Here is a 71,108-nt window from a genome sequence, read left to right on the forward strand (position 1 = left end):
AGATCTGCATGGAAGAATGGACCAAAATCGCAGCTAGTGCAACTTGAAGAGTGCCTATAAGAAACCTTTGACCTCTGTCAGTACCAACCAGGGTTAATTAACAAAGTACTGAGTTGGACTTTGGCTATTGACCAAAGACTTATTTTCAGCTCTGTTATAAATATATATTCTTTAAAAATCAGACAGTATGTTTTTTTCGGGGTTTTTTTTATCACATTTTGTCTTTCGCTGTTCAAGTGTATCTATGATGAACATTAGAGACTAAACTCATCTTTAAGTGGGACAACAAGCAGAATCTGTAACTGTCAAATATGTTTTTGCCCCACTGTGTATTTATAATAAGAAACAGCTACATGTTTTATGTTAATGTATTGGGACCTTTTTTTTTTTTTTTGAGTAATCATTAATCTTGCTAGAAGCAATGCTCCCAACAGAGACTAAGTGTATAAAATGTGCAGAACAACATCATTTCTAGGATTCTGCTAAGCTAATTAGGTAAACTATGAATGGAGGTTAGAAATTAGAGTATAGCAGTAACCGGTTCTAGTTTGGGTTTGGGTGTCAGGATCAATTGAATTAGTCCTGTTTCTTTGTTTTAGAGTTTCTCAGTTGTTCCAGTCTTCTGTCTTTGTTTGCCTTGCTTTGTTTGAGTTTGCATCCCTTTTGTCTAATAACTAGAGTGCATGACAGCATCACCTATACATCTTAAATGCGTTTAAATTACAAATACTTACGAATACTTCACGACACACTTACCACACGCATGACAGTCGCACATTTCATTTTCAACAAGCCTCAAGGGAACAGCAATACAGACCTTCACTACCCTTAAGATGCACCTTGAACCGTCCCAATTTTTTACGATCCTCCACAAGAACAATCAACCCAAAATCTTGCAGCACCTGTATGGGTCAACCTCTCTATGGTTGGATGTGACATTACCTTCATTTTACTCATTCTATAAAATTCAAACATTTAGACAACATTTTTTGAAAAATGTGCATACAGTTATCAAAACATAAATAAGATATGTTGTTTTATTATAAACATAGAAATATGCATTTTTGCAAAATATTACAGAAAAAAACATTTTTCTGCTGTCCATGTTCACATGTGTCCCTACTGGCTTTAAGAAGACATTGTGTAAGAAAAAGGTTAATCACAGAAGTGTTGTCTTTATTATTCAACGTCCATCTTTTCCATGAGCATATATTTTTATCTCCCAAGCCTACAGTGGTCCATCCAACACCACAGTTCATCTATCCAGTTCTTGAATAGAAATCAGGGACAATAGGTTCCTATCAAGGTTTGATAGATGCCACTGAGGGCTTCATTGAAAAATTGTCCTTGCCTGGCCACGTTGATGAGTGAGGATTGCCGTAATTGTATGTTTCCCTGTTATTTTTCTCAGTCACATGTGGGGTCCATAGCTGTAGAGCCTGGTCTGAGACCTTTCTCAGTTAAAGCAAACAGCTGAACTCTCACCTGCCTGATGAGAAGGGGATATGCACGGATGGGCCTGCAAAGAGGGCAATAAATTATGCAGTGGCACAAAACATCAGCACTGCAGCAACAGAGACTGGCAGTGAAGGAAACATGCTGCTGGTCTATAAAAGCAGAAGAAGCACTCGTGCAAATTTTGACTCTGTGATGCTGTTTAAAGATCATGGACTTTGTATTTCATTAAGACCATTTCATGTGATATTATTAAGTATGGTCAAAATATACCCTTGTGCTACATCTTTACACACTTCTGGCTGCAGCTCTTTTTTTAATTAAAATGTAAATGTATTTAATAAGAAGGATTCAGTTTTAATCTGAACTGATGGATAAAACATAAATCTGAAATCACACCTCTATGTTATTATATGTTTATGCTTGTTTTACTGAGGTTTTCTTGAGTTTGTAGTTGTTTTAGATATGCACAAAAAGGAAAAATGAGATGTCAGTCAGAATATCTCTTCTTTAAAGACCCACTCCGATGAAAATTTTGTTTTTGGTGCTTTTAACATGATCTTGTGCAATTTTTCTGATGTTGGAGGACATATTGTTGTCAATAAGGAGCAGACAATAAAATGCCACTGGAAAAAGCCTGTAGCAGATACATTGTGCTACAATTGGTCGGCAACAAGCTCCCTGCTATGCTTCAGTTCAATGCAGATAACCAGATCCATGGACGTCTTTGTTTTCCTTGTCTAAGCTGACATCTGGCTCAAAATTGTATAACTGGACAGCTTTAATATGTCATGTTGGGGTTATAAGAGGCTAGCAGGAGAGCTTGTAAACAGACAGATGATAGGAAATGGGGGTGGCCTTGCTCCGCGCCAACAGTCCTACCCACAACTAAGAGTTAAATTTCTAATAAACTACTTCCTTTGCAGAAACTATGTCCTAGAAAACAAAACAGGTTTTTAGAGTTTGTCTAAAAGCAGCATAATCATAAAAAGACCACTAGGATTGCTTTGAGAATAGATCAAAAGATGTTTAAATGTGTTTTTTGATAAACCATCAGTGTTTTCATCTTTAGAACTCAGTGGATTCATAAACGATCATCGCAAAAAACGCCCATATCAATTAGATTTTCACTATGTGAAATCGATGACATCATATTTACCGTTTTTTAAAAAAAGGTAGTGAATTCCTTTTAAAATCCAGGGTCCTAGATAGTCCCGCACTATATAGTGTTTTCGTAGTTATGGAGTAGGGTGGGAATTGGGACATAGCCCTGTTGTCTTACAATATACAATGACAATTTTAATTATTAATAATAGTATTTTGTTTTGTTTTTTTTGTCATTTTTTGTGAGCCCAACAAATCAAAATAGAAATTTGTTTAGTTTATTTTTAACCAAAAACAAAAAACTGTACACAATCACAGCTTAGATTCAGATAAATCTTTAACCGTTTGTATAGGGTGAACCTTCAACCTTTTTTGTCTTGTCTCTGTCGTGTTTTCCTGCTTGAGCAAAGCCTTGTGCCGAGGTAGATGCAATAATAGCGTACGTCTCTCGACTTGGCTTCTGCTGCCTTGTGATATGAAGTCCGGCTGCTGCATTATACAGAGGGGTTGTACAACTACATTTTAATCCACTCGTGTTTCTGGCCTGATAAAAGGATTCTCTCCATCTCTTTCTGTTTAATTCACACCATCATCAATCAAATGTGTCCCCCTCCCCATGCTGTCCCCATCCTCTTGGGTTTTGGGGGTCTGCAGCAGAAAGGTTGGGGGTCCCCCCGAGGGGGTTAGGGACACGACGGACCGGTCACAGATGCCACAGAAATTAAAATGCAAGAGTCTGTGCAAGGTGTTACATTTCTCAGACATGCTCATTTGCAGGAATATGTGAGCAACATAAGGAGGCTTATCTGAGATTTCACAAACGACTCTCACAAGATTATGTGAATATGATTAAAAAGACTCCTGGTTGGGTGTGCAATCTGCATGGCGGGGCTACAAGTGTGGAAGCTTTCCTGCGTGCTAGATACACTGTTTTTGTCTTCAACCATTGTCTACACATGACAGTCGCCACAGGCTACTAAGTAATGAATATGTGCCTGTAGCATGCGAAGCCTGGAATAGAGTAAATATGCACATCTCTGCACAACAGGTCAGCTTCTGAACACAGATACAGAAGAATACGATCAACCACAGTATAAGCTCACGAAAGTACAAAGGAATTATGTATAAACCTGCATGCTGTCTGTGATTAAAGTGTCACACATTGATGTCTGATGTCCCAGCAAACCCTTTTCATCTAAATAAGGCTACCATTCTGTATTCTTCATTGTCTTTCATAAATATCCATAAATCTCTCTTTATGTGACACATGATTGTGCTCTCCTCTGACAGGTAATGCAGACTGCAACAAAAATAGCATGTTTTCTGTTTTATGACATACTTTTAAAAGAAAAGAATCTGAAGCTGATTTGTCACTCCAATACTGTTAGTAGTGATTATGTTTTTCAGTCTCTATAGAAAAAGTCCTGTGCAACATCCTCACATCTTTTTAATGAGATGGGCTAAATCTGGAGCATGTATGAAGCCATCAGCTTCTATAACTTCAACTTTATTAGAAGAGCAATGTGAAATATCTTTGATCACTTCATCCTGAAACAGTAAAACTGTAAACTTACCTTGACTTTGTTGTAGACGTGAAACCTGCTGCAGAAGGTCAATGTGCTGTTAAACCCAGATGGTGTCCAAAGTCCTAATCTACTCTTTTCAAAGGGCAGTGGACTCTGTGGTGTCAGAACCACTGAACACTGGTATCACCAGGCTTTTAACCAAATAGCACTTCTTGTTCTAGTGTGATTGTATTAAAGAGATTTTACTGTTTTATTTTACTAATATAAGTGGTGAAACTTTTTATTTAACTTCAGGTTTTTTTTTTACAGATTCATTGTTAAGCATTACTCAGTCTTATCATCATATTTGCTTTAAAGCTGCATTTTAGATATTGGTTAACAGGAGCAAGTCAGTGTTAGTGCTTTATATGCCAATTGTCTTAGTGTTAATTCTATTTCATTACTTGGACCTAATAGTTGACAATGAGCAAAACAGTGTTTGTCTGGTAAAACCCCTCAAGGAAAAAAGGGAAGGTTGTGTGGTAATAACTGCACAATTATCCGTTTAGACTGTAAACTGGCTTTCCCCATTAGGGCATATTTGTGTTAAGCTACAATTCTCCAAAGGAGAATTGGTTTGACTGCCAATTTGTTACGATCGCTAACTTTGTCAGGCACACGATTCTGTTGATAAGCAACAGATCCTGATCTTATAGTTTCAGGGTTAATCTAAAAAAACACTTAAATACACAGTATTTTAATATGAAAAATAATACAAAACTTCATCCTTGTTGCAAATATTCTACTCAGAGTTCATTGTGTGGCTACCACTTGCACTACGAGCAGCATCAATGTTATAAGAGAATTTCTCATGGGGATGAATCAGTGTATCACAATCATCTGAGCTGATCACTGTTGTTATTCAGTGTTTAAGGTCATCTTGTGGCAGCCATTCAAAACTTAGATAACTCCCCTTTCAGATGGTCACTGACTCATTCCATGGCAATTCTTGACAACTGAAACAAAGCATTGAGAAATTGGTTTGTGCTGTTTGCATAACCCTGTATGGTACCATTATGCAACATATATGGTCGAGGACCAGTACGGTCACTTTTATGGATATGAAATTGTACCCAACTGTAACATGTGGTTATCCATCACTGTAATACATTAGCTTTTGTTTTTGGCCTGATTTTATCTGAGTTTTTGTTGCCTTTCTATCATCTTATTCTGAATTTCCTTTGATGAAAGACATAAACCGTTTTTTTATATAACTGCTGCTCATCTGGTTCTTGTAGATCATTCTCTGTCATTGAGAAGGTTATGCAAAAATGCCAATAGATCAGTAGATCATGTAGATCAATTAGGTTGTATGATACCAACATTCAAATGTACTCTAATCATTTTCTTCCCCAAATTGATTCTTGGATCTGTTTTGATAAATATAATCTGTGTTGCTGTCATGTGATCATCTGATTAGCTTTTGTGTTAACAAGCTCTTGATCACCTAATACAGTATCTGGTGAGTGAATACCAACAGCAGCAGCTGCAGTTAATGCAGCTGGCAACCCCAAACAAAATGAACATCAGTGCGATCATAACATTGCTTAAACATTTCAAACACCTATTTGTCCCCTTTTCACCTGCACTTAAACATTCTGCAGCTAATTGGCTGAATTTATAACCAATTATATCAACTTCTTTTAAATTGTTTAAATTGTTTGCTATGCTGATGGACAGGCTGACAGACGAGGTAAGACAGGAATCTCCCTGGACAATGATGTTTGCGGATGACATTGTAATTTGCAGTGAGAGTAGAGAGCAGGTGGAGGAACAGCTAGAGAGGTGGAGGTTTGCTCTGGAAAGAAGAGGTATGAAGGTCAGTCGTAGTAAGACAGAATACATGTGTCTGAACGAGAGGGATCAAGGTAGAAGCGTTAGGTTACAGGGGGCTGAGGTGAAGAAGGTGCAGGAGTTTAAGTACTTGGGGTCAACAGTTCAGTGTGATGGGGATTGTGGAAAAGAGGTGAAGAGGCGAGTGCAGGCAGGTTGGAGCGGTTGGAGGAAAGTGTCAGGAGTGTTGTGTGACAGAAGAGTGCCAGCAAGACTCAAAGGAAAGGTGTACAAGACAGTGGTGAGACCAGCTCTGCTCTATGGGTTAGAGACGGTAGCAGTGAGACAGAGACAAGAGGCTGAGATGGAGGTAGCAGAGATGAAGATGTTGAGGTTCTCCTTAGGAGTGACCAGGTTAGACAGGATAAGGAACGAGTACATCAGAGGGACGGCTCATGTTGCCTGTGTCAGCGACAAAGTCAGAGAAGCCAGACTGAGATGGTTTGGACATGTTCAGAGGAGGGATAGTGGATATATTGGTAGAAGGATGTTGGAGATGGAGCTGCCTGGCAGGAGGGCAAGAGGACGGCCAAAGAGGAGATACATGGATGTCTTAATAGAGGACATGAAGTTGGCTAATGTTAGGGTAGAAGATGTCCATGATAGAGTGAGGTGGAAAAGGATGATTCGCTGTGGCGACCCCTGATGGGAAAAGCCGAAAGAGAAAGAAGATATCAACTTCTTTTAAATAATTGTTCCTTGAAAGCTTCATGTTTAATTAGATTTGACAGTACCGCCACCCAATAAAAAAAACAAAAAAAACAATGCCACATAAAAAGGTGCAGGCAGTGCCACCCATTAGATCTGAGCTGTGTTGTTACACATATCACACAGCAGGAGTTAAAGGAGTTAAAGATTACTTATGTTTGGAAACAGTTACTCTAAAAGGAAATCACCTAAAGTCGAAATGAAAAGGTCATTTCATAGCTACCTGTTCATTTACCTAAAAGGTTGTAATTGGAAATTATCAGATGTATTCGGAAAATGTGAAACAAATCAAATGTTGCAGTGAAATAAGTTGCTCTGCTATCTTGTTTTCACTGTGTATTTTGGTCATACTGAAAGCCTGAAAGCCTCAATTACCAGTTGAAAATGTGACTAATCCTTGTTCTTTTTATCTTGTTCTCCCCCAGAATTTGAATCTTTGAGCTCACAAAACCAGACAAGATATTTTACATCACATAATGCTCCATGACAGACTTGCAGGCTGTTAACATTTTATTTGTATGAAAGCGTTACACCCGCACTGTGTGGCATTTTTGAAAGGGCAAATGATGCAAACAGGCATGCTGTGGTTCTTTAGTTACAGTCTGTTTTCTTCTCTCAGTCGCTCTGCAGAGCTGCAGCAGGTGGAAGGTGCTGGAGAAAGAGAACGAACGCTTTTTGTCTTCTTCAGCTGCAATCTTTTTTGAACGGTTCAATTTGACTAAAGGATTAAGCGTCCAGCATTAATCGTTGGCTAATCTTGTAGATTTAGGCAAGTGGTTCCTGAAAGTCAATAAAGCTGTAATTTAATCAGGAAATGTCATGTCATGTTTGCGCAGCAAAATGGACAGTTTACTTGTGCTGATCGCCTCTCTGTTTCTTGAAGAGACTTTATTTTAGTCACAGAATAAAATAGATTTAAGTTAAAACATCTATTGGTTTGTTGGATCATTGGTAAAATAAATATTCTAGTCACTGAAGTACAAAACTATTTTCTCCATGTTATTACATTTAAGATAAGATAAGATATTCTTTATTGATCCCACATTGGGGAAATTCAATTGTCACAGCAGTTCCAAAAAGCAGAGAAAAGTGACAGCAATGTGCAAAAGTGAGGGGTGTTCCAAAATGTGCAAGTATACAAAAATGTGCAAAAATAGAAAAAGTAAAAAGTAAGTAAGAAATTATGTACACTATGAGGACATAGAGATATCACTTTAAAGTCTCACTGCAACCTTATTAAAAACAGCTTAAGAAAACACTTTTTTTGAGTTCACTAAAACTGCAGTGCTGTTTTATGGTGGTAGTATGTAGTTTATGGGACAAAAGTGTAAATTTTTCATTGCATGTAAATAATTCAACACCTGTGTATTCCTCTGTGGTTCTCCACCAACTCTGATCCAGTCACTTCAAGACATCTTGGGTGGATGGAGAGCCCCTCAGCCTAAATGACACTTGGCCAAATAGCACTTAAGCACATGCTCAATATTTCAACAGGGCCGTGCGAGGAAGCAGTGCTGTGGCTGAGCTGTTCCTGTAAAGCAGAACAGGTAGATTGTTTTTAATGTTGAGGCAAGCAGGCAAGGAGCTATTACTATTGACCAAGGACCTTTTGTATCAGGTCTAATGATTCCCTCGGAAATGCGAGTCAATAGAGCGGTGATATAGTTATACTACGAGGCTGTTATTATTGTTCTATAATTATGGTTTGTAAGTTTGTTTCATTTTAAAAAAAAAAAGGGGGCTATACTGTTCTTTTTTTAAACCAATTTATGGGGGAAAAACCCAAAACAATGTGCTTCTGTTCAGTTGTAGTTGTAAAATCCTCTTAATAGATGTGTATTTATTCTTTATTGTGCATCAGCCCTGTGAAACACTGTGTTTTGTCAGTTCCACTGGTATTTTGTGTCTCAGGAAGTTTCTAGATGAACTTCTTTGAATGTGCACTTCTAGTGGCATTTCTGTGGGGATTCTTTATCTGCAAAAAGGAATTTGATAGTTCAGTGCTTGAGATGTCAACTGTAAGCACAATAAACTCGAGAAATAATAGCTGCACAGTCATATTTCTGTTAAGCTTACGGGGAGTATTTTTTCAGGAAATGCAACATTACTGTTTTAACTTAAGACTGTTTCTCCTCCTCATGGATGTTTTTATTTTAATCATTTTTAAGGAGTTGGTAAAACATGTAATGAATGTTTAATAACGGTTTTAGCTGCATCTATGTGTATAGACTTTAAATACGCATCTTCTATGTATCTGTGGGGTAAACTAAACTGCATTGCAATAAAAAGAGAACATGCTACAGTGCAGCTAACTGACAGGTTTTAATAATTTTAGGACTGCATTCAACCCATGTGGCACAGAGGAATAAATGTCAGCAGTTAGTCACCCCAAAGAATTATTAGTTGGATGGGTTCACTGTCTGTTTGCTTATGTGATCAAATTGAAAGAAACATCTAAACCAACATCCCTCAAAATTTTAGCAAGATGTGTTTTTTTCAGAATGTTTATTATTTTTTTGAGGTTGTAATCAAATTAGGTATTTCAATGTGTTGAAAAAGCTCTGATTAACGCTCTAAATGATAAAATGAACTTATATGGAGTCTATTATAAAGCCAGGAGACCTTTTATGAAGCTAGGACCAGATGTCATCCAGCCACAGCCCCAATTAATCTCTGGGCCTTGTAACACACCCTGAGAAACAAAAAAAAAAGAAGGAGAAACTGATTGGGTGTGGAGGGCAGAGACAGTGAGTCGAAAGCGAGGGTGAGAGATGCTATCCGAGGAGCAGCCGGCCTTGGCGAGTCTGCAGAGGGTGAGATAAGAGGGGGCGGCTGCGGTGGAGCCTGGGTCTCAGAGTAGAGGCTGAGGTTATTCATTGCTCTGCTGTGAAAGCTTGAGAAGATTACCCAGAGCCTGGTTGGCAGTGATACAAGGGGGACAAGCAGAGGGGGCCCCCCTCTCACCCCTTTGTTCCCCATCCATCTGCTTGAATCTCACAATGGCTCATCAAGACCAAGTAGGGTGGAGGGGTGGAGCGACAGAGGGCTTGCAGAATGGGAGGAAGTGAGCGTGTGGGGTGGGGCTGAAGAGTGGGGGCAACCTGCAAGACACTGGGAGGTAATGCGAGGCAGCACAGGGAAAAGGGGAGAGACGGAGCAGGAGAAGGAGTGAATCCTAGAGCTCTGCAGTTGTTGAGATTGAATGAATGGTGCTGCAGCTGACAAGCTCTGACAGACTACATTGGGAAGGGCCGAGGAGGCGGGTGTTCACATTGTTATATTCAGGGAGGTAATGGGCTGGCAGCTCCTCTTCACTCGGAATAATCAGTACTTTGGTTAGACTCAGACACCACTTCAAACCCTGATAAATACACCTCTCAAAACCCTTGTCAACAGGAGGATGACATTTGTCTCTAAATGCCTTGACCACCATATTTATCTTGTTGAGGAATGATCAGATGATGAAAGGTGCTTCCTTTCATCAAACCAGTAATTGTAGGTGTTTTTGCACAGGCAAGAAAACAGCAGCAGCAGCTTACCTGAGCAGCATGGGGCTGTACAGTTCATTGCGCCGTCAGTGGTAAGTAACGGTTGCAATGGTGAAAAACATTCAGGTTATGTTCCGCGATTGCCGAGGAAATGTTTATGTACAAATACAGAGCGTGCACTCAGCTGTGTGGCACTTCAGTATTTATTTTACAAACCACTTCAGCAGAATCTGCCACTGTAATTGATGATTCATTGCCTGCATTTCCAAGTGCAGCGTTGCTGCAGGCTATTCTCCAGGAAAGGAGGGCAGATTATTATTTTTTTTTTCCCACTGGCAGCTTAATAGCAGTTCATCATAAGGCAATATTCGCTGATTTGCTGAAATAAACTCCAGTTTTTTTCCACCTTCATAACAACACCAGTGCCTCTTAGATTCATGTGGTGAATGTTTGAAAATGCATTCAGAGTTGGATTTGACTGTTTCTGCATCCACTCAAACTGCGTTCAATTTAGTGTTCCCTCAGCATACTCTCGTGGAAAACTGTCACTTAGGTCAGCCCGTCTTTTGGTTGTTCCCACTGTAACTAGTTCACGTGCGACTGTATGAATGGCCAGAGGCTATTAGACTGCTGAATATGAATAGTAGACCAATTACTCTGGCCCAGATGGAGCTGTGTGCTCCTCGGAGAACATCCTATCCTTGGCTTACACCCATGCACATGCACACAGAGAGAACCTGCACTCTCTTGGTACTGAATGCAGCAAGAACATGAAGAAGCCTAATGAGCTACAGAGATTTGAAACGAATGACATTTTCCCTTTAACGCTTTGTCACTAAGCTTGGCAGTTCTCTGAGACTATTAGCTGCAGTGCAGCTGAAAACACTCAGCAAAATTTGAACACATGCAGACCTCAGAGGAGAAAAGCGAGCAGTTTAGTCGTTTTAGCTGACCAAAAATGAGGGAATGAATGTTGCAGCTCTTTCCGTCTCAAAGGAGCTGTCACTGGGACATTCCCAAAAGAATCCAATCTTAAACCAAGCCAATGTAGCTGGCGCTCATACGCAAACACACACACACACACACACACACAGTGGACATATGGCCAATCTTCCATCGTCTGCTGTGCTATTTACGGCTCAGTAGTCTGTCATTTGTTTTGCCTCTCAGAAACCCGTATGACACCTGTTTGAATCCTCAATAAAAGGCTTTTTTTACGTCAGGAAGAAGGCTGTTGTCACTTAATCTCTCTCAATGTCACCCATGATTGACGCCGTTTTTCGCACAAAGCCGACAATAATATATCTTTTTCTTTTGTGGCAGTTTATGGTTGTGTTCCCAATGGTTCTAGAGTCACCTTTCAAAGGTCAAACATTTCGGAGGTGTTGAAGCATACATCTCCATCTGGACAGGAATTAAAGTAGTTCCCAATTTTCTCTTTGAACTAAAGCAACACAACAGATCTGTCCAATCTAATCTATCTATAGTTGTACTGTAGAGAACAGTAAATAGGCAGAGGAATCAGCAATCTGTGCTGGAGGCTTTTTTTTTAATTGTTCCATTGTCTGGTGGGCAAATAGAATTGGTTTATTGATCTTTTTTGTCTGTTTTTTGCAGAATTTCATAAACATTGCACACTATGTTGTGTTTTTGTCATAAAACATATAAAATTATAACTCGTTATTTATTGTGACATAATATCCTGCCTACAATGAGATAAACTTTGTTTTGGTTGACATGTTAAAAGCAAATAAATGAGGCAGGAGTGGACAGATGGAAGATTAACTTTGCCTGCTTGACAGTGCTGTGATAGATTTCTAGGAGAAGGATAAAAAAAGGAGAAAAGACGTTTTATAGTGCAATCAGTTTTCCTCAAATAAAGAATACTGCTCCTGTAAAAACTCACTTAAAATCGAATGTACTTTTTGAGATTTGGACCGATAATTGTTAATCAAGTATACGAACATACCATAGGTTTCGCTCCAGGAGGTATTTGCCATATCCAGCAGAGGCTTTTAAGGCTTTGCAGCAGGTTTTAATTAGTACATAATCAATACCTGAATTCTGATTTATTTAGTCTAATTACATCATGCTTTCCCATTAACAGCAGTACACACAAGGAGGGACATAGCTGCCTGTGGAGATGAAAACCAAAACTGTTCTTTAGTCTACTCAGCATTTAAGACTTGTGTTCACACTGAAAAAAATCTTGAACTTTCGTTGACACAAAAAAACAGCTGTCTAAATTGACCTATTATAATTTCTAGTGTTTTGCAAAAAAAAGTAAATCTGAACTGAGGAAATATGTTTCTCTGTCAAATTTAGTTTAGCTAGAAATTTATTGAAAGGTGCAATCTAACAAAGAAAGATACATGAAGGGAACATCCTTTTATTTCAACAAGTGCAGGTTGTTGTTGGTTTATTTAGTAGTCAAAGGAGGCAGCTGCTAGTCAGAACCAAATGCTAATTTGATAACAATCATGTTATGAAGCAGTGCCAGTTGCTGTAAGGTTAAGGAAATTCAACTACCATCCATTCTTTTTCTAAGCCCACTGAATCTCTTTCGGGGTCACAGTGTTGCTGGACCCTGTCCCAGCTACTTATGGGTGAAGACAGGGTACACCTTGGACAGGTCCCCGCTCTGTCACACGGCCACATGACTATACACCCACTTTCACACCGAGGGACAATTTATAGGTCACCATCTAACGTATGAAGCATGTTTCTGGACTGTGGGAGGAAGCTGGAGTGTCCAGAGAAAACCCACGCATGCACTGGGAGAACATGCAAACGTCACAGAAAGGTCCCAGAGATTTCAACCAAAGCCTTCTTGCTGTGAGACAAGAGTGCTAACCACTAAACCTATGTGTAGCTTACAAGTACCACCTTCTAAGAAAAGTCCAATCAACTTAAAATTAATGCTTTGTAAATTGCTGGTAGCATAACCTCAAGATTGAAAGCATATCAAATATAAGTAACTGATAAATGTGAGTCAATCTGACATTCTGAGTTCAGAAACAACACAGAATATGTATCACGCAATCAAGTTTACAAGTCTTTTAAATAATAGTTGTTTTATAAATTAAAGGTTTATCACTGAACATTTGACTGTCACACTCATGTCCTTGGCAGGGTCCCTTAGCCTCACGTTACTTGTTGTGTCTTTTTCAATGTCTTGGTATGTAGTGGCAAAAAGTCTGAAATGTGAATGTTTATAGTTTTAAAGCAATAAACAAAAGCGTTTATGATAATGTGAAATGACAAATGTCTTTTAAGTCTGGTTACCATGTAACCAGCAGAAGCGGGAAAAAAAATACTTTTGACACTAAAAGCTTTTTATTTGTTATGGATCCATATAATTTATTGCATGTATAGTTTTTCAAACAGTGACCAGAGCAAACACAACAAAAACGTACCCACTGGCTGCTCTGAAGGCCAACAAATAATAGTCCTTCCTCTCAGATTAGACTGTTTCCTCTGGGTTCCCAAACTGCTATCTTTAGGGATAAACATGTCTAAACCATTAAAAGTAGCTTTTTTATCATGTGGATACAGAATGTGTGGTGAGCAGGCAGCAAGATAGAGGAATGCTGTGCAGTGCTGTTGGAAAGTGGTGAGCAGACAGGCAGGAACAAGGTGGCAGGTTTACAGGTGACGAGTGGGCAGGCTGGCTGAGTGTGGACAGGAGGTGATCAGTGGGTTACAGGCAGGCAGTGGCAGTAGAAGCAAAACATTCATGATTAGAGTAGGTAGCTTTAGTGTAGCACAGTGTGGGTGAATTACCTGCACCAAAGCATTAGGCCTCTAAAACCATAAAGGCTCAGGCTAAATGTCATGGCTCTTTATCCTTTTTTATTCAAGCAAAAAAGACATTTCAAACACCAGCGTGGCAAAAAAAGATGTCCTTGATATGTTAACCTAAACTCATAGCAAAAAATAAAGCAGAAAGGCCAATGTGATCATTTATTGTTCTTTAACAATCTAATTATGTATCTATATTGAGTGCAATAAGCTGTGATAGTATAAATAGTTTGGCTCTTGATGTAGCATCTCAATGTAAACTGAGACATGCTTTTTTTAGATGTGCAGCTAAGACAAAGAAAAAAGGTTTATTTTTTTCTCTTTTATTTTTGTATTTTTTTATGTGAGGATGCTGCAAGTGACAGGTTGTAGTGAACACTTGTACAACATGCAAGGATAAATAAGAGTGAAGTTAGGCAAAGGCAGTCGTGTCATGCAAATTATTCATTTTCTTGCCCCCCACCCCAAACTGCAGACTGCACAAGTAGCCTTGTGTCCTCAATACAGGTTTGACAATTTCTCACCCGCAGACAGCCCATATCTACTGTAGCCGTAAGGACAGTTATGACTAAGGCTCTGGTGTGGCTTCACGGCATCACCTGAATGTCATAAGTGCATGCAACTTAGATTAGCTTTGACAGTACCTCACAATACCTTTACCCCACCCACAGCAATCATACTTTCCATTTTCAATGAGCTTCAAGGTAACTTAAAGACACACCTACGCTCCTCTTAAGATGCATCTTTGAACTGGCCACTCCTCTCTAGGACCCTACACGGGCCCAGACACCCCTGAAACCTGCCCCACCCATACATGCCAACCCCTATGTTGGTGCATATGACCATATTTTAAGAGAAGAAATTCTATTATACTTGAACATTCATTATAAGACTTAACTTATTGCACACCAGTAATGCTTTTTTTCCTTCTGCTCTGAGACTGGGTCAGTGTTTAACAGTTTGTTACGATTACTGATCACAAAGATTTAGTAATCCGTCCTAATTTGGAAAAAAACGAGGAGAAAAAATGAAGTTGAATAAAAATAGCAACAAATTGATAATGAAAGTGTAGTTTGTATTTCTGGTGGATAAATTCTTGTTCAGTTATTCCCCAAAACGATTAAATACTTTACTGAATTGTTTGAAAATAACATAGTAACAAGTAAATCTATTGATTTAAAGAAAGATGACTAGGTTTTAGTTACGAAATAAGTTTGTTCTTTAGTGTCATATTGAATTTTTTTGCTCTTATCAAAAACAAAGAGTGTCTTTGGCTTTGAAAACTATAGTGGCCTAAAATAAAAGGTAACAGGAACTGATTTTCTGATGTCAGGTGTGCATCACAGAGCCTCCTGTGGTTTATTTTTTTGTACTTCCTCTTTGTTTTTGGAGATCATGAGACTACCAATACAGGACATGGGCTGAAGCATTGCCGTCTATTAGGAAGGACACAGGAAGCAATTCTCGGGTTTAGAGTCACCCTCAGGCCACAGAGTGCTGAGTCAGTCGTCAGTGACAAGGTCTCCTAGCACTGCTTTCACCCTGACAGCTGAATTATTCATTAAAGGAGAGGAAAGCACAAGAGACCCTGCTAATTTCTCAATGGGATTGTTGGCTGTCCTCACAGTACGCCGTACAATGAAAAGACAAGCTCGGAAGGCAGGATCGAAATGATCTGTTGGTATTTTACTCAATATATTTAGGAAATGGACATCACTCACCAGCCACACAATTAAAAGTGCTCTCAGTGACTCATTGACATGTGGCAGAACGAATGGATCTTCTGTTTTCTGAGCTGATACGGCTTTAGAGGCTCTCAAGGACACTGAATGGCGGCGCGTGGGAGTCTGAATCAAACCTTCGCAGATTTATTGAGTGCACTCACACCATTAGATACATCTAGCAGCGGCTGGAGTTGTTTGAAAGGTTGGGGACTTTGCCTGTTGTCACCGTCAAAGGCAGCGCGTCCATGCTGGTGTCCTTTGATAAATGGCAGCGAGCCAGGGATGCAGGCAGAGGTTAACATAACATTCCAGATTTTCTTCAGCAGCAAATGCCTGTAATGAAGTAAACCATGCTAACCTGGGAATGCAAGAGAGAGAGGGGGCACCTGTGGGTACATTATTTTCTTGTCTTCATCTGTATAAAAAGAGGGGTAGAAGCGGCAAGGAAATAAAATAAAAACGTACAATTAAAGTTTAACTGGTTCTGCTCTGATTCCAATTAATAGGATGGAATGTCTGTAATTGAATACACCACAGATTTAAGCTTTGCAGAGCAACAGAACAACCAGCAGTGTAACACATGCTTCCTTTGGTTTTTAACTAAATTATTCATCAGCTCCTTATCTATTATGTACATCAAATATGACTGAATAGACGCAGAACAACCCTGGATCGAGTTATGTATCATATAACCATCAGTGAAGTTCAATACTTGCAAGGTCGCTAGTATCAAAAATCACATTCCCAGGAGCTCCTCGGAAGCAGATATTCCTCACCGTGATGCATTCGTGCTGATGCATTACAACCCATCAAAGTCACACAGTAAAAAAAGGAAAATCGTTCTCTCTTCAGACAGGCTAAAAAAATATTGAAGTAACAATCCAGTCTTTTTACCTCTGACAAAGTATAACATGTTAATATGTTTGACTTTTCTATGTGTGTCTGCTAAGTTTTTGAATGGGGATGTTTGAGCTCAGAGACCTTGTCTTAAATGTGTCAAGATTACAGCAGTTGTAAAGGTGTTAACATTTCAGTTTAACCATAATATTTTGCAGCTTTCATTTGGTTTCCTGCATAAATCAGCAACAATACAAACATATGAAATTCTCAGGTTTAATCATTGAAAAAAGAAAGAACAAGTACATGTTTGAGTGTTTAAGGAATTTTTGAAATCCTTAATAAGTAACATCTCAGAACAACTCAGAAGCTTTATTATTGGCCTAGAAGAAGGGTTAGGATTAGGCTAATACATGCCAACAACATTCAGCCGTGGATGCACTCAAAATCTGCAATGCCGCAATGTGCATCTTGACTGGCCGTAAATATGTAGGAATAAAATCACCCTTTATTTTGTCTAGACAGGAGTGGAAACACAAATTCACATTTATTTGCACTGTTTCTCAGGACTGTGTGGAGTGGCATTTCTGCCTCCACCAGCTCATCCACCTTCCCAAAGCCACTCCTCTGCTTGGTGACCCAGTCCCCCCGGAAGACACAGTGTGGTCCGAAGCCTCCTCCAGAGCACACACCGTAACAGAACACCCATCCCTTGCCGGCAAACACAAAGCTATGAGTGCGGCTGCTCTGCTTAGAGACTTGTTTTACTCACACGGAGCAGCTGCCCGGTCAAAAGCCTCCTTACGCATGAAGCCAGAACAGTAACAACCCACAATCAGAATACATTGTTTACATGCACCACGATCGGATCAACAATTGGCATATCCCACGTCTCTATCGGAAGGAAATTTTGATCCGAATGAGCCTGATCCGGTCAGAGTATTCCGAACAGTGTGTTTACATGACGCATTTTTATTCTGATCAGGTGTTTATTCAGATTAAATTTGTCCATGTAACTGCAGCAAATATACCTGTGCAACCAGCCTACAGCAAGTTCAGTACTCCTTTGTATAAAAAAGCTTTTTTTCTTTCATGCATGCACTTACAAACAATTTAACACACCGGGAACATGAGGAGCTAAAACACCAGGAATTGATCCAGTGACCTTCCTGTTGGTGGACAATCGTTGTAGCTTCTGAGCTACAGCGTCCCAGAGAGTGGCTAAAGCTGCTTGTTTCATGTACGAAACAAGGAGATGCCTCTCTGGACTCCTTTATAATTTAAAATACTACACCCAAGGACTAGTTCATTAGCAGTAATGTTGAAACGAGGAAGACAGTAAAAAATCACATGTGAGCTTTACATGGTCTCTTTATTCTTGGTCTTTTAATTATGATTTTTGCCGTTTTCAGCCAAAATAAAAAAAAAAAACCTCTGTTGTTTTCTTGGACATAGTTTTCTGCAGAGCAACAGTAGTTGATCAGAAATTTACCTCCGAGTTGTGGGCGGAGTAAGCCTGCCCCCATTTCTTATCATTATACGTTTATACGTTCTCTTGCTAGCCTCTCACAACCCCCAACGCAACTTTACAGGTGCAACGAAAATGGGGAGCAATATTGGAGCTATCCAGGCGTACAGTTTGAGCCAGAGGCCTGACGTACATGGATCTATTTGTCTGTAGGTGGATGCATCATTATGGAGCGGACTGGGAGCTTATGGCCCGCTGACTGTAGTGCCTACGTCACTGCTGCAAGCTATTTCCAACATTATTTTTTCTTTTGCACCTGATTGCAATCATTTAAATTAAGAAATACTCACAATTCCAATTTTATTCTTAATTTTCTTTATATGTATCCTACATCACAAAAACAAAAAAGTCACAAGAACATGTTAAAAATACAATTTTCATTGCTGTGGGTCGAAGGCTTTTTGCAGTCTTTGTATTTTTGGGTTCTCATTGTCTTTCTGTTTGTGCTAATAATACATTCAGCAACTCATACAGTTGTCGTATTTTTTTTCACCAGGAATCTGTTTTCAGTGCAGAAAGTGAGAGACCCACACCTCTGGGAGTGAAGGTGTCAAAAGGAGCACAACCACAAATCACCTGTTTTATGCAGCCTCCTGTTTCTGACACAAACGCGCACGCGGAGTTAATAGATGCCAACCTGTTACCAGCACACTCACACTCACCCACAGACGCACTTCCTTGCAGCAACAGATGGACAGCCTTGAGGCAGAGCCTGAGAGTTGCGTTTGAGGGTTTAGCTGCCAATTGATTGCTAAGATCAGGTGTGCCCTTGCACAAAGGCACCTTCTGCTCTTTTCAAGTGCTGTGGTTGGTAGCCTTGGGACAAATGGAGACACAAAACAACTATGGCATCTGTGGCAGGTAATGATCCCCTCACCAAAAATCTGGATAATGACATACCTTGACCATTTGTTGCAGTTAAAATCACTGTTGCTCATTCTAAGCTCCACATGTGTCCTGCAGCAACATGTGCCGGAGCTGTGTGAGCGGCCTGAGCGAGCTGCAGCCATACAGCTGGTGTTGGAAAGGAGCCAGCTTGAACAGAGGCAGATGAAATGCTTTCAGCTTTTATCTGCTGCATCCAGAAATTGGGAAGCACACATTGCATTAGGTCAAAGGTAGATTAGAGCAGCATCCGCTAATGAGCAAATTAGTGGGTTTTTTGTGCTAGCTTCTTTTGTTTTCTTTGTCAAAAACTAACACAGTTATCAAACCAATACAATTATATACACAAATATGCTTATATCACTCCTGAAATTTGATCTTAATTCAAAGATAAATGTGTTAATGCTTGAGGGAAAAAAATGTAACCTTTTAATGGAATACTACTGGAGTCTTGAGATGTCTTGTACTGGTAGATCGTGTCTTCTGAAACCCTGTTTCAACTTTTTTTATTTTGCTAGATTATTCTGTTAGATAAAAGCAAGAGACATGAGGTCAGGTGGAGCCTCAGGCTTTGTCTTGCTTCGTGCCCTGCTGAGCAGTTTAGCCACACTCAGCTTGTACAGTTTAACAGTTTGAGTCTCAGTATTTTCTAAAGTTGTGTGTATTCAAATGTTTTTTTGAGGTCGGTACAATAAGAATGGCAATCATGCAATAGTTCAAAGCATTTCTTGTGTTAAAAACTATTTCTGACAACTACCTGCTTTTGAATATGAAGATAAAATAGTTACGTGCCCTTAGCAAAAGTAGTATATATGAAGTTTATTTTATTAATTATACTTGAGTATGCGTATATAGTACCGATACATGACCATGTAAGTGTAGTGCAGGACGTAAACTAACTGAATACTTTTTTAGACTAAATTAGAACATTTTAAGTTCATAATTTATAGATAGTAAAGAAAAAGTAAGCTTCAGATATATTGCCTCGCCTTTAATATAGTTTTCAAACCTTGTGTAAAGTCAGTTTTGAAAAATAGTCATCTTCCTGTCTTGTGAAATATGTTGGTTTGCTTTTAATTTATCAGGAGGATGACAGAAGTTTGTAAACTTGAAATATGCAGCAGCATTTGTTGTAGTTCAGGGATTACTTGACCTTGTGCAATGCCTGATCCCACCTTATGCTTGTTTAAGCTTGAACTCATTACATCCAAGAATCAAATAGCATTTATTTAACCAAGAGAGGGCGCTAATGCAAGAAAATGAAACAATATTTCTTTGACATTATCATTGTTTGTTTATCTGTCACCACAGTTTTTTATTACAATTCAGTTTTATCGTTTAATTGTATTTTACTTGTACTTTTCTTGTGTGTTTGAACTGTTAAAAGAAGATAATCTTCCACCCAGAAAATGCTTGTTGAACTAAAAACGTCGTCACCCAAATACTGTTGAAACTCACCGCTGACAGACACTTCAGGTGCTATCAGGTTATGAGATGAGAAAGGGAGATAGGAAACTCAAGTCCAGACAGAGCGACCTGCTCAGCTGCTCTGGAGCATGACAAATGAAAGTGTGGCTCCATGACAAAGCCAACAAGCAGCAAAACCACCATTTCAAACGCAAACGGGATCTTCTCATCTGATTTCCACCTACAATTGTGGGATTAAATTAATGAATTAAGTTAATTAAACACTTCTGGACTGTTTGTCAGATGAAACATTTGCGCTTGAGTGATCTGAGAGGCGACCACAGATGCAGGAATTTAGGCTGCAGCGCTGAGGTTCCCAGCCAGAGTTTTTTGCCGTTTTTTTTTTTCTTTTTGGCCCCGGCTTTAAAGAATGTTAGCAGCAGGATCTGACTAAAACTGTAGTGCAGTTCGATGGTAATTACATTGCTCCCAGACAGGAGCACACAAGGCAAACAACAGCACATCAACACACACATACACATATATTGAACGACTGGTTCAGTAAAAGCTCAGCTGACTTGTTGAAATACAATCTCCACCTGACTGTAAGTGATCCTGTGTCATATTTCCCCACAATGCCACTGCGGCGAAGCTCCCCACTACCCCCGGATTCAAACATCAACCTACAGGGTTGTCCTCTTGATCCCCTTTCCTTTCCTTTTGCTTTAGCAAACATGATAATAGCAGTGTTGTGTACGTGTGGGCTCCATGTTAACACTGTGGCTGTCAAAGGCCATCATGCTCCTTCAAAGGATGATGGCTCTCTAAAATGGGCTCTCTCGATGGCAGCCATTTTCCACTTGACTGGTCCCACACATGAAGGGGGACTGGTAGCCCCCAGCAGCTGGGCTTGGCTGGTCACTGGGGGGGTGGGGAGAAGAAGATGAATGGCTTGATAAAATGGAGAGTGAACTAATGGCAGATAAGATAGGCGTATATGCATCTAGCATTATCCTCTACTTTGCCCTTCAAACGCATGCCATGATGCCCAGATGTGGGTACTCAAGCTGACCTGTTTACTGTTGCAGCTCTGCAAACACCTGACTGACTAGGGTCAAAATAAAAACACCGGTTTGCGTGTCCACTAAAAATCCCGCTCCTCAAAAATCCTGCTTGCACTTTTCAGCGAGCAGCACGCTGCCAGAATCTCATCAGCAACTGGCAAAGCTGTTCCGACATGAATGATAGTTCAGCGGGCGTGTTTGCTCGGCCATATGGGCTTTGTGTCAACATCCCAGGTCCAGCGAGGTCTCAGTCTGGACAGAGAGAGCAGGATGCATTTTCATAAATCACTTCTTGACAACAAATCAAGATTATGTTGTTGGCAGTCTGTTGCCTGAATACGGCGTTAGCGTTGATGATGCAGAAAAGCTATGCTGGGATTTAAGAAGGAATTGTTTATTGCTGGAAATATATTTTTACCTTAACTTTCTAGGGGGATTCTTTTCATAGCAAGAACTGTGTTGTCGTATACCACAGTTTGTTCCAAATACACACAAAAACAACCATGTTTTTGTTGCCACTTTCTGCTACAGTGGCCCTATGCTGCCCACAGTGTCGAGGTAATAATTAGCTCACTGCAGCAGGGTAACAAGTTTGCACCCCCGTCCTGCTGTGAACCTCTGTAATTGGTCCCCTCATGTAGCACAGTCGGGCCCCAGAACAAAGAGTTCCCAGAAGGGGAGTCTGTGCTGACCCATGCTGAACTCTTCACAACAATGACAGGCAGGAAGCATTTACATATGCTGACAGACTTGTCTCTTCCTAGGGTGGAGTGCTAGGCACTTCATTAAAGCAACATCAATACCTGCTGATAGAAAACGAGGAGTGGGCCCGAGAGCATCACTGTCTGCTCCGAGATGCTGTAGTGAAATGACACAGGCCTGTCACATCTCATTTCAAATAAATGGACAGCATTTATTAAAGAGAACGTGCATGGAAATTGATGGAAGGGAGGCAGCAGAATGCTGTCTGAGCCGTGCCTGTCCGCGTGCATCAGCAATTGGTTTACCCCGCAAGCTGTTCACCTGCACATCAATGTGCCAAAATGCACCCAAGATCATGTCCGTGTTTCCTTTGCCTTTTTAGACCGAAAATTTCACAAATTGTGAAGCATTTTTGTGGCTCAAAAGGCTAAGACAGCTCCAGCTGAACCTCAAGAAAGATAGAATTGTGCAAAGTCAGACCCAGGTGACATATGTGTCGATTCAGCAGCGACACTGCAGGCTTGCAGGTGGGTTTAGCTTTCATTGCATCACAGTGCTGTGAACTCATTCTCTTATCCATAAAGGAAGGGTAAATCCTTCTTCTATTTGACATGCTGCTCATTTAGTTGAGAGCCACGGCGGCTGTCTGGAGAAAGGAAGGGAGGGATGCAGCAAAGGAGGGGAGCTAGGGTGGTGTTGAGGGGGGAGTTTTTCGGGGGGGGGGTCGACCCAAGCAGATGGACTTCTCAGTGGCGTAGTAAGTGGAGCCTTCACATGGCGGAGAAGACTGCAGGATCTCACAGGACCGGGACGCAGCATCCAGGTGGCCACGGCCCCTCCTGACCAGCTGGAGGAGCGATGGGACCATCTGACACTCGGAGGAAAATTATACACTTTTCTTTGCCGCTTTGTTTTGTCTTGACACAAAAGCCCAGAGCCAATCAAGGAATTTAGCTAATCAAGCTTAGAGAAAATCCTTTTGATTGCACACAAGCATTCAAGGTCAGGTTCACCACTGGAGAGCAGAACTTAAAACATTCTTCAAGGTGAACATCCAGATTTATTTTTTTCATATTCTGAATTTGTTAACATTTCATTCAAACCCTTCCTTTGAATCGGCATCAGCAAACTGTGTGCTGATTTCTGCTCGACTTCCACACACTGCAAAGTGGATTCAACATATCCAAGTGAGAAAGTCCCATCTGTGCTTCTCCTCCGCTGATCCCGGGCCCTGGAGGCTGCACAGGGCTAATTGTGCTCCCGTTTTCCTCCCTTATCTTTTTGTTTTTACTCAGTGTCGGGGTCAGAGAATATCCCAAGTGACCAGCGGCAGGAGCAACAGCCATCGCCCCCCTGCTGAGCCTCAGTAATTAGAGCCCCCCTCTTCCGTGTGCTCCCCCCAATAGACCCGGCCCGAGTACCCTCTCCGTCCCCTTCTGAAGGGCACTGGGGGGCAAAGAGGTCAGACAGCTGCTGACGGGAAACCGCTCTTTGGTTCCCATGGATGACCCTCTGTCCTCTCTGGAGGATGTGCAGCAGCATTTTACACCAGGATGATGGGGGCTCGCAGTAAACATCTCAGAGGATCTGGTTTCTTTTTATCAATTTTTGTTGCTCTACACCGCAACATTAGATGACAAGTGTTGTTTTCATCTTATATAGACAAAAGACTTTTTGAACTAATTATGTTTTTCAGTGAAAGCGGAATTTTGCTGTTGCTGCTCTTTGAAAGGCGCAAACATATATTCAGTTTGTGTTATTATTTTCTGAACTAGACAAAACTTAAAATCTGTACCATTTAAAGGTTTTAATTAGGTATGCATATTCAGTTACTGTGTGAACCAAATCAAAAGGTTAAACATGAATAAGCATTTTCAAATTATTAAAAAATGTCGTCCATCTTCTAATTCTCGACATGAAAATGTCTTTTAGCCCATTAAATTCTTCCATTCTTTGGTTTTGAGCTAAGCACTTGGTGTCAGGTGGAAAACCTGAAGCTTGTATTTATATGTTTAAGAAGTGCACTTGTGACACCTAGTGGTCATTTTGCTAAGAATTTAAAAATCAGAGAAGTACATGTAAAAAACTCCTGAGACAACGTTTGAATACTTTGCCTTAATACTTTAACGTTCTAAAGGGATTTTTTAGTTTACCTAAAACAGGAAAATAAATCTGAACTTTGTGTGAAATTAAACAATGATTGCAAAGAACTTAAAGTTTAACTAAACAAAAGCTCAGTAATTGAATTACGGTACAGTAAGCTTAATTTTCTGTATACAAGTTCTCCATCATGAGAAAAATGCAACAAGAACATGTTAAAAAAAAAACAATTTATAATTGGAGTTAGTCTTTAACTAAGACTGAGTTAAAACCACACATTAAGACACGTCAAACAGCCAGTAAACTGATTTACTTTAAATTCACATTCTGTCGATAAAAAGTTGTAAAAACTTTTTAAACAAATTTGAAAAAACTAGAAAAAACGATACTCGGAGTCTTTGTTATGTTACGACACAGATGCAATGCCATCCAGGCTTTTATGTTAACATGTTTGCAGCTTTTAGTGCACTTTTTGTTGTCCATCTTTTATGTTTGTATTTCAGTGGAGTGATATCAATATATCTCTGCTCAGTTGCATAACTTTAAGAAAAATTAAGTTCAGAAGTGTTTAATTCATTTAATTCATTAATTCTTCCTTCAGAATACTTCCTGTCTCCTCTACTTTGACCAATGACAATTGGTGAGGAGAAAAAAAAGCACATAAAAAAGCGATAGACTGAATTTTTTAAAAGGAATTCAGACACATCCTAAGTTTCAATTTATGATCATGACCACTGCTTTCTGCCAGTGAATTTCAATTTGTCTGTTTCAGATCCTTTAGTCTTCCTACTTTTGTGAAGTCATGTTAGGTTTTTGCTTTTTGTACAACTTTATTAAATGAGTTTAATTAGCCATCGGGTGTTTCCTGCATGTGTGTCTTTCACCTCTGACCTTTATTTTAGTCCTACTGTTTCATGCCTTACTGAGCGTCTTTTATATAGGCCTAGATGGAAAAAAGGCAAACCTTAATCTGGACAACAGCTTTCCTATTGTCATGAAAGGTTTCTGATGGTTGTCTTTGTGTACTGTATTGTAATTATTACATTTTGGCCCAGGATCTCAATGTTCAGACTCATCATTTGTATTTTGTTTAAATTACCACTGATTTGTTCATGAGTCCGTCTTAAAGGTAACAAACAGAATTTTTCCGAAAGCTTGTACTGCTGTTTAAGATCCTTTTAATAATAGAGTCAGAAAATGAGGTGAGACACAGGGCTGTAATACATACATAAAACAAACACAGAGAGGACATTCATATCCTATCTGAATGAGTGTACTTTGGACAGACACATGCTTTATATTTATTTTGTGAATTGTCATTCGTTCAAAAGACAAACAAACCGATTGGATTTTTTTCATTGGTAATCGGAATGAATATAAGTCAAGAAGTCTTCATCCAAAAGGGAAATTCAGTTCCTTCAACAAATAGACTCTGATCATCTGTCATGATGGACACTGGGTGTTGCAGAAGTCTCCTGACTTAAACAGGTGGTAGATGTTAACCAGTGGGAACATGGTGATGGAACCAACCAGTGAGCCCATCTGAGCGGCTGCTCCACACCACACCAGGGCGCTGTGGCTGTGGTCTCTCAGGATGACACCGACCATCACTTTAACATATGACAGCGTCCCAGTGAAAAAGAGCCACGACAACACCTGGCAAGGACAAGAGAACATTATGCACTCATAATCATATCTCATCAATAATCTACAAACGGGATAACACAATCTGAGTTAAAGATGGGACTACTCTGGAACTTGGCCATTTCCTTTAGAGTGGGGATTTTGGAGTTTTACTCACAATCACAGCCTCTCCCACCGCAGAGCCAATGAGCAAAGGGCAGGGGCTCATAGCTGCCATAGCCATGTTGTAGCCACCAAAGCCTGTCCCCAATAAGGTCAACACACCAAGAAAGATCAGGGATCTAAGCAGAAAAACATGTGTCAGCAGCAGCCTCATTATGCCATATACAGTTGACAACAAACAGTTTTTTTCTCAGGAAACAGTTTTCCTGAGGAAAAAAAAAGCCAAAATACTGTAGAATCTCAGAATCTGACTGAAACTATATTTTGGTACAGTAAAAAGGGTTTAGTTGCATGATCTTGATGTGATCATGACATCAACCGTTTCCATATGCCAGAAATAAAAAAAAGCATGTAAAAAATAGTTTTTTACTAAAAGAATAAAATAAAAAAACAGAAGTTCAAAAAAACCCTCAAATTCTCATGGGGTTTTCTTCATATAATAACAGCAAAAAGTGGCTGTTTTACATCAGCTTTAAATTTTACCTGCATGCTTCTTTTCTGGTGTAGCTGACCAATCAAAACAATGTGATTCTGTGAGGCATGTTAACTCATTCAAGCTTTCTTTTCATGTATTCATGACTGTCAAATTATCAACATTCATCACTGACATATGGGACCTCTGCAGGTGTTGATATTTACCTACATTTAATTTTGAATTTTGTCTTGAAAGGTTCTGTTGGAAAAAGAGTATGATGCCTGCTAACATCAAGATCCTTTCATTATGTCCCATGTAAATGCATTAATCCAGTTTGTAAACTCACTTAATGAAAAAATTAGCAGAGAAATACAGTGGGGCATGCTAGGTCACAGTAGGGGAGGGCAAATTGTTAACTACTATAAAAAAATGTGCTGCAATTTACTGTTTGTATATAGACAGCAAAAATAGCTATTTTAATTTACTTTTAATTTACCAAAGATGATGCGGATCTATAAGCCAAGTTAAAACCCAAACACTATTTACTCTATTAACCCATAAAACAAGTATTTTTTAAGACCCGCTGTAATGAAAATCTGTTTTTTTGTTATTTTACTTGTCTAAACGAAGAAATTAAGAACAAGCTGCATTTCTGAATATCCCTTTTTGCAAATTGTTGTGAATCAGGAGCTCTCAGCAATGGGGAAGGGGGCGCGGTTTCTCTGTGCCAAAAGTCCTGCCTATGTCCGACTCAGACAGAACCGAATATATAAGGAACTACTGCTGCTCTGCAGAAAATATGTCCTAGAAAACGTCACAGGTTCTTGGATTTTGGCTAAAAATGGCTAAATCATAAATAAAAATTTCAGAATAAGGAATTTGATAGAACCAGTGTTTGTGTATATTGTCCTCGTCGGTTTTCACACCTCCCGCACTGATTCTGACCAAACAACAAGTACAGACTTCTTCTCCTGATAAATTCCCTATGTCTAACTTTGCTGAAGATGTTATCAACAAACCAGGTTCAGAATGGCAGCAGAAAGCAGCTTTACGTCATTAAAATTATTCTTCAAAGAAAGAGCAAAATTACCTGTTTTGAAAGAACATTGCAATTGTGCAGGCCACTGGGTTTGCCACTGAAGACAAAGCTGCAGACAGGTGATAGGCAAGGTTCCCATATGGCATGCAGGAGTACGTCTGCACAGAGGGCAGCAGACCATTGGTGGAGGAATTTACCCACACCACCAGGCAGTAGATGTAGATCAGCTGGTACTTGGAGGGCTGCAGTTCAGCCGGCAGCTGCCCGCTCTTGGCTGCTGAGCTCTTATCAACCCCTCCGTCGGTGTCTGCTCCTGAGTTGTCTAATCCAGAGCTGACTGATGCTGCAGTGTCCTGCACAAGGTTTTCTGTGGATAGTTCGTATGTCCGAGGAAGCCTGTTCAGTCCAATAAAAGCAGCCAAACTAACGCACATCATGGCTGCCAGGAAAAAGAAAAACACCTGTGTGGAGAAGTTCGGAGAAAGATACTCAGTTTGCATGGACCATTGCTCTTCGTCTGTGTGGTTTCCATGTGTCTTAGATGAGTTGACACACTTGGCGATGCCGACACCTTGTGCCAAAGCAATGACACCAGGAATAAAGCCACTCAGCCCCTCTCCTATAAAATACGTGGTGATGTATTTTGCTGGAAGCTGCATCATAAAAGGAAGGGAAGTAACTGAAGACGTGCAGTCCACCAGAGAGAGGAAGAAGGTGATGATGAAGAAGGCTGTGCTGTGTGGAGCCCCAGCCACAATGGTGGTCCTCTCCCAAAAAAAGGCAAGCAGGACACAAGACACAACACCAATGGAGAGGATGAAATAAATAACAAAACGCTCGTTAAGGCGGCCCGGACACTGTTTGTGCATGACGGTGACCAACAGGGGCCCCAGGTTAGCTAGCTGAATGATGACTGTCAGGTAGGAAGGGAGCTCCCAGGCCTCAGGCAGAGTGTTGACGATAAGCGGCAGTTCCACCCACAGACCGTTTATTGCAACCCAGGAGCCGAGCCCAAAGGCGCAAGCCAGCACATGCACGAGCAGAGCCATGATGCCTCCAGATCAGTGTGAACACCGCCTTTTACCTCTGTGTGTCATACCTGAAAAAAACAAAACACACGAAAGTATTTTGAAGTTTTGAAATACTTGAAAGTTCAAAAGAAAGCTGGAGCAACCCTTTTTTTATGATTCTTTGTTACTCAAAATTATTCAACTTAATTCTTTGAGTATTCTGAAGTCCCATTCCCTCTATAAAGGTTAAACAATTAAATTTGGGGTTTTTACAGAGCATCTTTACGCTCAGTATTATATTTGATTGCAGTTCTTCTGACCGCTTGTTTCTCACTGCTTCAAAATAGTAAATCATTGCCTTATTTATTCCCATTACAAATGGAAATCAAAGAGATTTATAACTTGTCCTGTCCAACAACTGAGCAAACACAAGAGAACCGAAGGCCTCTTATGTTGGACATATTTTACTGGTACAACATGCGGTTATGAGTCTTCTGACATGTATATTTGAATAAAACCCTTTTGTAATTTAGGCTAAACTTTATTTATATTGACTATATTTGTAACCGTTTTTTGTTGGTCTGGACAGAAATGAAGAGGAGGGAGGAAGAGACAGAGGTGTTGGGGGGGGGTGATTATAAGAGGGGGCGGGGGTAAAATCTTAAAGCATCATAAATCATAAAGCAACAAGTTGCTGGAAGTTCATAATCATTACTGGTGTAAAGGTATAACAAATTTGAAAGGGGCGGGGCCTGTCCACACACACAACTGTTACACAACTGGCTCCTAAATTCTTCAGAAACAAACATGTCAACATGTACACAATACAACTGCCGTTCGCACACGCATACTTATGCATACAAAACCAACACATGTAAAGCACTTCATTCAGTCATGCAAACTATTTGTGCAACGGTGAGCTGACACCTGTGCTCAGGTGGGTGTTTATGTTTTTCTGGGGTCGATGATGGAATGTAAAAAACAAAAGTGGATAAGTGTCCAGTCATCCCCACATCAAGACCCCCGTCGAAGTAGCAGTGGCAGCCAGGAACACCCCAACAACCGCACAGCATACCAGATGAGGAAAACCGCCCACCGGGCAAACATGTGAAACATGCACCTGGGGGCACAACGCAGTGCCCCCCACCCTGGAAAGCATCTCCAGCCTCAGATGAGCAGCCCACCACCACCCAGGAGTTCTAAACATCCCACCACCACAACCCCAGGAACGAGCCAGGGCCCCCCAAGGGAGACCCGCCCCTCACTCCAGGCAGCCACCCATCCAGCCCACGGGAGATCCAGAAGAGAGCGAGGCAGGGGCCGCCCACTCCTCCTCAGGAGGAGGACATCCAAGAGACAGTGGACGACAGTGAAGAGAAGTGGGGGGCCCCAAAGAGCGTTGTAAACATGGTCCGACCAGGCTCACCCACTGTTCGAATTTTTTGAGAGGCCCTTATCTGTCCCCTTATCTGGTTAAGAATCACATATCTCTCTGATTAGTTTTGCTCACTGATTATTTTAGGAGGTGTTGGTCAACTGAGTTGTTTCTCATGAATGCTTACAACACAAGGAATGATGTCAAATCCGTATGCATCCTGATTTGGGGTTTTAACGTAAAATGTTGCTTGAAATGTAACAATTTAACAACTAACAGCATTGATGTAGAGATTTCAAGAATGAAAGGTGTAATCAAGTATTTTGCAGTTTTGAAGTCTGCTTTAAATCTACGGTCTAATCTGTTGTATAAATTTGACTTTGAAGAAAGAACAGATAAGTTTTCTCCTTTATCAGTCTGAGGATTTCATCCATGTAATGAAGAGAGTCCAGCAACAGCAATAAAGTCTTAGCAGAGAGTTCACGTTTCACCAGTTTCATGTCCTTTCACCGTTCTGAATTCAACAAACGGCTGCCTTTCTCAAAAATCCGGCTTTAATTAAAACAATCAACACAAAGGTCGCCTAAAAAAAAACACTGAATAGGTCAAAACTGATTATGACATGACCTTAGAACGGAGAGCGTGCTTTGAGCACACTCAGCACAGATTTCTTTTAAACATGTTGTGTACTTACAAGTCGGTTCAGTTTGTGATGGCCTTGGAAAGGTCTGCTCATTGTTCATGAAGGGTTTGTGACAGATCTCCTGCGGTTGTCAACGATTAGACTCACATGGCTTCAGTCGTGTGGGTCAGAGTCCACAGCACAGCTGTGGGCGGAGTCTAGATGCTGCTCTATATGGGTCAAGTTCATTCTTGACACACTGTCACAGATATGTGGGAGAAACACAGAAAGCTCTAGATGCTACTTTGTTATGGTGATGGAAAAGCAGGGTTGAGAAATGAAAGTTAAATGAGGTCAGTAAAGGAGCTGAAGCTTCAGTTTTGAATTCCTGTTTTAGGACTTCCTTCTAGTGCAAGACATTTTCCCTTCCTCCAGTGTTACAAAACTTTCAAATTTCACAGGATCTGCAGTCCAAAGGAGGGTCTTTAGTCAGCACTGCCACCCACTGGACAGCATCACAACTAAAATTGAGTAACAAACCTTGTGACAGGCATCACTTTACCACACTGACTAAAACGTCATGTGCAACAGTCAAAACACAATAACAGTAACTAATTAATTTAATTGTATAGCACGTTCAAACACAGTGTACTAAAGGGCTTTTCAGAGTTGTAAGAGCAAATCATAAAATATTGTACTGGATCCTGAAATGTTCAGGAAGCAAGTGGAGGCAGTGCGGCTTTACTCTGCTTGTGGTGTTAAGTGTTGGTTCAAAAGCAAGCTGTTGCATTCTGCACAGTTTGTAAATGATGCAGCAACACCCGTTCAATCCCAGTACTAAAGCACTTACAAATATCAGTGCAACAAACACAGGAACAACTGTCTCTGTGCTCATAGCTAAAAGAAGTTAACATTTTTCACAATGAATAATCCAGCAAAACCTAAACACTGAATCTGGCTTGTTTGCTTGTAAAAATAAAATAAAATCTGTGACTAAAAGACAAAAAAGGAATAGTGCTCTTTTATTTGCACAAACTATATTTGACTGGTTTTAGGGAACTGAAATAAAGCTGGTCAGCTGATGATGACCCAGCTGGGGATTCTGCTGGTTGAGCCACAGATGAAAACACTGTTTTGGTTAGAAAATACAAGTAAACATAGAAGCAAACACTCAAACTAAGGTGAAACTTTCATTTGCAAAACTTTATCTGAATCTACTTTAAGTTTATGAAAACATGGAGTCAAAACTGAGCATCGCTGAGCTGGTGTTTTTGAAGGGTAGCTTGAAAAGAAATCCGTGAGCGAGATTTCTCTGCTTTGTAAACTTTTTTCTCACTAAAAAATGCTGCTCTTTACTCACAAACCTCTTAGTGCATCTTCAGCCGTCAAAGATTAGCTTGTCGGCGCTTTAGTCAGAGTTTAACAGATGTATCTCTCCTCTATTGCTTACTACATTTGTCTCGCTTATTTTGATGTATTGTAGTTATTTTCATGCATGAAACCTTGTTCCCAGTGAGATCAACATTTTCTGATCGTACTTTTTTTTTAAATTGTGATTGTATCACAAGAAGCACTCAGTTCGTCTAAAGAATGTATTCATAAGCATTTTATCTAAAAACCTGAAGAAAAACCAAAAAAATAATAACATTGAAAAATTCAACATTTGTTTACGTACAAAAAAACTCAAAAAGATAAAGGTTAAAAAGGCCATTTTTCCTCTCTTTCCACAAGTCTTCACTTGTCTCGTGAGCATTAATTGCCTAAACATACCCACTTTGAGCCATCAGTAAATTTGTCATAACGTGTTTGCTATAATGTCACAGGTACATTTGTCCATAAAGTGAATGTTTTGTTTTACATTTAGGTATTTTTCCATTGTTGAACACAATTTTTACATCAGAGGAATGGCATGTACCATTTAAAAATACTTTCAGCTTCACCAAATACAAAACTATTGCGAAAATCTTGACCTTTTTGAAAAAATCTTATAGTTACAGTTATTGAGTCGACGGCTCTGTTTGATGTTTGATGATAAACAAATACTCACAATCATTCAGGTTAGTTTAGCTTGTGTAAATTCTAAAGCAACTGGATCATAATGTGGTATTTTATTAGATTATTGGCCAATAAAACAACAGATTTGAGTCGCTTGAGGACAGACAAGCTGCTTTGATTTCATACAGCACATAGCACTTGATGTGTTTTTACGGCCCTAGGCCTTTAGTGTGTATTTTTGTGTGTGTATGTGTATTGTATGTGTGTGTTTATCCCCTGCAGAGACCTACTCCGCCACGCTGCCTGACTCCACCTCCTTCCTCCCATCACCAGGCTGGGCGGGAAGCATGAAAGCCTCAGTAGCCCCTGCTCCAGTGGCAGCTGAATTTCCTGAGACGGATCTGTTTTCTCAGCTTGCCCCTGCTGTCAGACTTGGCTTCAGGAGCCCTTTTATTTTGCCATTCCTTTGAGTCTTTTGATAAATCTCATTGTTTTATATTCTCCAGCAGTTATGCCTGAAAGAATTCCTTTTGGTTCATCTCTATATATATGCTCTAAAATTCCTTCACTTTTTAAATGACTTAAAATTGTACAGTCATAGTCTGTAATGATAACTATTCTACTGTTGAGCATCAAAGGGTTTCACTGTTTTGCTACCACTTCTAGTCTTTTTTTAACTTCATGATTTAGCCTATAAATAATCCACATGCAGATTAAGACTAGCAGAAATTATGAACTCACTTCATTACATCTGCCCTGCTTCCTTCATCTTCAGCATAATGCAGCCCTTTATACTTAAAATAGAATTTAATGGAAACTGTGCAGAAACTGAACCTTTTCATAGCTGGTATCACATTTAAATCCTCAATGTCATTAAAGCTGCTTTGATGTCAAACTAGAAGTAGTATCCGATTTCCCTTCTCTTTTCCCGTATAAAATGACAGCTACAAAAAGACAAAACACAAAGAGAAACACTCAGTAAGATTATTTATGTTAATGTACAATCCGCATTTTTGAACAAACAAAAAGTAAAAAGATGTACAGATTTCAAATGATCATCTCTAGAGTGAGTCCACAGAGGGCCACAGATGAAAAAGAGGAGGGGGCAGGAACTGGAATGGCCACCATGGAATGTGTGTGTGTGTGTGTGTGTGTGTGTGCATGCGGATGAGTGTGTATGTAAATGTAGGTCTGACTGTACTGGTCTTCAGCTATGTCTGATGGTGAGAAGTGGAGTGTCGCAAATGAAAGGGATGATAGCGAAAACACAGAGGAAGGATAGTCAGACGGAAGGAAGAAGAGAAAAAAGTAGAGGCAAAAACAGCAACAGTTTTTCAGTTGGTGTAGATCTGGCCCTCTGGCGGCTGAGGAAGTTTCATGTTCTCCTTGCAGGTCATGAGCCGCCTGAGCTCCAGCAGCACCATGCGGATACTGTAGGAGTTCTGCCACTTGGCCAGAGCAGTCACTGCATGCATGTCAACCTGCAAACACAAAGAGGTCAGCTTTCAGAAACGCACAGAAATTACAGGAAGTTGTTCCTGCTTGCATGGTTCCACCTGTTATACAAGGAGACAAACTGGTCAGTAAAAAACCTTGTCAAACCAAATGTCAATCCTTCTTCAACAACCTGCTGACTTTGCTTTTCATGTGATGCAGAAATGCTGGTTTTTGATCTGCCTTTTGGTTTTTTCTGCATTTCTGTCAGATCATTTGAAATAAAACAGCACCTCGGATCACGCAAGTTAGGATCCACTACAAGAGAAGTTTGTGACAGTTTCTGTTTGGAATGCCTTTAAGAAGTACTGCCTCAAAGACTGAATGGTTAACCCAAGGATTAACACAGGACGATCCTTGAAGTACCGTAGCTCACAGGTGTCAGACTGCAGGCGTCGAGGGCAAGTGTCCTACATGTTTTCTAACTAACCTGCCACTGAAGCTCCTTATTGGCTAACCACACTTGATCCAGATAATCAGCGGCAGATAAGGCAGGATTTCTGAAAAAACCAGCAGGGCCATCAAGGCCAGGAGTCTGACACCTCTGTCGTAACTCTTTAACCCTTTATGCAACTAATGTAATTCCAACATATTCTGGTGCAGAGAAAAACAAGCTTGGCGCCTTTTTTAACTTTATTAATGGAAAGTGTTGCATATTAGCACAAAGCTGCTTTTCTCCACATCAGTCAAAGAGTTAAGGTAGTGTAAAGAGGGTGTGTTACTTTGCTGTCAACAGCAACAGCCCCTGTGTTGAAGGGGTCTTCTGTGGACATAGGAGGTCAGCACAGCAGTACCATCAACTGCTCTTCAAAAGGAGCAACGAGGGCAAATTCACTACATGTCTGTGAGAACAAAAGAAGTCAAGAAAATGTGATGCTAGTTGCCGTTTTGAACAAGAGTTTTTGAGTCTCGCAAGTCCATCCATTTATCTTCAGAACCTGCTGAATCCCTTTGGGGGAGGTCACAAGGTTGCTGGAGCCTATCCCAACTGTTGGGTACAAGCGGGATACACGCTGAACATAGGCCTGGGCAAAAAAAAAAAAAAAAAAAAAAAAAAAAAAAAAAAATCGATTGAATGAATTAATTCGAATTTTTTGTTACGGGCAATTTCAAAAATGACTAAATCGAGTTTTTGTGTAATGGCGCATTTTTGGCTCCCAGAGCTTCCGTACCGTTAGTTTCACACAGCGGTATGGCAAGCAAAAAACAACAACATCGTAGCACACACGAAACAGCAAGCCGGTGAGAGTGGGAAGCTTGTTCCCAAGAAAGGAATAAAATCATCTGTTGTTTGGAACTGGTAGGGGTTTGCTGCCACAGACGTGGAGGAAGAGACCCCACGCTGCAACATTTGCACGCTCACCCCCAACACTTGTGCACGCTCTCAGTCATTCTCGCGTGGCACAAGCTTCTTCCTCTTACACACACGTGCAGCATGCTGATCGTTGTTACTGTTATTTGTTTATAAAGAATATTACTTTGTAATTATTACTTGTACCGGTATTCCTTTACGACGCAGCAATAAGTTTGTACTTATTGCTTTCCTCAAGTAGGGGGGGAATAAGGAAAAAATCAGAAATCTCTGATTTAAAAAAAATTAAATCTGAGATTTCATTTTTAATAAAATCTGACATATTATTTGTAATAAAATCTGAGATTTTATTTTTAGGCCATATCGCCCAGCTGTAGCTGAACAGGTTGCCAGTCTGCTGCAGGGCCACACACTTACGGACAATTTAGAGACACTAATTAATTAACCCATCTTCTCCTGCAGACATGCTGCATGAGAAGATTTTGAACTCCACACAGAAAGAACCCAACTGGTTTTTTGAACCACAACCTTCTCATTGTGAGGTGAAAGCGCTAACCACAACACCACCGTGTACCCCTTTACAAAAGTCGTTGACGTGTTGTGACTTTATCATCTATTTTAGGTGAGAGTGTGATCCCGTCAATGACCTCATCTGTAACGCTGAACTTGACGTACTTTATTTTAACTAACAACAGACAGTTTAGGAAGGGCTGATTACACACAGACATGCACACAGGAAAGAGGAAAAAAGTTCAAAATAAAAATAGAGATGCTAAGCTGGCCACGTCAAAAATAGCCGATAAATAGTCGTTTTGGAAAGCCATATATTAGGTGAATTCAGAACCAAACAACTAGCTAGAGCTAAAGCCCGACAGCCCTTTTCAACACCACTGTAATCTCTGACACAACAGAAACATGCTGATCAGGAAAGAAACATATGCAAACAATCATAACATTTAAACACAAGCAGACAACTGTTGGGGTGTTACAGGAAACAAAAGCATGACTTTTGGAAGATTTACATACCACACCATTGGAGTTGTGCACACCATTCAAGTTTATCTTTGTCACAAATCTGACAAACGGTGGAGACTCTGGGTAACCGGGCCCACATTCAACCTTCAGATTGTACATCCTGTTTTCATAGCTCGTCTGTGAACAGAGGAGAGGAGACCACACAGAACATCAGCAGAGGACAAAGGCTTTCATTTTGATAACAGCAGCACAGGAACCTGTTGGGGGAAATATCATTACTCTTTAAAAATGTGTTGGTCAGTTCTATCACTAGATTCATCTCTCTGAACCAACCAATCACAGCATAGGATGGAATGACATGCTGGTGACACTGGTGGGATTGTGTAAAGAGGAAGAAAGTAATAATCCTTAAAATTTAAGTAGATTTATGATTTAAAATACCTCTGTAAAATGTGGATCGTGTATACATCGGTACAATATCAGCATCGACAGGCGATTGCAGAAAAATGTTTGTATTTGCATGTGCCATAATAAAGTGTTGTGCTTTTATAGTTTAGCTTTGACTTTACAACCACCCAAAAAAACTTTAAAGTGCCTGAGACAAGATTTTGAAATCTCAGAGACAGACTTGATGTTTGTAAAGCAGCAGCGCTGAAATACTTTTATTGACAGAAAACTAAGGGAGATCTGACGTTACATTTTCAGTACAGGACAGAAAAGTTTAAAGTCCCACTCTGATCCTCTTTTGAGCTCTTTCAATAGCATCCCCAGTGGTCTATTAATTATGACTATGACGTGTTTAGCCAAAAATAAATAAATAAATAAAAAATTGTGTCATTTTCTGCAGAGCAGGATTAGGCCATTAAATCTTCACCTTTGAGTTGTGCCAGGCTAACCTGCCCCCCATTCCCAGCCTTCATAATTGAGAGCTCTCTGTTTACATGCCCTCCCGCTACCTTAAAGTCCCTCACAGCCTCAAGCTAGATAACTGACAGATCCCAGCTCGGACAGCTCGTCTGCTCCTCATTCACAACGATTTGAATAAAGAAAAACTCAGAAAGGCAATTTTAAGCCTTTTTTTTATACACGTCATCACTCTTCAGAGAAAGGCCTCGTGTTAAAAACACCAAAAACACTATTTTCATCAGAGTGGGTCTTTAAATAGCACATCATGGTTGAAAAATCCACAAAAGTCCAACATTTATGTTAAACTCTTGGCACTTTTAAGTGCATTTACCCAGTTCTTGGTCTACACATTTACATACTGTATGGGTGCTGTCTAACCTAAGCTGCCCCAGGCAACTGAGGGTTCAGTGCCTTGCCCAAGGACATATTGACATGCCACTGTGATATATGGGAATCGATCCACTTGTCCTTCTGATGGGAGACGTCTGCTTACCCTGTTACTATAGAAACAACTCTTTTACTTCTATTAGAGAAATATTTGTGAAGTACTTAAAATCTCACTCCGATTACCTTTTGATGCATTTGCAGTGTCCCCAGGGGTCTTTTCATTATGATTAAGGCGTTTTAGCCGACAATTTTAAACAACCTTTATTGTTTTCTAGGGCTTAGTTTCAACTGAATCAAAGGAGTTTGTCAGAAATTTGCATCTGAGTTGTGGGCCGGATCGTTGTTATGGAGTAAGCCTTCCCTTTCAGGGCTCCAGACTGCGACCATTTGGTCGCATTTTGCGACCAAAATTTGAGAGTGTGCTACATGTGCTACCGGTAAATTTACCTCCCCCACCCTCCGTATTTTTTATACATTAAACGTGGAAGGGGCACGTCAATGATCTATGAAATGAGCAATGAAATCCTCAATGAGACGCGAGCGCACACACACGCAGACAGACACACACACTCGCGCGAATACTCATGAGACTGGAGCACACGCGAGCGCACACTCGCGTGTCTTTGAGCGATGCCTGAGGCGGCCAATGCGTGTGAGAAGAATAGGGAAGGTCACTGCGTGTGGCTAAAATATGTGGAGGGGCGGGGCCTAGAGATAATTGAGTGCGCGTAAACATCTGTGGGAAGGAAACTGAGACAAATATCACAACCTGATATGTGCGTCTGAGCTATGAGCAAGCGAACTATTGATTCGTCCTTCAGACCTGCGGCTAGTGTACCAGTGCCAGAGTCTACAGCAGGGGTCTCAAACTCGCGAAGCAAACCACGGCTCTCATGCACGGCTGTGTTATACGGTAGCACACCGCTCCTGCGGGAGATGGTCAGCTGAGGAGCATAAATGTCCCACACCTACATGCGTGACAGCTTACGGGGCTCTAACATTAAACACGTGTGAGCGACAACACGATTTAAAACAGGCGGGGAAAATGCAACAATAGACGTGTTTAAGATGAACCAGCGCGCGGGGGGGGGGGGCCATGAACGCAAAGCTGCAGCGAGACTGAAGGAGAACAGGAATTAGGAGTTGTCCTTAACATTCAATTTAGTTTTAATATGCCTCTCCCCCTAAGTATGATCAGTGATATTAGATCTTTTATAATTATTTTAATGTTTTGTAATGGATGTAGCCTTTTTTTAATCAGTTGTTTTTTAAATTATTTTAATTGATCAGTGAACTACAAAAACCCATCAGGACACATGTCCCATAATGCATTGTTTTGTAGTCTGTAGGGCAGCTTTCAGTCAGTTCAGTACTAAATTTCCAGCTGCGTTCGCTCAGGTTGGGGTCTTGCTTCCGCCCCTTTCTGGTGATATTTTTGTTTTGATTGACAGGTGATGTTAGAGCAAAAACAAAAATATGTCTCACACCAGGTGATCTGTGCAGTGTTGCGTCCATCTGTGTGATCTCAATTATTGTGCATCTTGGCTGCACCTATTTGGTGTCGCCAACATGAATTTCCATCCCCTAATATTTACATACATTTAAGTATTGTTTGAAACTGTGAAATGACCGAAAGGTTACTACTGTAATCACTTTGTTACTAATAAATTTTTTTAATTCTAAATTTATGGTATTTTGTTTGCTATTTGTACTGTCATGACAGTGATGGTGCTGTTGTCTACCTCGTTGTTGCATCTTCAAAAGTGCAGAATAAAATGTGACACTGAATTTGAAACAACACATTGTAATTTCTGCATCTATTATTAAAGTATTTATTTAATACAGTGGAAATGAGTAGATTTGGTTAGAATGTTGATTTACGGTATGCGCCCCTAAATTTTCTGGTTGTGCCCCTAAAATTTTCAGTTGGGGGCCACTGTGCTCCTAGTAAAAAAAAAATTTAGTCTGGAGCCCTGCCTTTATTTCCCATTATCCCTTTGTTTACACGCTCTACCGCTAGCTTACAGCTAGCTACAATATCAGAGCTATCCAGTCGTACACTTTTGACCCAGATAATTGCCCAGAATAATGGAAATGCAGACATTAACAAATCTATTGCACCTATATCACTGTTACAGGATTTTTCCAACTTAGAAATGCAATTATAAGCCTAATTTTCTTTATATATGTTCTCCATCATCTGAACAACGAGAACATGTTAAAAGCACAATTTTCATCGGAGTGGGTGTTTAAAATGATACCACACTTGCAAAGTACGATGTAAACTCCTTAGTAGGCAAAAATCTCAGCTGCCATTTGGATGGCAAACTACTTCTTGGAGGAAGAATGTCTAAGGTGTGACAGGGTGGAAGCTAAGCTCCTTCAGTCACATACTAGTCATATTCCCCTTCTGGCTTAGTTCTTTAACAGCTTGCAGCTCAGTTTTTACTGAGGTGTTAAGGTGGTGCCACTAACCCTTGGAGGACCTAGGATCACCCCTCTCCACCGCGTTAAGGTCATGTCCTCGTCATCCTCCAGGCCCCAGCTCACTGTTCCGTCACCCACACCTTTCTGTCCTTCCTCCAGCTCCTCCAGCAGACGGAAATTGCGGGGAACTTTCACGCCTGTTTGTGGACAAACACAAGAAAGCCGTCACGCGGATGAGCGTGCACATCCCTCGGCGGAGCTGTATCTGGAAGTGAAGGAAACTGCGTGAATGAAGAGGCACTGTGGAGAGGGTGCGTGCGTGTGTGTGGAGGGGTTTCTGCGGGCGGCGACGGTGCCGCATCACCTGGCCTCTGCAGTGAGACACCGGGGCGAAGCCGTTAACTAGAGCCGCCCTGCCTCCTCATCAACGGGGAGGGCAGTCAGAGACACCCCCCCCCCCACCACCACCACCACCACCACCACCACCACCCAGAGCCGTGTGTTGACGTTAAACAGCTATGCGGGCAGTTTGAACGCGGATGCAGCCACAACTGATGACGGTGACATTTGAGCAACACATCCGCTTTGTGACATCCGATTTCTGCGTCAACTAATCCCCCCCAAATCTCACAATACAGCAGCAACAGTGAGGTTCAGAATCCCGCATTGCGTGTTTCCGTGAAAAGATAGCTAAAGCCTCGCTAAATTGGCACACGATGAAAAACGATCCATCTTAACTTCGAGCCAGTAACGAACGTGGGGGGGGCATGGCTTCTAGTCGGTGTCGTTTAAGAATTGCTTTAAGCGTCTGCCCTTTTCACATAGCTCCCCTCTATGTGTGCTACCAGCGTCCGAGCGAAGTTTCACAGCTTTCTAGCAAACACTATTTGATCGGAGAATTCGACAACAGCTTCTTCTGCCCGCTAAACGACTCAGTCATTTACCTGATCCGGCGGCCAGCGCCATCTTGTCGCTGCACAGCGGGGGCGCGCACGTGATTTTGCTGTTGTGGCCAGGGGTGCGTGCGTGCGTGCGTGCGCGAGGCAGAAACGCGAAGCATCCTTTTTGTCTTTTTCTTAAAAGAGAAAAAATGTAAAACAGTTTCCACCCAAACACGAAAAACAAAAATCATATTTTAAATCTATTCACTAACCTGTGATTAATAACACTTTAAATATTATAACTAATCATTACACATTAATCAGACTAATATTACTCAATATAGGGGGGGGGGGGAGTGTATTTACAATTTCCAGTGTGATAAAATATATTTAAATGAAACATTTGGTTCTACTTCACTATATATAATTGAAAATTAAATTGAAATATATTTCTAAAATTTGGTTTACAGCAAAGTAATGTGCATTTGAAATAAATATCTCTGACGTTTTCTGTACACCATTAGAGAAAATGTCGGTTTAAAATGAGCTATTTCGTTATTGTGACAGGATGTGAAACTGACCTCATTTCCTGTTTTTCTTTTGGTTCCTTCACAACTTCTTTAAAGATGGCACCAGTGGCTGTCAGACATTCTTAAAGTGTTTCTTTGTTCTTTTTCTTTTATTTAGTAGCATCTACTTTTAAAACATGTACCAGAAGTAAACCTGTAGTTCCAAAAGTATATGTTTAATAGTGAGAGTATTTCTGTGGTTGTGAATTATTGTAAAACAAAAATAGAAAAAATAAACTGTTTCGAAATGATTGATTCAAAATTGAATGTGAATATTTGATTCATTTGATTTAGTGGCAAAAAGTATATAAAAAGCTGGTTTTGTACTTGAGATTCTCCAGAACTGTTGTTTCTCTGTAGCTTGAGTAGTGGGTGAGAAGATGATGGACCTCTGTGTTACAGTTCAGTTTTCATGATGATATCGGCTGACAGAAGAAAAGTAATCCCCTTTTACAATTTAACTACAAGAATTTAAAAAAATCTATTTGAATTATTTAGAGTAACACTAGGCAAATATTTTTTATGTAAAGCATCAGAAGCTTCTACATACAGCTTAGACTCTTGTATTACCTATAAATAAATAAACTGTCAATCAAATCAAATCAAACTTTATTTGTATAGCACATTTCCAACTTGTGTTACTCAAAATGCTTTGCATAAAAACATAATCGAATGATAACACCCAATAGCAAGACAAAAAATATGTATACCCATACAATGTCCACAACACACACACATATACACACACACATATACTGTATGCACACCATGGTAAAGCATACAATGAATTACTAAAATGATGCACAGTAGAAATCTGGCTTTGAACTGAAGGGAGGAGGCAACATTTTGGGGACATGTCCACACCAGTGACCCCCCCACTTCACAGATTACGCTACCACAGGACCCCTCAGATCTAAGCGAACAGCTAGACCTGGAAGATCCCTCTGCAGCGTTCCTGTTCACTGAGAACGGTCAGTCACTGATGTGGGGGATCCCTGTGAGGAAAATAGAGTTTCAGAGATTTCAAAGTCAAAAATAACACCCAGGTTCCTCACACACCGAGAAGTTTTATAATTTTTTTAGTTTGGATAAAATAATCTCTGTCTTGTCTTCAGAACCGATCACTAAAACCTCTGTTTTGTCCTGGTAGAGCTGCAGGAAGTTATCTGCCATCCATTACTTAATGCCTAAAATTCAATTTAAAAGAACGTTGACTGACTCTTCGTTGTCAGGAGACACTGCAATGTTGAGTTGTATGTCATCAGCATACCTGTGAAAACAAACGCCATACCTCCTGATAAGTGGCAGCATCTTCTTTCTCTTTCGGCTTTTCCCATCAGGGGTCGCCACAGCGAATCATCCTTTTCCACCTCACTCTATCATGGACATCTTCTACCCTAACATTAGCCAACTTCATGTCCTCTGTTAAGACATCCAAATATCTCCTCTTTGGTCGTCCTCTTGCCCTCCGGCCAGGCAGCTCCATCTCCAACATCCTTCTACCAATATATCCACTATCCCTCCTCTGAACATGTCCAAACCATCTCAGTCTGGCTTCTCTGACTTTGTCGCTAACACAGGCAACATGAGCCGTCCCTCTGATGTACTCGTTCCTTATCCTGTCTAACCTGGTCACTCCTAAGGAGAACCTCAACATCTTCATCTCTGCTACCTCCATCTCAGCCTCTTGTCTCTGTCTCACTGCTACCGTCTCTAACCCATAGAGCAGAGCTGGTCTCACCACTGTCTTGTACACCTTTCCTTTGAGTCTTGCTGACACTCTTCTGTCACACAACACTCCTGACACTTTCCTCCAACCGCTCCAACCTGCCTGCACTCGCCTCTTCACCTCTTTTCCACAATCCCCATCACACTGAACTGTTGACCCCAAGTACTTAAACTCCTGCACCTTCTTCACCTCAGTCCCCTGTAACCTAACGCTTCTACCTTGATCCCTCTCGTTCAGACACATGTATTCTGTCTTACTACGACTGACCCTTCATACCTCTTCTTTCCAGAGCAAACCTCCACCTCTCTAGCTGTTCCTCCACCTGCTCTCTACTCTCACTGCAAATTACAATGTCATCCGCAAACATCATTGTCCAGGGAGATTCCTGTCTTACCTTGTCTGTCAGCCTGTCCATCAGCATAGCAAACAAAAAAGGACTCAAAGCTGATCCTTGGTGTAGTCCCACCTCCACCTTGAACTCCTCTGTCTGACCTACAGCACATCTCACCACCGTCATACTTCTCTCATACATGTCCTGAACTACTCTGACATACTTCTCTGCCACTCCAGACGACCTCATACAGTACCACAGCTCCTCCCTCGGCACCCTGTCATACGCCTTCTCTAAATCTACGAACACACAATGCAGCTCCTTCTGACCTTCTCTGTACTTTTCCATCAACATTCTCAAAGCAAAAATGGCATCAGTGGTGCTCTTACGGGGCATGAAACCATACTGCTGCTCACAGATCTCCACCTTCTTCCTAAGCCTGGCTTCCACTACTCTTTCCCACAGCTTCATTGTGTGGCTCATCAACTTTATTCCTCTATAGTTGCTGCAGTTCTGCGTGTCACCCTTGTTCTTAAAGATCGGGACCAGAACGCTTCTCCTCCATTCCTCAGGCATCTTCTCACTCTCTAGAATCCTATTGAACAACCTTGTTAGAAATTTCACTGCTGTCTCTCCTAGGCACTTCCATACCTCCACAGGTACGTCATCAGGACCAACGGCCTTTCCGCTCTTCATCCTTTTCAGAGCCTTCCTAACCTCATCCTTTCCAATCTCTGCTACTTCCTGCTCCACAACAACCACATCTTCCTCCCTTCTTTCCCTGTCATTTTCCTCGTTCATCAGCTCCTCAAAATACTCCTTCCATCTTTTCTGTACACTCTCTTGGGTTGTTAGCACCTTTCCATCTCTGTCCTTAATCACCCTTATCTGTTGCACGTCCTTCCCATCTCTGTCTCTCTGTCTGGCTAGCCTGTACAAGTCCTTTTCTCCTTCCTTTGTGTCTAACCTGTCATATAGCTCATCGTAAGCTTTTTGTTTGGCCTTTGCCACCTCTCTCTTCACTCTACGCTGCGCTTCCTTGTACTCCTGTCTACCTTCCTCAGTCCTTTCTACATCCCACTTCCTTTTAGCCAACCTCTTCCTCTGGACGCATTCCTGTACTTCCTCATTCCACCACCAAGTCTCTTTACCGTCTTTCCTCTTTCCAGATGACACACCTAGCACCTTCCTACCTGTTTCCCTGATAATCTCTGCTGTAGTTTCCCAGTCCTCTGGAAGCTCATCCTGACCACCCAGGACCTGCCTCAACTTCTGCCTAAATTCCTCACAAGTTTCTTCATTCTGTAGCTTCCACCACTTGGTCTTCTTTTCTGTTTTCCCTCTCTTCTTCTTCCTGACCTCCAGAGTCATTTTACACACCACCATGCGGTGCTGTCTGGCTACACTCTCTCCTACCACCACTTTGCAGTCATTAACCTCTCTCAAATGACCTCGTCTACATAGGATGTAGTCCACCTGAGTACTCCTACCTCCACTTCTGTATGTCACTCTATGTTCCTCTCTCTTCTGGAAGTAAGTGTTGACTACAGCCATTTCCATCCTCTTCGCAAAGTCCACCACCATCTGTCCCTCCAGATTCCTTTCCTTCACACCAAACCTGCCCATCACCTCCTCATCACCTCTGTTGCCCTCACCAACATGCCCATTAAAGTCTGCTCCAATAACAACTCTCTCTCCTCTGGGAAAACTCTCTATGACCTCATCCAACTCACTCCAGAATCTCTCCTTCACTTCTAAGTCACAGCCAACCTGTGGCGCATACCCACTGACTACATTCACCATCACCCCTTCGATTTCTAACTTTAAGCTCATCATCCTGTCTGAGACTCTTTTCACTTCTAGAACACTGTTTACAAACTCCCCCTTCAGAATCACTCCTACCCCGTTTCTCTTCCTATCAACACCATGATAGAACAGTTTGTATCCTCCTCCAATACTACGTGCCTTGCTGCCCTTCCACCTTGTCTCCTGCACACACAGTACATCTACCTTCCTTCTCTCCATCATGTCTGCCAGCTCTCTGCCTTTCCCTGTCATTGTGCCAACGTTAAGAGTCCCTATTCTCAAACCTATGTTCCTGCCTTTTCCCTTCTCTCTCTGGCCACGGACCCTTCTGCCTCCCCTCTTTTTTCCACCAACAGTAGTCAAATTTCCACCGACACCCTGTAGGTTAACAGCATCGGTGGCGGTCGTTGTTAACCCGGGCCTCGACCGATCCGGTATGTCTAAAGTGTTGTGGATGATTCGCATGGTTATTTTGGCAATTTTTACGCCGGATGCCCTTCCTGACGCAACCCTCTCTATTTATCCGGGCTTGGGACCGGCACAGAAGTTACTTGCTTGCAACCCCTGTGGCTAGATACTGATAAGTGGCAGCATACATAGATTAAAAAGTAGTGGGCCTAATATTAAACCTTGGGGGAATCCCACAATTGATTTCAAAGACCTTATACTTACATAAAATCCTCGATCTGTGAGATAGGAATAAAACCACTTCAGAACAGTCCCAGAAATGCCCAAACCTCTTAGCCTGTTAAAATAAATACTGTTGTGTTAAATGCTGCACTCAATTCAACTCAATTCAGTTTCATTTATTTAGCCCAAATTCACAACAGTCGTCTCGATGGGCTTCGAATCGGTAATTGCCCCTGACTGAGGGACAGTACATGAATAGCACTGCTCCAAACAGAGGCATGGAGAACTAAATGATGAATAATAATCGAGAATAGAGAGAGAAGGAGGGGAGAAGTAGATAAGAAAAGAGGACAGAACCCCAGTGCACCATAGCTACCCCAGCACTCAGATTCGGTATTACCAGGAGTTTCTGACAGTCCAGGTTACATCTAATATCATTAACTATTTTAACCAGGGGTGTCTCTGTTTATCCTAAAACCAGATTGATATTTTTCTAAGATTATATTGAAAAAGTCATTACATTGGTTTAGAACTGGTTTTTTTTTTCATTTTACTATTTGTTTGTGTTCTTCAAAATTCAACCCAATAAATATTAGTCAATAGCAGAATCGATTCTCTGATGTTAGCGTGGAAGATCCTCCGTTCGGATGCTTATTTCACACGTACATGTTTATTGCAACAGAGACATATTTAAAAGCGCAAAAAACATGTTTTTTTAAGGATATATTTATATATATATTTTATTTACAATGCCAAGGAGCATTGGTGAAACAAATAATCATACAAACACAACCATCATTAAATGTTTTGCCAATCACTTTTGGATTCTTAAGTTAAATGTTTTTTACTGGTTTAGCAAAATTGTAGTTTTGCTACTTTGACAATGGTGAATATAGATTTTAGGTGCATTGTCTGAATTCATTTCACATTGTAAGAATTTAATTTGAAAGCAGAAATGTAGGTTTTTATACTTCCTTTGTTTTTTGTTAATGAAGTTGTAAGTTGTGCACTTCCTTTAATACATCAGTACGGCATGTTACAGCTCAAAGAACCTTACACAATTTCTCTTAAATGCTTGTTCTATGGTCAGTACACATTTGAACACAAATCCACCCTGTACCTTCTTTCAATACTTTTATCTTGTGTGCTGTTTGCTAACAATATTGCCTTGTTCTAAATGCAAAAAAAAGACAAAATAATCACAGAAGGTTCTGCATTAGTTTATTTATAAATACAATTTCTTATATACATTGTAAGCCTCCCAAGTAGAAGGCAACAAGAAGGCATTGAGGCATTATTTTGATAGCTAAAACTCCATAACCACTGGCAATTATAAGCAACAACAAACATGTGGGTCTTGCCTTAGAAAAAGTGACCGTCCCATAAAGAGCAATTTGTCCTACATCCTTGGGAAGTAATAGAAAAACAAATCAACAGAATGTTAAGGCAGTTCCATTAAAAGTCAGAGGATCACAGGAGAGGTTTTCCACAAACCCGACACGATGTCTGCACAAAAATTATGAAAACTGCTACCAGAGCTCATATTTTAAAACAGAAGTTAAAATGCCCAAATTAGCTTTTCCTTTATAATAACAACCACATTTAACTGTAAGGACTGACAGCTAAGAGAATAAACTGCTGATGAGCTAGCAGAAGTCTGATAAACTAATTTACAGTCAACTTAAAAATAATCAATATTTTATTAAGATTTACAAATAATGTGGCTTTTCTCCAAATTTAGTTAATTCTACTTTAACCACTTTAATCATAATCCTGAGAAATTTGAAGAATAAATTTATTTGTGCGGGATTTACACCAAAACACCTGTGAAAAAAAAAGGAAATTAAAGCACATTTTTCCTTCAAGCCAGGGTTATTGTTATCATTTATACTTCTGAGCTCAGTATGCATTTTTTTTAACTTGCTAGTCTCCTTAGTTGATTACCCTGTGTTGGTACTTTTTAAGCTTAATCTTACACCTATTGACCAATGTTCTCAGCAAACATGAGAACAAATAACCTTAAAATTCTCTAAGACAACAAAGCAGAGCCAAACACAAAGCTCCTTTTCAGAGAGGGGCCCATAGCCGTCTAAGCATCTTCCCTAATACTGATCACAAACAGCTACATGGGGGGGGGGGGGGGGGGGGGGGGGGCTTTGTTGGGTGTGATGCAAATGCAAGAATCTATTAAATTTAAACTACATGATTAAGCGCAAATAATCCTCCCACAGTCCTCGACTGCACCAGCGGCAGTGTGCTAGACTACTGCTGCCCTACAGCAAAAACCAAACGGACACAGTTTGAATTCATTATGTAACAGAAAAAGTAACCTTGTCTCTACAAATTAAGAATAACCATTCATTGTGTGCTTCAACTCAGAAAACTGATTCAAATCCCAAACTATTTTCCCAGGGGTTTCATGAAGATGTTGGCATTTGAAACCCGGCAACATTTGGCCAAATCCGATAGAAAGCAGATTGATCTAGGAATGCCGCCGCATAGCCTACACAAGCCGCATCCACGCCTTCCATCTGCGCAAGTGACATCTTCACTAGAGTTAATTTTCGCATGCATCGTGTTTAATTAGGCCACTCTCTGTAACTCCGTTTTTTTAACTAAGCAAATACGTGTAAACTATTGAAAAAGAAAGGCATTTAACCAAAGCAGATGAATTAAGACATAATTAAGGGCTTTCAAACATACAATGCATAGCAACTAGCAGTACAATACATTTACAACTTACTGGCTTAAGCTTTAAAAGAACCAAGAAAAAACTGTTTAATCTATGACTGAGAAACTTCTGGATCGTCAGCTTTCATTGAAGCCCTTTGAACATCATAAAATCTCTTTGCCTTGATACCAAGAAGGTACACAACGTCACAGATCAGGAATGTTACACTCTGACAGTCAATTTCCCACAATTAAAAAAAACAAACGGCAGGACACAAGGACACTGATGCCTCACACGGCTGGCACAAAACTTTAGAACAGAGAAACAGAGACACAAGAGTTTTGAATGCAACATGGACCTGTGCGGCTAAAGAAAACCTAACCTCACTACTGCATTTATGGTGTGTTAAGGCAACTTGGCAAAAAAAAAAAATGCATGCACCTCTTTTTTGAGAAGCTGCATGTCTGCCATGAAGTGCTTTGCAGAAAAGTCCCCAAAGGTTTTTGAGCAAATGTACTCAAATTATCTGATGGCTGAGAAGCAACAACTAAATGCAGTCTTTTTTTCCTTCCAGTTCTGCATGTCACTTTATTCCTGGGTGTTTCCAAAGAAGCTCTGATTCTTCCCCTGTACAGCGCAAATTCCTTGGCGGTGCTTACAAAAGATCGATCATTTTAAAAAGGAAAACGCTTCCTACTATTTAAGGCCATCTTGTCATCACACCCTAAAAAAAAAAAAGTATCTAGAGCTTGTCAAACTAAGCCAAAATGTGCAAGGCGAGAGCAAATGTAACAGCCATTAACTTATTTGACCTTCAGGTGTTCACTTTGATTAATCTGGTATTGTTATTTACAAATCAGTACAGCTTTTGTGAAGATAAGAAACTGATCCACTGTAAACACAGTAGAGGAAAGTAAAAGATGTTATTTTTCCCAGGTGCCCTTTCCTTTGTTTGAGTTTTAGGGGGTTTAAGGAAATGGTTTTATCCTCTGGCAGGTGATCTGAATTAGTGTATCCAATTACGCTACCATAAAAAAAGAACACCCATTGCTATTTGTCATGTTAGATGCTCAAAGAAGGTACTGCAGCCTTAAAACATTTGTGTGAGATCAATGGAAATTTGGAACAAAGCTGTCATTTGAAGAAGCAGACAGAAAAGGTGCAAAACTTAAAGCTATGGCACCAGAAACCGTTTGGATAACAGTTTAAGTGGCACAAAAAGAGAGATGAGGGCTGGCGGAAGCATGGACAATAGTCAGAGTCTTCTGAGGTAGGATGAAGAAGCCTGCTCTGTTACTTCACTTTTTTGGCCCATTTCAAGTCATCCGCCCTGGGCTTCTCTCCCGTCACTCCTTGAATGAGATCCTCCAAGTACCTCCAGAAACCCAGCTTCTCCAAGGGATAGTTTAGCCAACCTTTACGGAAAGGAAAAAACATAAACTCGATATCAACTTAGCACCATAATGACGATTTTTTTTTTGTTATTTTGTTTTATCGAAAGCCTGATGTGTTCAAGACGAACCAGTGGTGATGCAGAAGTACGTCTCATGAGGGGAGACATGATGGATGCGGTGGTGCTTGCGGGGCAGGATGATTTGGCAGTCCTGCAGGAACACCACCCAGCGGGGAAGGCCGAAGTACGTGTGAGACCACTTATGAATCTGATTGGTCAGAGTCACGAAAATGGCCAGTGCAAACAAGTAGCAGTACCACGGGTAGTTATGGTAAATCTCAGCTGAAAGGAGACAGAAAGAAGATGTATTTTTGTATTATTTATTTTGGTTTCGTGTCTCTGAAGGATTATTTTTAAAGAAACACATTGGTTCAGGTTACAGCTTCTTCAGGGTGGCAATAATGTCACTTTTGTTGATACAAAACTTACCAGGGGAGAGGGTGAGAAAGTTGAAGGCCATGTTTGCAAGAGGGAGAAGAGTCAGCATGCAGTTATCCCCATTGGTCTCGATGAAGTCATGGCGCGTGATGGCCGTGGGGTCGATGTGGTGCTCCCTGAAGGGGCGTATGAAAGCCTGCAGGAGAGTATATGTATTGGTGAAGTGGAAAGCCTTTCAAAAGCGTGGCGGTTTAACGTACAGTCCACACCAGGCATTTGATAGCACATGGTGTTCACTAGGGTTGAGCAATGTCTCTTAGTTGACGATGTTTGCAGTAAACCATTGGGATGGACGATGATATCGTCCGGGGGGGGTATTTTTAATTTTTTGTTTTTATATCATTATTATTTGTTATTTTACTTTATTACTTCATTTATTTTATTTCCCAACAAATGACTCATCCGTGATGATCCAGTATAAACTGAGGGAAGTGACTTTAACAAAAATAAATAAACAAAATAAAATAGAAAAGAAGTAGTCCGCTCCCGCACTTGATTAGTCAGGTGGAGCGAGCGACCGTGGCTCTGAGCAGAGCAGACGCACTTTGTGTTTGAAGGGAAGGGAGGATGCTTTGTAACGTGTGCGCTATGTTATGGAGACTTCAGACTGTGACACGTCCCGCAGCTCTACTTGAACAAGCTGCCGAACTCAGGAGAACCGGGTCTTCCGGTTAAAGTGTGTGACCGGACAGAGCTCGGACTGCCAGCTCACACAGCGCTGTGTGTAGCAGAAATGTCACTCAGTCCTTAGAAAATGCTCAAACAATCACGTGGATTTGTGTTTCCAGTCGTGTCCCGACAAAATAAAAGGCTGATGTTATTCCCATATGTTTTCGTGCAGCCAGGATGCAGATTGCAGCATTTCCCGCATGGATTTTATGTTCATCCAAGGCTAAATGTTGTTAGCCCGTGTTAGCCTCTCTAGCCCTGGCCTCTTCCAGCTCCGTTCTTCAGCAGAAAAAGCACTGACCACACGGATTAAAATTAAAATGATAAGCGAACAGGCGCTTCATAATAACCGTAACATTAATAAAAGCGCGTTTAGAAGATCATCTAGTATATTACGGAGCTGCCATATATCTGTATGTAGCTCCCCAGCGGAACTCATTTCCCCTTCCGGTATTTCAAAGACTACTGCGCATCTGCGAATGATTTATTCCGACCGAAAGTGTGCCCCATTTGAACGTTTGTTATAAACGGAAAAAGTTTTTCTGGGCCCATGTACACGGTTGGACTCTAATCCGACTATTGATCCGATCAAGATATTTTGCACATGTAACCGCGGCTTATGATGTCGACTCGCAATGGGCGGGGGCGTGGAATCATGATGGTGTCTCTCCATCGTGAGGTCAGTCACCCATCACAACCCCTAGTGTTCACACTGGAAAAGCAGGGAGGGGCTTCTTCTTCCTACGGCATACTAGCACACCTGCAGTTGAAAGAGGCTTGGTGCGAAATGCCGAAGCGGTGCAAGTGTCGTGATTTGTGCACAAAACAAAATCGTTCAGTTCATTGCTAGCAGCGGATATGGATAACCATCATGTCAGGAGAGTGGCCTTGGTTTATCTTTACTTGAAAAACAAACACAGAAGTTGTCAGGCTCGTCACCATGTCTATGTTTACCACATAAACCCGCTACACGGAGTTTGATGAGTTTCCCTGCATTTCTATCAAATCAGAGTCCTTGCCTGGTCAAAGTTAGACCTGGTTTAACTGGCAACCCACGTTCAGTGGCTATGTGTTTTGTACGTAGAGTCCAAGAACTTGTGTAGCTTTGCCTGAATGTGAGAGGATGTGCATTGCTGAGTGTGGCGTGAACGTAGCTCAAAGTAGGAACTCACCTTTCCAAAGATGGGCAGGTCAACAGATCCCCACGTGTCAGCCCCCCAATGAACCATTCCGGATGCAAAGTCGGCAGTGAGTATTCCTGCGACTAAAAAAGGAGTTTTTGAAGGCACACAAATCACCACCACGTGGCATGATGTGATTTCAGAATTAAACTACTCACCAATGGCCAGCAGGATGGACCACGAGTGTCCCAAATGGAAATTGGCAAGAAGGTGAATGAAGTTGAAGGCCATAAGAGAGAAGCAAAGCACGACGCTGATCCATTCCTGAAGCCTTTTGCCTTTTAGGAGGGAAAGAACAGACATTGGGGGGGGGGGTCTGTCAGGTTTTCCAGCTGCACTTATCATCCAGACTAAAAATAAAACTGCAAACCCTCAGTAAGAGCGAAACAACATTTCTCTGTCTGTGTCATGCAGCTGCTGGAATGCCCATTTCTGCTGTGAAAATTCAAAACTAGGTCACATTTCTTCAATCAGGGGTTAAAATGTAAACCACTGTAGACAGGAAGGCCAGCTCAACCCAACGTCAAATCACAACAGAGGAAAGTGGGCTTCACTGTTGATGGAAGTTGTGTTAAGGGCGCGAATGACAAACCTCACAACAATCTCTGGCATTACTTTTGAATGATGCAACTGCTGTTGGAGAGGCTGTCCTGAAAAACAGCTGCCCCGATCTGAAAGGTTATCATTGAATCCCAGCCTAAAGCATGACTGGAGGCTTTTGTAACCTCTGTCTGTCCGATGCTCCAAATGTCAGGTCAGCTCACATGATCTCTTTTGTGAAACCAACAAGCCCAAAGCTCAAAATAATTGGTCGATGAGCATTCTCCATTGTTTTTATTATTTACCCGCTCTTTTGGTGGTTTGTTTGTTTGTTTCTGCCACGAGCCAAAAAAAAAACAGACATTATGTCACATTTCAACCGGCAGAACCGAAGCTACGAAAAGGCGGAGCAGAGAGGATCGACTCACCCGGCGAGTACAAGTTGGCTAGTTCTTGAGCACCGGCGTGCTGTGGACCCCACCTCACCGCGCCCCGGCCCGGTCCCTGCGGCTCGGAGTTCTCTGTAGCCCCTCCACGCCCGTCTTCGTGAACCATACTCGCCATTTCCCCGCTATGGGCCCGGCCCCTTCCCTTCAATCTCTCCGATCACAGCCAGGAACCAACTGCAGCGTCCACTTCTCAGCCCACATACGCCGTGGTGATTTCAGCCAATTGCACACCAGGCAGCGAGCGTATTAGCCAATCACAGCGCGGACAAATATCCCCTGAAAATCAAGCGACCAATCAGAAGGGGAGTTACAGGGTGCATTTCCTGGCCCCTCCCGTCCTGTCTCTATTCGCTCTGCTTTTTCAGCCCAGACAGAAACCCCTCAAAAAACAAACAAACGAAGCCACTGATACACAACAGCCACACAAAATCAAGTGTTCTGGAAAGTTCTTTGTCTTGTTAATGCTATACTCATCTGCTGAAACCTCTTTTCAAATTCCCTTTCCTAATAGGCAGACGTTGAAGCCATTTTTAGAAGAGGGTTTTAACCAACAATTAGAGATTCAGGTGTTAAATTGTTAGAAAAAGAACACAAAATGCTAACAATTTTAGTACTTACTAAAAATGCTAAGTCACCATTTCTTTGAAGACACCCTGGTAGCAAACTGACTTTTCTGTTTAATGCCAAAATAAGAACATCAAGGTTATATAGCTGTTCTGGGTATCAATTAGTCTCTCTTAAAATTTTCTTATTTTTTCTGTGAACTCAGAAGCTGCATATGGTTAGAATTTAGTGGAATTAGCAGTAAAGCATTGAAGTACAGATGATTCACTCTGTCTATATTCTTGAATGTTGTTTTTCGTGGAACCGACCACACCTGTTTTCTTTGTTGTCCTCAAACTCGTCACGTGTGTTTTGGGTTGTTTTGTTGTTAAAGGACATCTTTTCTCAAATTTTAACTTCTGGGTAAGGTCATTAGCTGAATATCATTGTTTTTTTGTTTTTTTTTTGTCCTAAGAAAGCCATCAAAATATCCAGGAGCACAAGTTTCTCCTGTAGCAGAGCCACCCTGAAGCCTTTGATGCAACTCCCATGTTCTAGAGTTTGGGTGGTGTTGTAAGTTGAGTTTAATCAATGAATATTAAGATTAATTTATTTTTGAAAAGGATGCAAAACATTTTGTTAGTGTGCAGCTTTGAACCCAAAGCTCTCCTCATTGCGGATTTTGAGCAGCTTCACACCTCCAAACTCAAACTCAAATTTTAGCTCATTTCATACTTGGATGATGCTCTCTTTTATAAGAACTTTCTTTTTCTGTTTCATTGTATTTAAACATCCTTTTACAAAAAGGCATATCAGTTTCTGCAACTCAAAAGTTATCCCCTTTTTGAGAAGTACAGGGCTGAGCTCCCATTTACACTTTTGAGTAAACAGACTAAAATGACACCAAATTATGGGTCCTCTTTCTAAAGTTTTTTCTTCTTCTTCTTCTGTGTGATTCCTGAAACCTCCCTATTTCATGCTGTGCTTCCATTCAGCTCAAAATATTTCTATGAATATCAAAATATGCTTAACTGCTTGTCTCATGGGTAAATATTATTCATAATAATAATACTCTCAATGGGAGAATGTTTCTGAATTTTGCTTATAAACTTATTTCACGGATGCCCACATTTCCAGTCTCTTGAGAAAAATAAACACCCTTCTTGTGCAATGCTGTAAATGAAAATATAATCTAGAGTACATTTTCTGTCAGTTATGTATTTCAAAAGGTTACACAGCTTTATTCTCTAGATTTGTCACATGCAAACTAACATATTTTTAGTGCTCTTGATCGTTTTCATAGAACTAATAAAGATTTTAGACCCATTAATCACAGCTGTGTTCGTAGCATGGTGGAGATGAGTCTATGGGATGTCATGAAAGTTTAGGTTTCTGTGCTGGTGTCCCTAAGTTCTTCTGCATTTTTGGATCTTGGGTTTTATGTTCTTCTTCACAGTTACATAGATTTTAGATGGTGTTTAATGTGAGTTTGCTGGCCATGATAAGACAGGGAAACTACGGTCCCCAAACATTAAAGGGCTTATATCATGCTTTTCTGACGTCTTTCAGAGTAATCTATATTATTAAATATGACAATATATCACCTTTGGCACTCTAAGAATGATTTTTTAAAAGAAATGTATTATTTTAGTTTATTTTCCTACCCCGAAGTAAGACGACTCGATTTCTGAGGCCCTGGCTTACGTTCCTTGTGGGTGCCGCCCATTTCATGACGTCAGCCTAGAGCCAGCCTCAGCAGTGTCTCCCCCCATGAAAGCAAACAGCATCTGAACTTTTGCAAAGATGGAGTTGAATATTGTGCATATAAAAGGAAAGCCATTAGCCAATTACCACTAGCTCGGCTTAGAAAGTGTTTGTGTGTGTTTGTGTGTCAGCCTGGGTGTGGTAGTTACAGTGCAGACTCTTCCTGGAAGGGGCTGTTCCTCACTTTCATACGTCACAATGTGAGGACCCACTTGTTTTTGTGGATTGGGAGGGAGTGGTGCTCAGAGAGCAAGTTTTTAGAGGAATGGTCAGAGATGTTGATTTTGCATGGGATAGGTCCTTTAAATGATAAGTTGGTTTCATTTTCCTGCAGTCCTTGGCATCTTTTCACATTGAAAACAGTGTCATTTAAAGATAACATGCAAATTCCACTTTTTTGAGCTTTTATGTGTTTTACAATGTTCATTCTTCATTATAAACCATTTTTCTGTCTAAAAACCTGCTCTCTGAGCACCAGCCCCTCCCAACACACAAAAACAAACGGGTCCTGACATTGTGACCTATGAAAGTGAAGAAAAGCCTCTTCCAGGAAGAGTCTGCACTGCCAGCACCACCCCCAGGCTGACACAAAAACACACACTTTCTCTGCAGAGCTAGTGGTGATCAGCAGAACTTTTGCATTTAAGTATTTCTATCAATTGTGTCCCATCTATAATATTTCCCTGGTCTAACAGGTAGGTGTTAGTTACTTTAGACGTTGGTCTCTAATAGTGGCCGGGCTCCTGTAAGACACCTCCCCTCCACCAGGTCATGCAAGGTCGTGCAGACGTGGGGGAGGCTGTGGTATTTGTATTGTAAGCCAGAGTAGCGATGGCCAAGAAACGCGCATTCGAAATAGTGTTTAAACTTCGCGTGGTGGCATACACCAAAGAACAGTCTGGTGAGGAATCTGCGCGGCCCTTTTGGGGTGGATCCTAAACGTTTCAGAGAATGGCACGAGCAGATGGATGATATTGAGAAGACGGCTATGGAAAGGGAGCAAACGATTTCTTGGTGGAGGTACAAAGAAAGCGAGCGATGAAATAGAAGAACTTGTTTTAACATGGATTATTGAGCAAAGACGGAAAAATGTGCACCTCTCCAGGAAAATGATCCACGTGGAAGCAAAGACGATTTTTGATACGGAGATTGTTGAGGCTTTAAAGAGAAAAGAAACGTTTACATCCAGTGCTAACCAGAACATAAAACAATGTTCTAATCAATCAATAAATCCTGAAATGTTCATCTGGTGGCATTTTGTGACCAAATTTCACAGAAATATGAACCCATTAGCCGACACCGGCATCTGTGATGGAAGAAACACCGGTCTCTAATAAATGTAGGATTGGCTGCCAAATATTTGGAATAAACGCTGGGGCTAATTAAGGCAGTTGGACAATATGCACAGCCATCTTTGAAAAATGTGGATATTTGTTTTCAGGGAAAACGCAGGCACGCTGTCAAGGGCTCTAGCTTGGTGTCATGAAATGGGCGGGATCCACAAGGAGTGAAAGGCGGAGTCTCAGAGTTCAAGTCGTCTTTATTCAGGGTAGGAAAAGAGTTCTCAAAAATAACTTATATTTCACAAACAACTTGTTTGTTTGTGTTCCAGAGGTAATATATGATCATAAATATGAATATATTTTGCTCTGAAAGACTTAAGAAAAGGTTGATATAGGCCTTTAAAGAAATCTGTAAATGGAAACTTAAAATGCTTCAGAACTTGTACCTGGACCAAAGAGAGGGTTGCCCTGACCTCAGATCAGATTAAACACGAGTTCCAAAGCACAATAGACTGAGGAACCTTTGCAATGGACCTCAGTCATCTTAAATTTGTGATGATGTTGTTTGTTTGTCTTTTTTTTTTCAGAAGAAAGGCAAAAGTAATTTATTCATAAAAGAGAAATTTAAATAATTGGGGTACAGTCCAGTTCTTAGTCGATAAATTTGCCTAGATTAGACACATCTGATGTTGTTTAAAGATTGGACTAAAAGAAGAGATGTCAAAGTTTGTGGATATGTCTGTGTGCTGTGACTGTTACGCAGCAGTGCACTCCTGGAATCTCCCTCAAATTATTAAATGGGCTTTCCAGTAAAATACCACAAGAGAAACTGGTTGTATTTTTTGGAATGCAGACCGTTTATCCCACATTTTGTCTTTCTGCTCAGCTTTCCATTACTGCACTTGCATACCACACTCTTTAGCAATGACCTTCAATGTCTCCCTCCTTGTTCAGGATGCCATTGATCTTTTCCTGGAAAACTGTTACATGTAAGTTACTATTACCAAAATAAATAATAAAAAGGCTTAAATATTGGAACTCGTTGATATACAAAATATACAGATGTACTAAGCCTTATTTGTATTAAAGGTGTAAAGACTATTTTAAAAATGTCATTGTCATTTTGTCGCTTTATGTACCTGGAAGCGGCTGGATGGCCCGGTTGGCTGCGTGTAAGACTGGCACGCGGGAAATCAGGATTCATTTCCCAGCATCCATTGTGGGTTATGCAGACGCAGGGGGCTCAAGTCCAGGCTGGGGACCCTGTGGTCCGAATAAAATACAAGGTTGTGTCAGGAAGGGCATCTGGTGTAAAACACTCTGCCCAACCAATTGTGCAGATCAGTGATGGCTGATTCTCTGTGGCGTATCTACTGCCAATTTATTTTATGTATTAATCTGGCATGTTTGCAAATTTGAACCGAAGTGTTCCCTCTTGGCTTTTAAGGAATCCTTGTAGGGAATACGTAATTGGTTAAGTTAATTTCTTATTTACAAGATACAAAATAAGTTCATCATCATGTGTAGTCATAGCTGATCCAACTCCTGCAAAGCTTTTTGTAGCCCTTAAAAATGAGGCCTAACAGGTAAGCAACAGGAAGTGCCAAGCAGGTTCATTTGGAATCATCCTTAATCTGCGTGAACTTGTGCTTTGATTCCAGTTTGTGCACTTTTTTCTGTACACTTTTGGCTAAGTTTTGGTTGTCTAGTAATTAAAATTAAGGTAGCCTCAAACAGAAAACTCACAAATGAACATTACTGGAGACTTTTTGCTTTGAACACCTTCATATCTGATAGAATTTGTTATTAGCGCCACCTCCTGGCAATTTAGTAGTGCTTTTGCACATCTCTCTCTCATGGCTGACTTTGAAGAAGAATATGAGCACAATTGGCCACAATTTGTTCTAATTTATTTCTCATCATTAAAAAGGCAAAATTCACTATTTATGATTCATTTGACAATTTTTGTAATCCTTTCTTTCTCATTAAGAAGCATATCCTTGCTGTTTTAAGCCTGAACCCCCTGAAGACAACTCAAGTCTATCAGAGGTCCACACATATTCACATCTTCTTTTACACATTATAAAGAGAGATTTGAGGAGCAGATACGAGCTCAAGTGGAAGCAGTGAAATCTCCACTTACGATTTTAATGATTAGCTTCAGCTGTAAAATGCGATGCTCACTATCCTCTCAGATTTTTTTCCTGTCTGCATGCGTGTCTGAGCTTTGATACTGGCGTAAATGGCGTATATTTATATAGCGCATTTCTACCTACAAGGACAAAGCGCTGTACAGTCACAGACCCATTCATCCAGTCACACACACATTGACACACTGGTGGCCGCTCCGCTGCTGAACACAGGCGCCCGCCCTACCACCAGAGGCAAGGTGGGGTTCAGTGTCTTGCCCAAGGACACTTTGACTCATGGGCGTGCAAGGCGGGAATCGAACCTGCAATCTTACGATCATGGGTCGACCGCCCTCTGTTGGTGGGAGAACATCACAATATTGAACCACAACCAAACAGAATAGATGCATGATGATAACTAAAGGCAAGAATGTCACTGTCCAAAATGGATCATTTTACTTGATTAGTCCTTACTAGTCCAAAAACGTGCTTCATAGGTTAATAGGTTACTCTAAATTGTCCCTCGGTGTGAATGTGAGTGTGCATGGGTGTGTGATTTGTGGCCCTGTGACAGACTGGTGACCTGTCCAGGATGTCCCCTGGCTCCGGCAGCCCCGTGACCCCGAAAGGGACAAAATGGGTTCAGAAAATGAATGAGTCCTTAATAAAGCCAATTATTAATTTTAAATACATATATACAGGTAAGAAGTAAAAATATTACAGGAAACGAAAAGTACATAGAAGACGATCACAGGAGCTCCTCTGTTTTCTTTACACACCACAGGAACTTTGCCTTATTGTTCCTTTTTTTTTTCTCGTATTTTTGTTTTTCAAGTATTTCAAGTTTGTCCTGTTCCCAGTATACACTTTCCACCTTCTGTGATGCAGGTGTGATCTGATTGGTGCAGGTGATGTGAAGACTCAGTGATTGGTTGATCTTAAGATTACAAACATTACAAAAACCCCAAAAATGTTACCTTTGTTTTAAAAAGTTAGCCCATAAATAGATTTAAGTATGTCAAAACTTTACACTGAAACACAGATAACTTAGTTGGCAGTAACGCCCAACGCACTCATGATAGAAATGCAAAGAAAAAGAAAAAATAGTTTATAATTAGTTCATGTACTCTACTTCTCTTAACATTCAGGTGTTAAGTTACCCCAGTGCTGTGACTGGAAGCAGAGATAAAGCAAATGAGGGTCAGTTGTTTTTCAGGGAAGCATTCAATGAGCTCAACAGTTTACCAACAATCCACTTTATGAGAAGGTTCATGAATTTGAAATGTTTTTGTGGCCTGCAGTTCAAATTCCTTTACAAAGTTTGATGTTTCAGTGAGAGAAAGCACTGTTAAAAAAAAGACAATTCTCTCCAAACCTTAAATGGTTTCCTTTATCAGCCTTTCAAAGTAGGTCAAAAATGAAGTTGTGGTTTTTCTGTTGAAAGAGTAGTAGAGGGCAATTTTTTAAAATGAAAGTTAAGCAAAAATAAGCTGTCAGGAAATGTTTTGAATCAAAATGTTGCAGTGGCAGTTCATCAGCACAAAGATATTTTCCACTTTAATGCCCTTTACAGGTACGTGAACGAAAAATGAAGCCGAAAAATAGTGTTCCACACTCACAAGTGTCTCTGATTTGCACGAATATGCAGCGTGAGGTCAAAAACACCCAGTTGTAGCAGATATAGTGAAATATATTCATCTCAGAGGAGAAGGAAACACTTTGAATTTAGCAAACACATGTGACCATGCAGTGTGGTAGAATGTTCTCATAATGTTCCCTTTGGATTATTTTGAGGTGGAAAAACAACAGTGGACTGAACTTTATGTTTTATAACTTATGAAAGGATTATCCATTAGTTCTTTTTTACTTGTTTGTTTGTCTGTTTGAACACTGTTCAGTGCCAAGTATTAGTGGTTGAATTTTTGGTTGCAGATGTCCTGAATCAATTTAGATCAGTGAATCGCATCGAGTCGGATCAACTATTAATCGTAGCAGCAACCACAAATTATGATATGAATCAAATCGCCGTTAAAATGCATCATTGCACCCCTACTCAGAAATGTGCAGCATCAAAGTCACGTGTTTTTGTGTAACATGTCACAGGAAAAATTTGAATGCTGATCCAGAATGACATCTCAGATGAAAACGTTGTCTGTATGTGACGCTATAGGAAGAGAAGGGAGCACTCCCATGGAGGCACTACAGATGTCATCTGTCATTCTGTTTGATGGAGCTGCCTGACAGGGAGCTGAAAGTAAAATGCAAACATCGAAGAAAAGTTGGAAGCAAAGGGAAAACTTCAAACTGTTTCAAAGCAGTTTTAATGGAGCAAGAATTAAACTTAAGCCAAAAAAAAAGGTTTTTCACTCAAACAACAAAAAAATGTATACATTATCAATTTAATCCCTTTGATTTATGTGCGATTATATTCAAACATCAGCCAGGCCTGATGTTAAAAGCCTTTAGATACCATTTGGAGTTTTTTTTTCTCTCCAGTACAGTCTTGTCATGATATTCTGCACCGACCGCTTCCTAACATGCAAGTCATGGTGACTTCAAATGGAAAGTGACTACCTCTGTTTTCTTCAGCAAATCACACAAGAAATGTCACACACGTGTCTTAAAATATGCAAAAGATGCTCGAAGCACCAAATTGACAAGTGCTTGACAAGTAATTTTCTAAATACTCTTAGCCACACGGTGGCAGTAAATCCCAATTTGCAAACCAGTTTCTCACCAATAAATAAATTGTAGGTATTTCTTCTCAATCTACGTGCACGTTTAAAGCAAACGTGTAATTCTTATCTGATCTTATTCAGAGTCAGTTTATTTTTGGGGCCTCATGATTGTCCAGGAGAGGCTTCTATTTTGTTCTTGCTGTGAGTCATTGGGTCATGCTTGAAGTCATGTTGTGGGATAACACTGATCCCACGAGACAGTCACATCTGTCTTTGACGACAGTGAAATGTTTCTGACACAAACCAGCACAGTGATGGATGGGGATGTGTGCATCACTTCCACAACTGTTCATTTTTGTTTTGGAAATAATGTGTTCAGAGATGTTTTGATTACAACTGAATGTGATTTTCTGCTGCAGGAGTTAAGGAAATGTGTCCAGAAAGGAGCAAAGTAATTATTTATAATAACTTGTATTGATGCTTACTGACAAACAATGAAAGACTTCACTTTAAATAGACAACAAGTCAAGTTCAGGTTTTCGTTTGTCCCGACATAAACAGATGAATGCGGGAAACGTTCTCCAAAGTGGAACAGGTTGTTCGCTGACAGGCTCCGCTCGTCACACCTGCCCTGTTAGGCCCCGCCCCCCGCGCTGTGGAATAAAACCCTCTCGAGACAGGAAGGTCTGTCAATTCCTCCCAATCCGCCACAGAAAAAAAAAGTTGCTTCTTGTTGTTGCCACATGAAGTGACGCGGGTGCTTTCAGCTCGCTGCATTCCGACACGTTTTCTCCAGTTACTCAGCTGAACTTGAAGAACTCGGGGCGCCTCACCTCAGCCCTGCCCGCTCCTGCAGTCCGGCGGGAGTGCAGATCCATGGAAGTGGCCGGCTTGTACGAGGAGGGAAGCTTTGCTATCCACGGCAGAGACGGTATCATCAGTCCCATCGTCGGCGGCTCGTACTGGCGGCTCGGTGACTCGATGACGGAGCTGGGCATTGAGGAGCGGGAGAGAGCGATAGACCTGAGCGTTTACCTGGACCCAGCCTTCCACTGCGCGCAGCTGGCGGCGCAGACGCAGCCGCAGGGGGACGCGTACTCTGACTTTCTGGCGGAGAGCAAGATCAAGAGAGTCTCAGCTCTCCAGAGCTACAGGAACTACTCTTTGCTGGGCGAGCTGGAGTCGAGCCAGTGCGACCCCCGGCAGCCCTACTCGCTGGGCTACTCGGAGCTGCAGGAGACGCGCGCGGACAGCGTCCTGAGCCCCGAACTGAGCCGCTACAGAACCGCCGCCGCAGCCGCCGACAGAGACGACAACCTGGAAGACGCCAAGATGGAGAACGGCTCGTCCGGGTTCGACATGAGGTCCTATCTTCATTACCAGTCCACCAGCAGCAGTCTGGGGAACATCTCCACTGCGTCCTCCACCTGCTCCAGCCCGCCCGGCACACCTGCGCCCTCAGGTAAAGGCAGGTCACCGTCTCACGGCGGCAAGGGGAGCAGCGGGAAGTCTAAAAAACGATTGGACAAGGACAGTGAAGAGTACAAGCTGAGGAGGGAGAGGAACAACCTCGCCGTGAGGAAGAGCAGGGACAAAGCCAAAATGCGCAACTTGGAGACTCAACACAAAGTGCTGGAACTGGCCGCGGAGAACGACCGTTTACAAAAGCGCGTGGAGCAGCTGTCTAGGGAGCTGGCCACGCTGCGCAACCTGCTCTCAGCAACTGGACAATGTTAGGTACCCCCCTCCCACGAGAGAACCCCCCTGTGCCGCTCCCTCAAGTGGACTGGAGAGTGCACGGTGATCCAAACGGTACACAGGTGAAGGCGGCCATCCCCAGTTTACAATGGACACTGAATAAGACTGAACAAGTGGGTGCATGGATTGCGCAACCGTTCACCACTCTTTACATGTCACTGTGGCTTTTTCCTCACATGTAATGTTTGTGTATGCAGTATTTCTGTGCAGGTTTTACATACATACATTCATACCCTTGAATTTCTAGATTTTTGTGTGTGTGTGTGTGTGTGTGTGTGTCTGCAGCAATGGCTGTCAACGGGGAGAGTTGTGCTGCAGTGAAATGATGCAACTCTTTGTAATAGTATTGGCAATGAATGAAATAAGTCTAATTATTTAAGATTTAAAAAGGTGAAATGCTTTAATTGTACTTGACATTGGATTAAATAGATTTATACTTTGTTTAAAGGAATTTGCACGCTCTTTTCTGTCCTTTCCTCCGCAGGTTTAGGGTGCAGACAGGCACACAGACATGGGCGTTCACACTCAGACTCACACTTAATCCGTTACAGCATATTGCGTTGAGGAAAACGGCTGTTTTTATAATCCAGGTTTGCGTAAAATAAACTACAAATCACGAAAAGAATCCTACAGGCCTTTAAATATTTGAACCTTTGTTGCACAAAACGTTATTAATTAATCATACGTATTTCATTATAAAGTAGAAAATATAGTTCTCTGTAGTTAAAAAGCTTTAAAAAATATAGTTTGGAATCTTTTTAGTCATTGGTTTTTGTCAAATTGCACTTAAAACAAACATCTCTTGCAGATAACCTTTTACACAAAACACAACCTAACTCCTCACACTCTTTTTTTTCCTCTTTTTAAACAGGTTCATTTTCGTTTCTGTTTATTTTAAATAATTGACGCATTCTCCCAAGGGTCCTAAAATAAATCAAACCCATTTATGCTGAAATGATACTGCTGAGAGGGCAGAAAAGAGTCGGTCGCTGCACGCAGCACAGAAGTGTTGGCTTTATCTTTAGCACAGGGCTCTGTCAATAGTCTGCTGGGTCCACTGGCCTAGAGAGGGGTTCAAGGTTGCACAGAAATTAATCAACAACTAACCTCATCACACCATTTCAGGTCACGCTCAGGCAGCAGAGACCTGGCTGACGTGACAGATGCCTGTTAATCCTTTGCAAACTTTTATATTTTAAACCAAAGTTGAAATAAAGAAAACATTAAAGTTTCCTTTAAAGTGGAAGGAGCAGATAAGCTCACAAGTGGTGGAATTTTTCCAGGCCGTCAGAATGTATTTGACTGGTTTGAATCGTATCAGGCAAGCACACCCCTGACGGAGCAGATAAACAAGAGACGTGTGCAGCCTTTTCTCCTTTTTGCATCACAATTTCTTTTAAAAGCCGCAAAAAAGTCAGCGCACGTTCAGTGAAAGAAGCCTGAAAACTGCGCTTTGCTGTTTGTGCAGCGAGAGATGACATTTTGGATATTTCAACACACTCAATGATAAACTGTTTAGCTTTAGAATTATGCAACATCCTCCCTTTCCAACACATCACCACAAGAAGAGCGATGCTTGAATACGACATTGTTATCCTCTGTCTGTCTTACAATAGCTGTAAGAAGCTGTGGTTTGGTTTCAGCCTCACAGGGCAGAAGAAACTGAGTAAAAAACCAAGAACACATTTTTTTTAGCTGAGTGTAAAATGTAAGCTCAGTCTTGAAATGATCACACAAGCAGCGGGATGTTTCAGAGAAACATTTTTGGCTCGCCGTGCTGCTCCTGCGGTTTTCTTCAACGGGCCTGTCTTGGCTTCAAACATTCTAGGCATTCTTTCTTCGATGACCCCTTGTTAACTATTGGCGCTGCATGCGGGCCTCCTCTGCTCCCAGCTCGCATGCTGACAGGCCAGAGGGAAATTCCCATACAGGATGACCTCTGGAGAGTTTAGCCCAGCCTTCCTTTCCACATCTTACTGGCAATGGGCAGTGTCTATCTGTAAACTCTTCATTGCATCACAACCCCCCCTCCAAAATCGTCCCTAAAAACAAAAACTCCCAATAAAGCAACACACACGTACACCTATCATCCTTTTGTCCGCTTTGTACTGGTTACGAAATAGAAGAAACTTTTCCTCCCCTGAGTCATGCTAAGATGAATGAAGAAGTTCCTCAAGCTTTGTTTTGGTGATTTATAAACACAATCTTATTTTTCACACATTGTTCAGGAGTTACACAGAGATAACAAAGTCTATTATTCAACTTAAGCCCAAATATTTAAAACAGTGTTCAGAAAATAGCTCTGGGCACTTTCACAATGTGCTGTTTGGTCAGTACCATATTTTGTTTCCTCAGGTGATCTGGGTTTTTAGGGGAGGTGTGAAAGTTTACTCTTATGTTGATCAAACGAGTTAACTGTGTTCACAATTCCACCTTACGTTTTACTCATTCCACTCCCGCTGTACCATATGTGACAGTACCTCTTGAAACCACTAGGGGCAGGTTACAGAGGAGAGCAGTTTTCCATTGAAATCCCTGTTAAAAAAGCCAAAACTTACACCAAAAGTAACAGTAAGATTTTTTGCTAATTGTGACAAATGAGAAAGGTATGAATAAAAGAATTCTGATTTTATTAGAGCTCAATTTTTTTTTTTTTTTTTTTTTTTTTTTGGTGGGGGGGCATGTTTTTTGATTCTATGAAGGCAGTAAAGCACTAAATAAGTTTACCATTTACCAAAGCTGCTTTAGGGTCAAACCAACAGAACTTCAATGTTTACTTTGTCCCACCCAAAAGCTGTTTTTTTTTAACAATGTTGAAGTGAGCCAAGTGAACTCCAATTAACATCCCCTTAAAGTCCCATTCCGATCATCTTAATCTATTGGAAAATCCTTCCCAGTGGTTTCTTATTTACGTTTATTTAATTTTTATTTCTAAATAAAAAAACTGTGTCGATTTCTATGATATAGTTTCTGCAGAGGGGCAGTAGTTGATAATCCGGTTATTTGGGTCTATGGTTCACTAGCAAGTGTACTGTGGGGTGTTTCAGCAAAAGTGTAAACGCAGATGGACTCTCCAGCTGACTAAAATGTGGAAGCAAACCAAAATAATCCATGGCGTAAGCACTGTGCATTTTCAGTTGGGGAAAAACACAGCCCCTAGCATGAATCCAAGGAAGTGGCAGTCAAAAACATGTCATCTTAATAAATAGGTTGTTGCAGAAGTGAAGGCACTCAAATAAATCTATGCAAGTCTAAAGACTAACAGGACTAACCAGTTTTCCCTCTTTTGCTTCCTCATCGCCTTTTCCTTTTAGGCTGCTCCCTTTAGGACTCGCCACAGCTAATCATCTGCCTCCATCTAACCCTCTCCTCTGCATCCTCCTTGCTCACACCAACCACCATCAGGTCCTCTGTCATTGCATCCATAAAGCACCGCTTTGGTTTTTCCTGGTAGCTCCAACCTCAGCATCCTTTGACCAACTGTCCCTTTTTTTCAGTGTGTCCAAACCATCTCAATCTGCTGTCCTGCATTTATCTCCAGAAAACCTAACATGAGCTGTTGTTTTCATTCTTCTAAGACCTTTTTGTCGCACATCACACCCAAAACCCTCTTTCACTCTTCCAACCCTCTTTGCAGACATCTTTCCTACACTCTCTGTTCCTCTGGACAGTTGACACTCAGAACGTTAAATCCTCCACCTTCTTCCCCCTTCCCACTTCAGTTCTTCTCATTTATGAACAGATTCTCTGCGGCTGATCTTAATTCCTCTCCTTTCCACAGCAAACCTCCACCTCTTTAGATGTTCCTCCTGTATCACCCTATGCGCCTCACTTTTTCTGGAAAAATGTTCGCCACTCCTTTTTTTTCATTCTTTTGGTGAAGTTCACCACCATCTGTCCTCCTGCATACCTCTCCTGAACACTATCACTTCCTCATCTACCCCCCCCCCCCTCCTCCACACGTCCATTAATGTCTGTCTAATCACTGGTCTCTCCCCTCTAGAACTTCTCCTTCTCCTCCAGCTCACATCCTACTTGATGACCATAAGACACATCATCCAACATCACACCTTCAACTCATCTTCCTATCTGACCCCATGTTCAACTCCAGAACATTTTTAGCAAACTCCTCCTTCAGGATCACTCCCATTCTGTTCCTCTTTCCATCCACATCATGATAAAAACAGCTTGAACTCTGCTCCCAATCTATAAGCCTTGTTCTCCTTCCATCTGGTCTCCTGAACACACAGGATATCTAATTTCCATCAACTCTCTAGCTTTGCCTGTCAAAGTTCAAACAGTTTTTAAACTTCTGCCTGGATGTTTTTAATGATTGATACACTTTTTTTTATTTTTAAAGAACATCAGTATTAGTCATTTACTAAAAAGTGATCCTTTTAGAGCAAAATGCAGATGACCTACAGAGGAAATAAGTGCCACTCTAAATATCTTTTCATCTATTTTCAGTGGTCTCTCAATTATGATTAGGCAGTTTTTAGCCCAACTCAAACTTGTGCAGAGCAGAAGGCGTTCATTAGAAATTTACCTCTAATGTGTAACTCCTGTCACAGAGTAAAGCATGTCCCCACTTCCCATCATCCCTTTGTTGACACTTTTAGCCAGCTTACAGCCTCCCACTACTCCAAGCTAACATTACTGGTGCAACAATTATGGTGAGCATGGTGTAGATATCCAGTCGTTCAGTTTTGAGCCAATGAATCTATTTGTCTGTAAGTAGATGCACTGAAATGGAGCAGAGCGGGGAGCTTGAGGCATCCTGTTGTATTTTTTTATTATTTTTACATCACAACTACAACCTTCAAACTGCAGTTTTCGTCTGCTCCTGATTCACAACGATTTGAATACAAAAAAAATCTCAGAAATGCAATTTTCAGCATATTTTTCTTTATAAATGTCCTCCATCCTTAAAGCAATGAAACACAATTTTCATCAGAGTGGGTCTTTAAAGAAATACTCTGAACTTGTGACCTGTAAAATTGCCAGATCATGAAGTTGTGCAGAATCCTGCAGTGGGGATTTGGATCCACCTCAGAGTTATTATCTTTATCCTGTGACGAAATGCTTGTTACCCCTTAGCAGCCAAGATAATCAGTTGCCAAAGAAGACAGAGAAACTTAGCATCCAAGAAAGAGACAGTTTATTAATGCATGATCTTTGTGGAATTTCTTCATAGCGAGACACATTTAAAACATCAGCGGTTGTTTTATTAGGAAAATGAATGACTGTCCTTCCAAAAGTGTGTCCTGTTTTACCCTGTTCAATAAAGGTTTAGTTGGTAATCCTTAAGGTGCTAAAATAAAAGTATTTGCATTAAAGTGAGAGCTTTCTGATTCCCCTTCATAAACAGTACTGCAAAAGTCCTTGCAATAGGACCTTTGCAAAAAGATTTCCTACGTTTTGGAGACTGTCTGACCTTTGCACTGGTTACCACACTTTTATTGATATGTTCAAAAAGCTTTAAAATGCAACATGTTTCCTCATTCTTGTTGAAATGTAATGGGATCCAGTTCAACCATTTCCACCACTTTGCTGTATATTAATTCACAAGAAAAAAAAAACAATACTTCCTGAGAAATGCTTCTTCATGATGACAATATTTTTCCTCCAACACTAAACAAAGGCTTTGAAATTGCTTACTAATCAGGCTTTCATTAGTCGGAGCAACGCAAGACTTTCAGTGATCATTTTCAATCTCATTTGTTTTCATGTCAGCCCTGTTAAGAGGAGCTCAGAAGTGTTCCTGTGGCGGTAAATGGGTTTTCCCCTTCGATTGTGCCTGTTTTCAATGTGGTTTCAGCAGCGGGTCTCGAGATCAACGCCAGCTCTCTGTCTTGCGTCTTGTTTGCTTAGATTTCTCTAAATGTTTTGTGGCGTCGATGATGACATTCTCCGATTAATTTTGAAATCTGTCTCCAACTGTTGTTGCCTTTACCCACAAAGTTTGATCAGAGTGAAGACTTCACCTCCTTTAGTTGTGAAACACTCAGATCTGCAATTACATGATATTTGAAGACAAGCAGGACTGAGAGGCATGAACGAACTCCCTCCAAAAATTACAGCCCCTCTTTTGACAAAAAACAATATTTTTTTCTAAATTTACAGTTGGTTTTAACACTGTGATTTTCATGAATTCCAGTGTCTTCGCTCACTGAAAACCGCACCGGACATCCGGACCAAAGGTTGTAACGGGAAACCAGGCTGCATAAGATACGGTAAAAGGACCAGAACATGAGCTGTCTTGAAGTGAACCAAAATTTCAACATCTTGGTTCACTTCTGCTATTCTGTCGAATGGATGACTGTGAAAGAGACAAAACTGACGAGCAAAAAAGTAACTTGTGGTCACTACACAGCAAATGCCACTGCACAGATCTTGTGCAACAGCTCACTTCCTTGCACAATGACCTCCCGCTGATTATTAGAGCGTTATTAATGTCAACGTTTTAACGCACCATGATGTGGGAAAATGTAAAAAGCATCACAAGTTAAAGTGGGGGAAATACATTGATAAAATATTATTTTCTACTTATAAAAAATTCCATTTCCTCTTCTACTTTATATTAAAGCCCAAAGTGCTTTACTGTCAGCCCCATTTACCCACACACATTCATGGAACCAACCTGTAACCACCTGGATCAGTGTGGTTTTTTATTATCTTGCTCAGAAACACTTTAGCAAGCACGGTGGGAACTGAGCCCAATACCTTCTGATCAGAGGTCGTCTACTATACCTCTGCACCACAGCCGCTTCAGATTTTCAAAAAGGTCGGTGGGTTGTAACATTTGAACCCCTTAAGACCCTTGATAAAATCAAACCCTCATGAAAAATATTGGGCAATAAAGCAGGTTTACAACATTTGATTAATGAAATTGATCTTCACAAAGTAAATGGACTACCTGTTGGTAAATTCCATAAAAAGATCTTCATTTCAAACTGTTTCTGGTACTTTCTTTAAGTATTTGTGCTTTTCTGTTAGTTTCTCAATAAGAGTTCATGATATTTCACTTCTGTTGAGTTGAAATGAGAAGTTCCACAATAGAAGGCGTTTTCATATTCAATAAAACTGGTTTTAGGATAGAATATGTAAAAAAAAATCAAAATTCAATTTAATTGTGTTGAATCACTGATTCAAAGGGATTTGGTAGCTTGGCATTGATGTCCTACCAGGATATTTTTGAGCACTTAAAAAACTTGTGGAATACTAATAGTTTTTTCTTTATTTTATTTTCATTGAGATTCTTTTTTGGTTCTAGGCCCAACATACACAAGGCATACATTTACAAACTAATATCTGTCTGCATTCAGTTATGAAAAGGAAATATTGTAAAAGATAATAAAAAATTCTAAGAGTTGATTTAATACTAAATCGATTTTATGTGAAAGAATATTTGTGTTGACCTAACCTCTGCCTAACAGTGGATCCTCTTACTGCTGGATTTTAGTATTTGTGTTTTCCTTTAATCTATCCCGGTTTCAAAGAAAACAGAGATCTGCACCACAACCCTGTGAAGGTGTCAAAGAGTTTATCAAAGTGAAAGTTTGGCCGGCCGCACTGTTCCTCAAAGCGCTATTCCAAAATTTCCTAGATTACTAGACATCTGACTCGCTGGCAGTTGAGCCAG

At 40.9% G+C, this 71,108-nt stretch overlaps 4 protein-coding genes and 2 long non-coding RNA genes across 6 annotated transcripts; 2 read left to right on the top strand and 4 right to left on the bottom strand.

The window, feature by feature from the left end:
* Positions 1–1,031: 1,031 nt before the first annotated feature.
* LOC144993909 (uncharacterized) lies at positions 1,032–19,074 on the bottom strand. Its single transcript, XR_013657207.1, has 3 exons — positions 18,944–19,074; positions 18,706–18,859; positions 1,032–1,519 (listed from the first exon to the last, which is right to left on the bottom strand). It is a non-coding gene; the product is annotated as an uncharacterized LOC144993909 (long non-coding RNA).
* A 6,288-nt stretch (positions 19,075–25,362) lies between these two features.
* Positions 25,363–32,989, bottom strand: slc52a3-1 (solute carrier family 52 member 3-1). The gene is made up of 4 exons (XM_004070868.5): positions 30,541–32,989; positions 27,513–28,560; positions 26,003–26,126; positions 25,363–25,857 (listed from the first exon to the last, which is right to left on the bottom strand). The coding sequence occupies exons 2-4, from the start codon at positions 28,508–28,510 to the stop codon at positions 25,645–25,647; spliced, it is 1,335 nt and encodes a 444-aa protein (XP_004070916.1). The 5' UTR covers positions 28,511–28,560; positions 30,541–32,989; the 3' UTR covers positions 25,363–25,644.
* Positions 32,990–33,433: 444 nt separating this feature from the next.
* Positions 33,434–41,039, bottom strand: ube2v1 (ubiquitin-conjugating enzyme E2 variant 1). Its single transcript, XM_078950268.1, has 4 exons — positions 40,909–41,039; positions 40,013–40,161; positions 36,296–36,421; positions 33,434–33,944 (listed from the first exon to the last, which is right to left on the bottom strand). Exons 1-4 carry the CDS (start codon positions 40,928–40,930, stop codon positions 33,798–33,800), a joined length of 444 nt encoding a protein of 147 aa, XP_078806394.1. The 5' UTR covers positions 40,931–41,039; the 3' UTR covers positions 33,434–33,797.
* Positions 41,040–47,114: 6,075 nt separating this feature from the next.
* peds1b (plasmanylethanolamine desaturase 1b) lies at positions 47,115–54,089 on the bottom strand. Its single transcript, XM_078950267.1, has 6 exons — positions 53,291–54,089; positions 52,481–52,600; positions 52,314–52,405; positions 50,464–50,608; positions 50,104–50,316; positions 47,115–49,996 (listed from the first exon to the last, which is right to left on the bottom strand). Exons 1-6 carry the CDS (start codon positions 53,424–53,426, stop codon positions 49,875–49,877), a joined length of 828 nt encoding a protein of 275 aa, XP_078806393.1. The 5' UTR covers positions 53,427–54,089; the 3' UTR covers positions 47,115–49,874.
* LOC144994065 (uncharacterized) lies at positions 52,935–53,429 on the top strand. Its single transcript, XR_013657445.1, has 2 exons — positions 52,935–53,076; positions 53,249–53,429. It is a non-coding gene; the product is annotated as an uncharacterized LOC144994065 (long non-coding RNA).
* Positions 54,090–61,340: 7,251 nt separating the features above from the next.
* cebpb (CCAAT enhancer binding protein beta) lies at positions 61,341–63,913 on the top strand. The gene has a single exon (XM_011477517.4). It carries the CDS (start codon positions 62,585–62,587, stop codon positions 63,443–63,445), a length of 861 nt encoding a protein of 286 aa, XP_011475819.1. The 5' UTR covers positions 61,341–62,584; the 3' UTR covers positions 63,446–63,913.
* The last annotated feature ends 7,195 nt before the right edge of the window (positions 63,914–71,108 follow it).

The sequence above is a fragment of the Oryzias latipes genome, chromosome 7 (genome assembly GCF_053564925.1).
Source record: "Oryzias latipes strain Hd-rR chromosome 7, Olatipes_Hd-rR_3.1".
NCBI lineage: Eukaryota > Metazoa > Chordata > Actinopteri > Beloniformes > Adrianichthyidae > Oryzias > Oryzias latipes.

What these genes read in the sequence shown, in the direction of transcription:
- slc52a3-1 (XM_004070868.5), bottom strand. Translation starts at nt 28,510, where the DNA reads ATGGCTCTGCTCGTGCATGTGCTGGCTTGCGCCTTTGGGCTCGGCTCC. An exon ending in GCAATGTTCTTTCAAAACAG is followed by an intron (nt 26,127 to 27,512) that starts GTAATTTTGCTC and finishes TTTTCTGCTTAG; the next exon opens with ATCCCTGATCTTTCTTGGTG. An exon ending in CGGTGGGAGAGGCTGTGATT is followed by an intron (nt 25,858 to 26,002) that starts GTGAGTAAAACT and finishes TGTCCTTGCCAG; the next exon opens with GTGTTGTCGTGGCTCTTTTT.
- ube2v1 (XM_078950268.1), bottom strand. Translation starts at nt 40,930, where the DNA reads ATGGCGCTGGCCGCCGGATCAG. An exon ending in GGCGCTGGCCGCCGGATCAG is followed by an intron (nt 40,162 to 40,908) that starts GTAAATGACTGA and finishes GTCCACAAACAG; the next exon opens with GCGTGAAAGTTCCCCGCAAT. An exon ending in TGATCCTAGGTCCTCCAAGG is followed by an intron (nt 36,422 to 40,012) that starts GTTAGTGGCACC and finishes CTCTGTTCACAG; the next exon opens with ACGAGCTATGAAAACAGGAT.
- peds1b (XM_078950267.1), bottom strand. Translation starts at nt 53,426, where the DNA reads ATGGCGAGTATGGTTCACGAAGACGGGCGTGGAGGGGCTACAGAGAAC. An exon ending in AGCCAACTTGTACTCGCCGG is followed by an intron (nt 52,601 to 53,290) that starts GTGAGTCGATCC and finishes CCCTCCTAAAAG; the next exon opens with GCAAAAGGCTTCAGGAATGG. An exon ending in GTCCATCCTGCTGGCCATTG is followed by an intron (nt 52,406 to 52,480) that starts GTGAGTAGTTTA and finishes CTCCTTTTTTAG; the next exon opens with TCGCAGGAATACTCACTGCC.
- cebpb (XM_011477517.4), top strand. Translation starts at nt 62,585, where the DNA reads ATGGAAGTGGCCGGCTTGTACGAGGAGGGAAGCTTTGCTATCCACGGC.